Source organism: Capsicum annuum, chromosome 9 (genome assembly GCF_002878395.1).
Source record: "Capsicum annuum cultivar UCD-10X-F1 chromosome 9, UCD10Xv1.1, whole genome shotgun sequence".
Lineage (NCBI taxonomy): Eukaryota > Viridiplantae > Streptophyta > Magnoliopsida > Solanales > Solanaceae > Capsicum > Capsicum annuum.
The window spans coordinates 45,640,220-45,712,308 of NC_061119.1; the positions used below are offsets into that span (position 1 = coordinate 45,640,220).

The window sequence follows — 72,089 nt, forward strand, 5'->3', positions numbered from 1 at the left end:
TTTTGCTGCCCGATAATTCCCACGGTGGCCTAGATCAAAAGTCAAAAAGAAAAGAAAATCGAAAAAGCAAAAGCAACTTTGTTTGCTAGTGTTTCTCCAATAATTTTCATGAGAATTATGGTCTTTAAATCATCAAAAAAAAAATTGGGATTATCTGAAGGAAGAATACACAGGAGATGAAAGAATACGAGATATGAAGGTGTTGAATCTAATAAAGAAATTCGAATTGCTAAAGATGAAGGAATCTGAGACCGTCAAAGAGGATTCAGACCGACTTCTTGGTACTGTTAACAAGGTAAGATTTCTTGGCACAAAATTTAAAAATTCAATAATTGTTGAAAAAATGCTTGTTACTGTGCCTGAAAGATACGAAATATCAATTATTACCTTAAAAAACACAAAAGACCTGTCAAAGATTACCTTGGCAGAATTGTTAAATACATTGCAGGCGCAATAGCAAAGAAAGCTTATGAGGCAGGATAGTATAGTTGAAGGAGCTTTGACAGCCAACCACAAGACTTAAAGTAAGGATAATAATTCAAGAAAAAATTACCCACCTTGCCAGCATTGTGACAAAATAAGTCTTCATTCATTTAAATGTTGGAAGAGACCAAATGCACAATGCAAGATTTGCAATCAACTAGGCCATGAAGCTGTGATTTACAAAAACAAATCTCAAAAATATGAAGCAGATGCCCAAGTCATCAAAGAAGAAGAAAATCACTTATTTGTGGCAACATATTCTTCAACCAAGAAATCTGATTTTTGGATGATTGATAGTGGTTATACAAACCACATGACATGACAAAACTCTTTTTAAAGAGTTTTTTCCTTTGAAAATAAGAAAATTAGAATTGGGAATGGTGACTATATTCGTGCAAAAGAAAAATGAAATATTGCAATTAAAACAATTTCAGGTACAAAAATAATTTCAAATATCCTTTACGTGCCCGATATTGATAAAAGTTTGTAAAGTGTTGGTCAGCTAATGAAAGAGGAATTTAAATTATTATTTGGAGATAAATATTGTCGGATCTTTAATTCCACTAATCATGGGATTGTACAAGATGATATGAGTAGCAAAAGTTTCTTATTTAATCTAATAGAAAATGCACACAAGCCATGTAAGAACAAAGATGAATTGGCAGATTTATTCAAGAGGTCAAATTCAACCAAAGCCGAGACAAAATCTAATCCAAGGAAAAGTGTTGAAAATATGTCTCAGAAATAAAGTAGTAGATAATTTTGGGAGTTTTAAATTATTAGAATTCTATGTGACTTAGCAATTAGTTATCCTTTGTTATTTGAATCAGGAATTAGTTATCCTTATTTAAGTTGAAGTGTAGTTAGAAATTTAGTGATAAATATATGTTTTGAGTTATTAATAAAATTATTTTCTTTAGCAATACAATTGTAGTATTTTTTCTCTCCATATCTTTCTTTATTATTTTTTTAATTTTAAAGTCAAAACCAACATCAACCACTAGAAAATGGGGATAATTTTCTTCATCTAACATGTTTGTATGGCCTTTAGCTTGCGTGCAACTATTGTTAGAGATGAGAGCTTATTTGGAGGTTAAGATGAAGATGAAGCACTCCCATTGTATATGATGCTTGTGCTGGAGCATACACAGAGATTGCCCAACTAATGATCAACGTACAGTTCCCTTAATTTTGTTTGTATAAAGAGAATGTTGGTGTGTGTTGAGGTTGAAGGTGATAGGCCTCTAAATCATGTTGTCAAAGGTGAACATGTAACTGTTATAAGATTATGTCTAGCTTCAAGGGTTTGTCCTTTTAGGACCAATATAAATAATATTAGAAGAAGTTGCAAGTATTGTTCCTAGCAATTAGGCCTTCACGTTGAAAGTTTGACTTAAAAGCTTGGCTAGCACCTAGTTTGACTTGGCACGGAATTTAAGAAATTAAAGAAGACTTTTGAATCTTGTGGTGTTAAATTAAAGATATGTCAAATGTACCAAAATGTCCTTCAATCTTGTGGTCTTAAACATGTCATGTGGAAAGTTTAAATTAAAAAGCTGCTAAAAAAAGAAAAGGGTCATTCTTTTTTAAGCGGACTAAAAAAAAATAGTCCATTCTTTTTTAAACGAAGGGAGTATAATTTTGCCTTATTTTGTAGTTGAAAATTTTGATCAAAACATCTCCTTGGAAGCTAGGATGTTAGATTTAAGTTCATTCAATCATAGGTACATGAGTTTCTGCTAATATGATTTAAAGGAGATTGTGAAAATATGAAATATTTAGGGAAATTCACTTTTATATATATATATATACATATATACACATATATATACATACATATATTTATATATATATATATATATATATATATATATATATATATATATCCTAATATATATAGATTGTCGGCCATATAAAAAAGGTTGTGTTTGGGCATGTTGGAATTATAATAAATTTTAAAGTTCTTATTTACTTGAAAGGGTAATCTAGAAATAAATGAACAACTTTTATTTTCATAATTAATCGATTTATATGATAAAAGATCATATCTATAATATTTTTAAAAACTATATTTTTGGTTTGATAATGAATAGAATTAGTTCAGAATCATTTCTTTTTTTTTTTTTGTAATGAATTAATTGGCCGTTTTCATATGAATTCCTTTTGTTTAAGTTTCTCTTTTTCTTGGTGCATCGCATACATACATTTACGATTCATGTGACGGTATTGATACTCTTAAAAGGTATTTTATTCGCTTGCAGTTCTCGTTTGATACCGGGTAAGAAAAATCTTGATTTTTATTTTTCTTGTGATGGACCTGGAAGAGGGGGTACATGTCAAGTATCGATCTGGGATCATGTCTTCTTAGGACTATTTTGGATGTACAATTCAATTTCGAAAGTAAAATTCCATTTTAGTTGGAAAATGCAGTCAGATGTTTGGGGTAGTGTAAGTGATCAAGGGATAGTAACTCATATCATGGGAGAAAACTTTGCACAGAGTTCTATTACAAAATCTTTGATCATGAGAGCAAAAAAATGTACAAAGAAAACAAACACAAAATTTTCGGTTACAAAGACATCTTCAACAATATAAATAGTATAGCTACACTCATTATTTTTGAAAGTCAAAAATATATTGAATTTAATTACTATATTAATATAATAACTTAATTATTATTATTTAAACAATTTTTATATTATGTTAACATTAACTTTACTATTTTGTGATATTTTTATATGCATGTTTTTTATTGACATGACATACATGTGCATTCCACATATACTATGCTAGAATTGGAAGGGTTAGTTGTATTTTTTTAAAAAAAAAGAATACTTTTTATTAAAATGCCATCAACTTTAGTTGGCTAATGATTAAAGACAATTTAATTTTATTGCTATAAAACACTCAACAATTTTTTGTTTTTGGTTGTCAATAACGAGCACAATTTTATTACAAATTGATTTTTAATTGAATTATTTTACGTTGTGAGTAATCGTGAAAGATCCCCTTCTATACATGAACTATACATTAATTTTAATTCCAAATGCTTTATGTATTATTGTTTACTATTTCATGGGTTGGAAATATTAAATTGAAAAAAGTTAGGAATAAGGAAATTGTTTTTAGGGTGAACATGTGCGTATTCAACAATCATTTTTTTTTTTGGTTCACGAATATATAGTAATTTTGATGTTCTGTTTGTTGGATTCAATTTTATAGCAATTTATACCTAGATATTTTCTGCTATACAAATGATATTATGTTAGATAATTATTTTTTGATTTTCATTAAATCTTCAATTTTCATAAAAACACCCAAAACTATACGCAATACATCGGTGAATTTATCAATTGCCTATAAGTTCAATGACTATAGGTGGCTTTGAATCATATACATCTATGAAAGATAGTAAAAGCAGTGAGGGACTTCGACACAGTCCTCGTGTATAGGTTATAGGGCACCTTTTGATCCTAAAAATTATAGTTTAGTCTATTGTTTAAAAAGAGTGAATGTTATTGCTAGTCGCTACTAATTTTTTTTTCAAGACTCTTTGTTTGGATTTCATTTCCTTTGTTTGTACAGTGAAGTGAATTTTTTTTGAATTCACATCCTAACCTGGTCAAAGTCTTGGGATAGATGAAAAATAAAGAACTATTGGTCTATTAGTTTATGCAAAAGGGCTGGAGAATTACCTTTTTGAGAGTAAGAGATAAGAGAGGAGTTTTATGCTATCGGGGATATGTAAGATACAAATATATTGGACCAATGAAATTTATAATAACACACATTATTATATTTAAGCGTACACTGATAGATCAATAAAAATAAAGTTTCTCAACACACTATCCTTCTCAAATTCCATCAACAACATATTCAATGTAATTCCATCAAATGGAATTTGGAAAGGGTATAATGTGTGTAGACCTAACATCTACTTTACGATATAGCGGTTGTTTCTGATAGACCCTCGCTTCAAATCCTTTCTAAACTTCACTTATAAAACTATACTGAATATGTTATTATTATTGATGTACGTGTACTATACAAAGTAATCATTTAATTATTTTCATGATATTCAGTACTTTAAATAATCTTGTGGCTATTAGCTTTTTCCTAATTAGTTAAACTATATAAAAACTCTTAATATTTAGTAATTTAATATCAAATAAGATACTACTTATTTATACCTAAATCCATTACATTTAATTTTGCTATTGAATTGCTAGTGTGAAGATGAGTTATCATATTCCTTTTTAAGTAAATTTTTTATCTTAAAAGCTTTATATTATCTTTTCAAAGTTGTACTTAATAATCTATGTACACATAAGAATTTATTCTTTATACATATGTTTATTATTAATTACCGTTATATACACGTGCAAAGCACGTACACTTGACTAGTATATATATTTATATATGTATATATATAGGAATTGTATCATTATTGTATAGAATATGTATATATGTAGAAAGCTTATAAAATTTTTATAATTATTGTATAAAATATGTAGATGATATATATAGAAATTATATCATTATTGTATAAAATATGTATATGTGAAGGAAATATATAGAAACTATATACCTGTTGTATAAAATATGTATTTTGTATATGATATCTATCTCTCTCTCTATATATACACACATATTTATGTATATATACATATATATATAATTATATTATTATTATATATATTTGTATACGATATGAATAAAAACCGTATCATTAATGTATAATATATATATATATATGTGTGTGTATGTATGTATCATCATTGTATAAAATATGTTATTTTTTATATAATAAATAAAAATACATTTTTTATATTTGATTGATAAAAAAGAGTATCAAGTAGAATATTTACAAATTTCTATTTGTTTATTTGAAAAAACTATAATATTTTACATGATTGTTTTTCTGATAAAATTAAAGAAAAAAAAAAAAGGAGAACTACAAAATTGTATATCATTTTTTTTAAAAAAATAGAAAAGTAACTTTTTTGGAAAAATAAAAAGAAAAATAGCAACATTAAAAGGAAAAGGAAAAGGAAAAACATAGTGAAATATAAACAAAAAAATAGAAAGAAAGAAGAAGCCAGCAACGAGGAGCCGAATGGCTATCATATGAAAATATGAATTCAAGGGCTATTTTGGTTGAAATTGTGTGGCCCGATAGGCCATTTCTGTCCATCCCCTATTATTTTTAACCTCAAATATTTTTTTGGGAAAAATTACATAAATAATCAAACTTAAGCACCATTATTTTTAAAAATCCCACATCTTTTAAAATATTTTATAATATACCATTTTTTGAATTTTCATCCTTGATAAGTATACTTTTACTCCCAAAACCACACAAACTCCTACTTCTTATCCCCAAATCTCTCATTTCCATTTTTAAAAATTTTTCACCCTAAAATATCAATAACTTCTCTCCAAATTTGAGTTTCAATCAATTATCTCTATCACCCATCTACTGCAAACGACATTCAAGTCAATTTATTGAAAAAAGTTTCTCATTTTTTCGAGAAGTGAGCGGAATGTTGAACTTGATTTTGAGAACGATTACTTTATCTTAGTTTCAAAACACATCTTTTGTATTTTTTTTATTTTTTAAAATTTTTATGGATTTCGACGATTTACCATCATTTAGTTTGGGTGTTACTATCATGATTCAAAAATACAATGGTCATGATGGCACTTGTCGCAGTGAACCTTGACAAGTAAGTCTATCACTCAAACTGATACACAAAGAGAAAAAGACAAAAATATCCCCCAAGATAAGACTTCTAGAATGCAACCTAACCACATAGATATGATAAATGGGGGAAAGAATAAAATCAACTATACAGTCATAACTCTCAAAATCTGGTGTCAACAGTATAAAAACGTATCTAGTACAACTCGAATCCAAATGAAATACATAGGATTTCTAAATACAAAAGAAAACTCTGTCTCTGAAGTGAAAGTAAAGACATAGTCTATAAGAAAGGTAGTAGAATACATCCAGACACCTAAAGGTCAACCACTACCTTGGAAGCACCAAATCTCACTCGAATCAACTAAGCTGGAGCGCACTCAAACTAAGACCTACACTGAAAGGGCGGAATAGGAATAAGTACGATCCACTTGGACTCAGTACGTATCACAGGCCGACCGAGTAAAGTAGAAAATAAGGTATACAAAATACACACTAAGAATATGTCACCTACAATCCGAAAATATCTCACAACAGTAGCCCACACCACTTGCACTAACAGTTCTAATATATATATATATATATATATATGTATATCTATATATATATGTATATATATATATCACAAATACAATAATAATACAACAAGTATAACACAAGTATACATTATATCACATGCAAGTATAAACAGAGAAGAACACGTATATATAGGATGGTTAAGTATAAGTAACAGGATATAGAGCAAGTAGACATATAACAAGTTAATATGGGAATTCCATCACAACTGTCACGCCTCAAATCCTATTGGGGCAGACCGACACCCATAACCGAGGAGGCCCGGGAGAACCAGCTCATAACCTTATACTTCCCATACATACCTCTATGACAACCCGAAATTCAGACAGCATCATGTCGCATATAAAAGAAAATAATCACATGTATAAGCTCGAGCACACATATATATATATATACAATACTTGGCCGTTAGAGCCATCACGTCTATTAACAAAACACCACCTTGACTGTACATTAGGTCTACAAAGCTTCTAGACAATACACAGAGTTTAACTAAGGTCGGGACACACCCCTCCATATAACTAACTTCTATACAATACCAACTGTGACTGGATATGACACGGAAAGCCCCGAAGTAAACTGGAGCTCACTAAAAGCACCTGGATATCCTAGCTCCTACTTGTGCGGTGTATGAGCTGAGGTACCTGTGCCTGCAGCATGAAATGCAGGTCCCCCGTGGGGGACATCAGTACGAAATATGTACTGAGTATGTAAAGCTGTAGATAATCACATATGATATAGGAGCTCAATAGAAATCGGAAACAAGTGAATAAATTGTAATAGGAGTGGACCACACTTACTAGAACTTGTGACAACCTGTACATTGTATTTATTCAATCACTTTACCTTCGTTCTTATCATCTTTGTAATCATTACTATACTGTACTGTGACCATTAGGCTGCCTCCAGTACATATCAACTGGGATCGACCCATGATAGGCTTATGCCCCTGGGATACCACCCATAAATATATAAATAGGGATCGACCCATGATAGGCTTATGCCCCTGGGATACCACTCATAAACACATAAATAGGGATCGACCCATGATAGGCTTATGCCCCTGGGATACCACCCGATAAGAGAGAACTTCCATCACTTAGTTCAATTAATATTTGAAATTGTTATTTCGGTTGCCACCGCCTTTTTTATACTTTGAAACAATGATACATCAATAAGAGACATATAAATAGACCATCAATGCAATAACAATGAAGTAAGAACTCATTGACACTTTAATGAAGTGTTTTGGAGTCATCAATGCCATAACAATGAAGTAGGAACTTATTGGTATATCAATGAAACGTTTTGGAGTCATTAATAGCACATGGATCTTGTTTGAGTAACCGAATACCTTATGATATTCATTAGTGCAATAAACATGTAAGATTTGGAAAACAAGTAAGTATTGGAATGTCTTGACATCTTGTAGGGTGGAAACAAGTTCATTGGTAACGTAGGACATCATACAAAACCATTATGGATCACATGTTATTGAATAACTTTGAAAACTTTCTTAATAGAACAATTGTTCACTTTCATGCCAAAGATATGGTATAGAGTATGCTTTACATACTTGACTGTCAACCTTCAATACTGGTCCCAAATGGACTTCCCGTCTTACTTATCTACAATAAACATATATAGCAATCTAGTATTAGCAACCAAATATCACAATTCAATTATTTGAATTCACCAAACTAGTGGTTAAGTAGTAAGCCTTAATTACACCATAAAGGGTGTCACCTTAACCCTCTTATACTCCAATTACATTCACATGTCATGCATATTCATACAACATCCTCCAATATCAAGTTTGGATTCATTTATCCTTCCAACCAATCCATTAAACCAAATTGAGTCATAGACATAAATAATCATCAATTCAATAGTATATCACCATATCCACCTTCCGTAACTCAATTACCATATCCACCTTCCACAATTCGATACAATCAAACCATGCAAAATAGTCTATAACCCTATTTCCATCATCTTTCAATAACAACCAATATATATAATCCTCTATCACACATATACATATGGAAAAGAACAAAGGCAAACAATATTCATACCTTAGAATTCACTTCTTGATTATGCAATCCTGTTTGCACAAATAATAGGTGTTGTTCGAAGCTCTCAAGATGACAAATGCAGTTATCGGATTACTTTGGAATTTCTACAGTTGAATCAAAAGTAATTTAAAGGTCAAATTTGGCTAGGGTTTGTTCTTTCTCAATGATTGATGATGAAAATGAGTTTTTGAACTCATATACATGTATATATACACATATTCCCGGCCAATATAATAGGAAATGACCAAAATGCCTTTAAAATTTAAATAATGTCAAATCTGTCCTTTGGTGGACTGTTTTGATAAGCTAAAGTAGATCGACCATAACTCTTTGCTCCGATATCGGATTTGGGTGAAATTGGTATCGTTGGAAGGATAATTCAAAGGAATTTCATTTCATATAAAGTAGGTCACCCAGTTCGTCCTGTATAAGGAGTTATGGTCATTTGAAGTTGACCCTAGAAATCTGTTTTGATAGATTGAAGTAAAACGAGTATAACTCCTTACTCAAACGTTGGATTTGGATGAAACCAATTGCATTGGAAAGAAGACTCAAAGATATTTCTTTTCATAGGTCGCATCTCTCCGAGTTCATTATATTAAGGGAGTTATGATCGTTCGAAGTTGACCCAAAAATTCGGCTGGCCTCAGTATTTTGTATGCAGGAAATTTTCCTGCACATTTACTATTCCCAAATATCCCGGCCACCGTTTTGTAGTTTCGAACGTGCTCGATTATATCCAAAATCTATCCATTTTTGGAAATCTTTATATCGTTGGAAATCTTATTCAATAACCTTTGCATGGAACCATCGACGGGCAAATTCTGGTATAAATAAAATAAAAAATTAATTTCATATAAATAAGATCAATACACGTACTTGAATACGAGGTGTTACAACAACATCGGTCACAATAAAGCAAATATAATGTATGATATGATGATGATGCATGAGGCTGGCACACAACCTTGAGATTTGGCACACAGCCTTGACACACAGCCTTCGAGATTGGCACACAGCCTTGAGGTTAGCACACAACCTTGAGCGATATTGAGTATTTCCAATGTTTTCAATATTTTTAGTGTTTTTAGTAATTTCAGTATTTCTAGAATTTCTAGTATTTTTAGTGTTTCCAAAGCACATACATAATATAAGATACAAATCAAGTACACATACATAAGAACAAAAATATATCTAAAGAAATAAAACAAACAAGTGAAATGATGTGAATGATGACATGAGAATAATGATGTAATGTTCACAATCATTTAAATGAGTATTTCCACAATCAATCCACATGATGTATTTCCACAATCAACCACAATGTTATAATTCCACAACCACGTGAGCTAATATACGCTCATTATTTCCACTATCCATGAATTCTCCACATGATTCATATGCCCACAAGGTATGAATATATCACAATACAACAAAGGTACCACAAAAAGCATTTTAAATCAATACAATATAATTATTCACATGTATTCCAGGCTATCAACATCATATTAGACCCCTCAAGGTCACACATAGCACATGATATCTCAGATTCAGCACCTGCATCACATTCAGGTGTAATACTCCATAAGCTTCTAAGCTAGAAATCGAACCTTTGTTCCTATGAGTGTAAACTCTAGTCCCATGATTCATAATTGGATCCATGTTTCATGATCATTAACCTAGTCTGAATAAAGATTATTAGATAGAAAAGATATTCATAAGTGTTACTCTTAAAGCAAAGTAAGCTAAGAGTCCTTGATTCGGCTAATTTTTGATACTCGATTTCACAAGAGTCATCTTTGAATGAGTATAACTTTATGTATATGAGGAATTTGGCAGATTAAAACCCACCAAATGGTATATAATCAAATTAGCTTTCCAACGATACCAATTTTGCCTTAATCCGACACCCGAGCAAAAAGTTATGACTTTGCAAAGGGGTATACATCGCCTAATAATCGCAAACGTACACTGGAAAGAGTTTGCCATAGGATGTGCAACACAAACCTTAAAGTTTGGCATAGGGTGTGCGGCACAAATCTTAAAGTTTGTCATAGCTTGTGTGATGCAAACCTCATGGCACAACGACTTAGACATTTCATTTTTGAGTTATTCCGAGGGCAACTAAGTCATTTGACACCTCTTAAACGTCCCTAAATATAACTACACAAGATTTGTAGATCCTAAACATGTTTTAAACCTAACAACATCATCAGTTTATCATCTAAAACATAAGAGGAGAAAAACAACTAGGGTTTGCACAATCAAGCTCAAAGGTTCAATTTTTCCGTAATTTCTCTGTCATTAAGGTATGTTTGATGTTCATCCATGGGACCTTTTCTCCCATGCAGTCCAAGAATCCATTTTCAAGTTTAAAATTATGATTTTTATATGTTATTATGAATTTCAACCATGAATTCCCATGAATTTCGATTCTTTACCTTGTTTACACGTAATTGATGTTGTTATTAAGTGAATAATCATGAACAATGACTTCCTTCCATGGTTTCAAAGCTTTCATGTGTCCCTGTCGTTATTGTTATCGAGTCTTGGGGGTTATAAATACTCAAAATTTAGTTGTTTACTTAATCTTAGTATTTCAGAATGGTTCCAGACATGTATGAGGATTATAAATTCAGTCAGTTATCGTGTCAGTCAAACTTAGACCAGTTCAGTAATCTGAGTCAGTTTTTTTCAGTTAAACTTAGTTTAGTACCGTAACCAGTGTCAGTTCAGTTGGGAGTAGGATTCAGTACCGAGCGAACCCAGGGATAGAGGCATTCTTGTTAGTATAGGGTTTGACCCTTAGTAGCAATCCTTGAGTTACAAAACTACATAGCCAGTGTAGGTTTAAGATGTCTTCCTGCTAGTTTAGGGTTGACACATATCTATGACTCTATATAGTTTCTACATGCATTCTAAAAATGTATCAATCTAGTATAAGAGAGTATTAATTGAATATATGGACACTGTAAGTGTATCAACGTAGTATAAAAATATATTAATGTGGTATAAAAGAGTATCGATTGGGTATAGGGACTGCATGTGCTTGTATAGAATTTCCTTTCTCTTTTTTAAAAAGTGTATCAATATAATATAAAAGTGCATCAATTTGTTGTAAAAGTGTATCAATTGAGTATACAGACTGCATGTGCCCAATTAGGCCAAATAGCTAAAAAAGGGTATTAAATTGGACCGACTGGCCAAGGTTGTCCACCTTTTCAATTATGGGTCATTTTTTTTTTTTAAAATGACTATGCCATGTCCTTTTCCCAAAAATAAAAGGGTCTCATACAATTTTGTTCGTTGTATGAGACTCATAGTAAAAGAAATTCCAAATATATGTATCAAAAGACATAAAAAGTGATTTATTAAGTAATTAGAAGAAATCGTAATAAAAAAAGTTATTAGCACCTTAATATTTAGTATTTATGTAAGTTACTCTTATCTTCTTCTTTTTTTTTTTTTCAAATTTAAACCAACTCATATCCCATCCAAAACATCATGGACCCGACCAATTTAGCCCAGATATGAAGAAAACACAGTTATTAGAAGCCCAATTACCATTTTCTCCCACCAACCAAACACGAGTATCATGTCGTCTATGGCTTCCTCCATTTCCATTGATCCCTAATAAAGAGCTTCAATAATCCACAGGTAAAGTTAAAAATTACAACTTTTATTTTCTTTTTTAATTTATCTGGGATTTGATTTTCTTGAAAAACTTCTTGGGCCTTTTATATACAGATACTAGTGAAGCAGTTGATGACTTGAACTGTAGTATTTACAATGTGGTCACTCTCAAATTTGCAAGCTATTTCTTTCAGACCTCGAATCATTCAACCCCACTTCTGCAATGACGTGAGTTTTTTAGTATTTATACTTTCTTTTTTTTTGGTTTTGTAAAGTCATAAATTAGGATACAAAAAGGAAATAGTTACATTTGGTGAGAACAACTATGCTAACTTCAACACACTAAGATCTGGGAGTGAAATATTTAGAGTTCAGGTCCTTTCTCAAAAAAGCATGTAGAGTTCAGGCTAAAGAGTGTAGTTGTGGAGAAACTACAAGTCTCCATAAGTAAATTTATATGAGATCGCTGAGGCAATTGGTGATGGTAACACAAATCGTTACTAGTAGAAGGTATGTCTAATTCTGCATAAATCTCTAAATAATTAATTCCTTCTTGGTATCAAAGCACGGTATCGATGTGTTTATCTTTCACCATTGTATGTTTAAAATTTGTTAGACAAACTGTTTTTTGTTTGCAAATATTGCATGACAAAGATTTCTGAAAAAACATGATTATCATTCATACTTACTATACTTACTTCTAACATAGGCTAATAACCGAGCCTTATGTTATTGGAAAGATCTTTTCTAGAGCTTTCAGCAATATATTATTTGTAAAATGTCAATATCGGATGAAGGAGATGTGATTGTCAAAAGTTGGTTGTTTGGAATTTTAGAATGAGCATCCAAATTTACAATCTGTTTTTCTCCCTTTTCAGACCTCAACTATGTGCTAGCCAGATATCACTGTAAAGATATTTTTGTTATCTTTCTAACAGTGTATTAGTTATACAATTGTGATATCAGATGAAGAGATATGACTGTTGAAAGTTGGCTGGCCGAAATCGAAGAGGTAAATAATTCTGGAAGTTTCAGGATGAACGCATAGACTTTCAAGCTTGTTTTCTCCCTCTTCAAGATTTCGGTGAGTGCAAGCCATATATCATCGGAAAGATCCTTCCAAAATCTTTTGAACAATAAATTAGTTTTGAATTTTTGATGTCAAATGAAAGAGATATGAGTGACGAAAGTTGACTGCTTGAAAATGTAATCTCAAAATTTTAAATTTTGAAGCTTTCTGGGCAGATTTCAATGGCAAGAAATGATGTGCCAAATTTATATGGCAAGAAATGATGTGCCAAATTTATTATTTTGGGTGCTCTATATTATATCATTTTGAAGGAATTTACATGAGTTTTCTTTTGAGATATTATATGTGCACATGTGGCGCATGTTATAGAGTCAAATGTTTTAGTTTCTCAAATGGTGAAATTCTTTCCTTCATAATTATGACTTTCGAATATAATTTTTTCGGAGTTATGTTTATTTATGTATTTTTTAAAATATAGTACGAAATTTGTGATTATGATATATGTCTACATTTTTATAAGACATAATGTATATCCAACGGTATGATTTTTTTTTATGGGAGTTCTATTTGGTAGACAAGGTTCTCATGTAGAACTATTATTTTTTATTAGCTCATAATTGATTCAGAAAAATATCATTACGCTTCTGATGAAATTAAGTCAAACGTAGACTTTTGAACATGGGTCTACTATACATCAATGTTAATTTAGTTGTAGTAAATATAAATATTGCATTTGTGTTTATATGTGATGTGTCTTTTATATGTGTAGATATGTTTATAAATGTCTTCAAAGACTATCAATGTTGTAGTATTAAATAAGGGTGGAAAACTGAATGACGATAATTATGAAATCTGACATCGTAAGATTCAATACATCATGGAGAACAGGAGGTTTTGGAGATACTAAACCATGTGATAGTTGAGCGGACAGATGAAGACACCCAATAATATGGGAGAGATCTTGAGGTTTTTTCAAGCCTGAAAGAAAAAAATTGTATTGCTTCCTTAAAGTTGCTGAATAGTATGATTGATGATCTTATGTGTGAATTTCAATCATATCCAACGACTCAAGCCATGTGGATTGCACTAAAAAATAAGTTTGGTGTCACATTTGCTACAAAAATTAGGAGGTTGACTATTAAGTTTGACACTTATAGATTACGTCCAAACACATCAATAGGACTAAATTTAAGAGAGCTGTCAATATGATAACAGAATTAAAATCGGTTGGTCATGACTAACTTTAAGAAAGCTGTCAATAAGATAAGAGAATTAAAATCGGTTGGTCATAACCTCTCTGACAACAAGTGCAAGTTGTCATAAGATCTTTGATGAAGAAGTGCAATCAGCTGTTCTTCTGCTTAACACTGGATGTCACAGCTGAAAAGAAAAGTTTGCTCAGATGTTTTAGTTGCCTCACAATTTTTTAGTTGCCTCACAATTTTCAAGAACAAGATGGTGCTCAATATCTTCAAACCGATTTTAATTCACTTATCATATGTGACAAATCTCTCAGATGCCGACTCATCAATGTGTTAGGGCGAAATCTATAATTGCCAAAATTGATGGTCAACCTCCTAAGTTTTGTAGGAGTATTGCCACCAAACTTATCATTCAGATACAAATTCACACATGAGTTCACTACCCATACTGCCCAACAACGTTATGCGAGAAATGCTATTCTTTTTTTTTCAGGCTTGAAAAGCTCAAGATATATCTCTCTCTCATGTTGATGGGTGTCTTCACTCGTTGGCTCAATCATCACATGGTTTAGGGTCTCCAAAACATCTTGTTCCTCAAGGATATATTGAAACATACAATGCCAAATGTCATAGTTATCACCGTTCAATTTTTCATCTTTATTCAATTCAACAATGATTGTCTTTGATGCCATTTTATAAACTTATCGATGCGCATACAAAACACAATACAAACATGATATCTGTTTTGAATCTAAATTAACATTGATGTACTACTATAGGTCTTGTTCAAAATTCTACGTTTGTCTTACTTTCATCACATGAACCTTAAACATATCAATATTTCTTTAGATAAAATATTTGTGCAAAGTTAATCAATAACAGTTTAGTTATAAAAAAAAAATTAATAATTATTCTAAATGATCAAGTTGTATACCAATTTAGAACTCTCGCTAGAAAAACGATAGATGTGTATCGTTTGATATACATATTGTCTCAGGAAAATGTGGATGTAATTCATAATCATAAACTTCGTACTATATATTTTCTTTTTCTGAAAGAACATATATATTCATTATTAAGTTATGAACTTCAAAACAAATTAGATTAATAATTCAAAAAAAAATCACCATTTGTGAAATTAAAGTTTTTTTTGAGTCAATAACGTGCGCCAAATATGCACATATAAGCTATCAAAAAGAACGCTCATGTAAAGTCTTTCAAAATGATATATAGAATTTGGTGCGTCGATTCTTTTTTCATTTGAATTTGCCAAGAATTTTTATAAAAAAATGAGATTATGTTTTCAAGAAGCCAACTTTGGCACCCGTATCTCCTTCATTCGATATTAAAAAATTTACAAATAATATATCATTCGAAAGATTTCAAAGGGATCTTTCCATGATATATGGCTTGCACGCATCAAACCCTGAAGATGTATAAAACGACCTCGAAAGTCTGAACGTTAATTTTGAAACCTGCAGAAGGTCTGAACGTTAATTTTGAAACCTGCAGAATTTTCCTTTTTTGGGTTTTGGGCAACCAACTTATGACACTCATATCTCCTCCGATAACGGAATTTTACAAATAAAATATCATTAGAAAGATATCAAAAATATCTTTAATATATGACTCGCACATAATTGAAGCCCGAAGAAGGGGGAAAACAGGTTGCAACTCCGGAATTCAAGATTTCTTTGTTTTGGACACTGACTTTCTACAATCGTATCTCATTCATCTGATATTGAAATTTTTACAAATAATGTATTGCCTTTTACAAATAATGTATTGCCGAAAAACTCTCTAAAAGATCTTTCCAGTAATATAAGACTTGCATATGGAAACAACCTATGGAAGGAGAAATGTTGTCGAAAGTATGAATGGTAACCATGTGTTTTAGAAGCCTTTTTTCATGTAATATCTTTCAAATGGAAATATTGTTGTCTACCAAATTTTAATCATACAATGCTGAAAGATAAACAAATCTATATCTTGCCCTGATACCAATGAAGGAGTTATACTCAGAGATTAATGCAGAATAAGACATACCTCATTCTAGGATCGATGTGTGTTACTACCATCAATTGCCAAAGAATTTCTTACAAGATCACTTGTGGAGTCTTGTAAATTCTCCACAACTACACCTACAATTTAAAGAAATTTTCAGTTCAAATCTGATTGTTAGAATTAAGAGTTCCACACTTTCACTCACTTTAAGTTAGGTTGCATAATTTTTATCTTAATTAGAGAGTTACATGTTGGTTCATTCATGAACTTGTAACTTATGTATCATCCATTATGGCTGTACATTAGTTCTAACAGTTCTTATGAGGATTTCTCAACAATAGTGCTGACACTTGGCAATAGCCTAAGTCTTTTTCTTCTCTATAGTAAGTGTTCAGAGTACCTTCTACAATTTTATGTTAAAAAGAGTAGGTTTTAGGTTAAAAAGGACCTTGTTTTTCTATTAAGATGTCCTATTTGGTAACCAATGCAAACATGCTTTAGTTTAAAAATTAATGATAATGTATGTCATGAATTTTTCTTTTCCCATACCCATTCATTGGGCTAAAACAGTTGTAAATTTTGAGGGAAGCTTTTATTGAAGTGTCATGTTTTTCCTTTGATGGTTTGGAGACTCTTTGGATTTAGTCTTTTGAAGAACAAACTTAAGCAAGTGTTACAGAAAAAGAGGAGATGCATAGCCTTGTTGTATTTTAAGATAGAGGAATATCTGCACTTTAAGAAAATCAATCAGTCATCTGTATTGGGAGGTATTTAGAAATATAATAAGTCGGTGGACGCAGAGTTTGCGGCACTCACACTCCTCTGTAATGATGTTTAAATTTTAAATTTTTATTTGCTACAATATACATAGTTCAAGCTGTAGACATGCATCTTTCCCTAAATATAACATCTGTATACTTGTAATAACGTTCCTACAGATATGTACCTTTTGAGCTTCTAGTGTTTTCATCATTCCATTTGTTTCGGGCTCTCAGGTAAAATCCTCTTTACAATCTGAGATAGTTCATTAAGTGAATGCATGTCAACTGGCAACATAGTTGACAAAGACTCACTGAAGTTTTTGACAATTGCAAGGAGGTTCATTTTCAGAAATTGCAAAATGTCTAATTATTAACTTCCGGATTAGTCTACCAATCTTTTTCTCCAATTGACATCCTTTTTCCATATATTGACTCGTATGCATACCTTTTGTTTTTCTCTTCTTCTAGTGCTCTCTGTTTTTCCATTTCCTTCAAACCACTTGTTTCTGTACCTTTTTTCGTATTTAACTAGGTAGAGGAATGAGGATGGATAAGTATACAGCACGTTATTACTAGTCAAATGAATAATTTTGCAGTAAAGGAAAGAGCAGAAAAATATCAGGGTATTCGGCTGGAAAATGTGGTGGTTGAAATTTCAAGGAATGGTGTTCGGAAATAAATGAATTAAGGTTCATGCAAGCTGGCTCGGACACCACGGTTAACAAAAAACATGAATTAAGCTGGGTGGTGGTCTTGAAGGTGCGAGTGTTGCACGTGTTGTTAGTTGGCCGAAAGCTGATTTTGATTATTAATGATGCTATGTTACTATTTGACATTAGTTTTTGGGTCATTTCATGTTTTATGCTTTGAGTAGATTAGCAATAACTGTCTTGAGTGGTTTTTGGGTCATTTCACGTTTTATGCTTTCCGGGGTTTTTTTTCAAGGTGTAATTTGATTGAACCAGGTATGTTTAGTCAATAGTAGTAGATGTTGAGATTATTAGCTGATTAGCAGCTAAGATATTTATGTGCCATGTCAGCAGTTAGTTAGTTAGTTGGATGGCTTAGGAGGATTAGTGGTAGATTAGCTGGTGACAGCTGTACAGCTATGCACCCTATTTCCGTTTCTATATAACTGATAGGCTAGAGATATTTTCACATTCATTCAGTTCAATGAAAAATCCCCAACTGGGTTTTCAGTTGTCTCTCCCCTTTCTCTGTGTTTCAGCTATTTTGCTTTCTTTAGGTTAAAATTTCGTCATGGTATCCGAGAAAGGTTGCAATTATCGATCAAAGTGCAGCTCGTAGTAGCTTGATTTAGCTTGCAGATTCCTATTTTCCTGCAATTTTACTCCGTTCATTGTCCCTTTTTCTTCTTTGATTTATCTCACAGATTCATTGATTTATGCAATTTACTCCGTTCATCGTCCATTTTTCTCTCCTCTATAGTGAAAATTTTGATTTGATTTGCTCAAAGTTATCCATCTATGGCTGAAAACACCGAAAGTTTGGTAAATTCAAGGAAGGAAACTACAGATTCAAACAGTCCTTTATACATGCATCCAGCTGAAAGTGCTGGATCTGCGTTGGTCCCGGTGGTGTTTGATGGAAGTGGATATAGGTCCTGGAGACGAAGCGTGCTCAGGGCACTTTCCGTGAAGAACAAAGTTGGTTTTATTACTGGAAAATGTAAGAAACCTGTTGCAGAAGACGCTAGTTACGAACAATGGATGCGCTGTGATGATATGGTAATTTCATGGATCCTTAATTCGCTCACGAAGGATTTGGGAGATAGTTTACAGTTCGTAAACGATGCCAGAGAACTCTGGCAGGAATTAGAAGATCGATATGATCAAACAAACGGTGTGAAATTATACCAGGTGTAGAGAGAGATCAATGACCTGAGTCAGGGAGCCTTAGACATCACTGGTTACTGCACGAAGATGAAAAAGCTGTGGGAAGAGTTCAGTGCCCTGGCTACACATGTAGAATGTACCTGTCAATGCACATGTGTGGCTAAGTTGAGCATGCAAAAGGCTGAGCAAGACAGGATGTTGATTTTGTTTCTAATGGGACTAAGTCCTCATTTGTTTGCACTTAATGGAGGTTTGAATCTGAATGGAGGTTTGAATCTGAATGGTTCAGACTTCAGACCATTAAGTGCATTTGTTTTTTATTATAACTTTAGCTCTTAATAAGTCTGAATAGGTCTTATTCATTCAGATCTAGAATCAAGTCTTAATAGGTCTGAAGAGGTATTCTAGTGTTGGATAATACTCACCGTCACTCTATTCATAATCATCAGTCACCACCACTTCAACCACTATCATCGCTACAATTTATCTCTACTAACAATCATCTCCACCATCACAACTAACAACATCTTCAACTTGCACCAACACATCATAAACCATCATGCATTCAATGCATTCATTTTTCAGTCATCACAATCAATACCTCCAACTACTAACATCAAACAACGTCACATCACAACCACCATCACCACTATCAATCACCACCATCATAATAGTCATTACAATACCAAATATCACAACTATCACCACCAACATTATTAATCACTAACATCAATCATTGTCATTGCAACCATCATTATAAACTATCTCCACTGTCACTAACATAAATATTTTTTTGAATCAAATAATAATTTTGTTGTATTAAATTACATACTTTTCTAATATATAATTATTTTTTTATTTGAATTGTATTTTTTATTTTATTATATATACAGATAAATTTTTTTTGCACATTCAAATGTTGAAAAACAAACAGTCTTAATCAGTTTTCAGATCTAGATACAACATCTTAATCATTCAGATGTGCATTCAGATTCAGACGTCTGAATCTTAAAAAAAAACAAATGCAGCCTACATGCAGTGTACACCACAGTGAGAGAGAGTATACTTATGATGAATCCACTGCCCACTGTTGTACAAGCTTTTTCCATGCTCATCCAAGAGGAAGGGAAGTTAGTCCAAGCAGCCAATCATTTTTGGAATCTGCATCTATGTACGGAAATGGAGCTAGTGGCAGTAACTCGAAGGGACATTACAGTCACAATCAGAACAACATCAATACTGGAAATTTCAAAACAAACTACAGTGGTAACTCAAGTACTGGCTATAGAAATAATGGATACAACTCTTAACAGACCTAGACCCATTTTGTGAGCATTGTAGGAGACTTGGGCATACTAAAGACAAATGTTTCAAGATCTATGGATACCCACAGGGCCCTTCTCTTCCTCTTTCACAGGCTTCTAGGTACAGCAATTACAATAATAATAAAGGAAAACGACTTGCAGCAAATGCATATGGTGAAAGTTTTGACACCAGAGAGAGTGAATGTGGACCAAGTGAACATGGAAGAGCAATGCAACATCTAAACAAGGAACAATATGGACAACTGGTCAAGATATTGGGTAGTTTGCAGATTGGTACCAATGCAAATGAAACTTCAACTTTGAATGGCGATGTACATGGAGGAGTTGTAAACTTCGCAGGTATTATTGCTTGCTCTACTTCTATTGAACATGGTAATCAATGTAGTGAATTTCCTAGATCGAATGTTGATACTTGGATCCTTGATTCTGGAGCAACAAACCACATGACTCACAACAGAAAAATCCTCATTAATGCAAAACCACTAATGTATCCCTTTCTAGTGTCATTACCAAATGGTTACAAAGTTAAGGTGACTCTAATTGGTGACGTTGTTCTTAGTCCAACCATCACTCTAAAGCAAGTCTTATTTGTTCCTTGTTTCAAGTTTAATTTGATTTCCATCCATGCTTTAACAGTTCACCTCAATTGTGTCGTAGTCTTTACCAAATTTTCATGCCTTTTTCTACAGGGCCCTTCACAGAAGAGGCCTCTGGAGATTGGTAGCACTAAAGGCAGTCTTTATCTTCACTACTCAAAATCAAGTCAAACCGAATCTAATCCTGCTTCTGCTGTTTCGTCAAATTCCATTGTGGATTCATGTTTTGAGGATATACATAAAGTGTCTAATTCGGTCATTACTAGGTTCTGACGACGACGGCGGTGGCACAGTCTAATTCCATTGTGCATTCATGTTCGGAGACGACGGAAGCACCCTCACCCGCCTCAGTCTCGTGTCGAGACGGGTTCGGCGGCAAAACCGCCGAGTCCGAGCAACATAGGTCCCAAACCTTTTAACTATGTCTCCTCTAACACATCTCCTTCCTCACCACCCACTCACACCAGTCCCCATAACCCTATTAAGTCACCACATTTCAGTCATCATGAGGAGTCATCTGGACCAGTACTTGATAGTGATCTGGGATTTTTCTTGCCATATGATACTTCCCTGAGTCATACATCTCATCATACTAACTCCAGTACACACACTTTATCCACACCTATTAACAACGTTCCCTCTACTCCACACTTATCCACTCTTGAAGTTTCTCCAGATAGACCATCTAGATCACACAAGTTACCCTCTTACCTAAAAGATTATGTTTGTACTCTGCCTAGTCTTTACTCTGTTCCTATCACCTCAACTAGTAATACTGCTAGTTCCCATTCTACCTCACACAGTCCCAGCTCTTCCTTCTGCTCCCATCTTCCTGCTACTCATCACATATCCCTTAATGCCTTGGCTCCTGATAGTCAACATTTGATCAAAGCTGTTTCACTCGATTGTGAGCCTGTCTCATATGAAGAGACAACAAGATTGCCTGCTTGGCAAACAGCAATGGATCAGGAATTTGAAGCACTTCATGCTAACAACACTTGGGATTTAGTCCCTCTTCCACATGGAAAGACAGCTATAGGTTGCAAGTGGGTGTATAAAATAAAGCACAAAGCTGATGGTAGTGTGGAAAGACTCAAGGCCAGGTTGGTTGTAAAAGGGTACACTTAACAGGCCGGAATAGACTATACGAAGACTTTTTCACCTGTTGTGAAGATGACAACTGTGAGGACTTTGATTGGTGTTGCAGTAAAAAGAGGGTGGGACATCTTTCAACTTGATGTGAATAATGTGTTCCTACATGGAGACCTACATAAGGTGTATATGCAAATCCCACCAGGTTTAGTAGTATATAGAGCTGGTTTAGCATGTAAGCTGAAAAAGTCCCTATACGGGCTCAAGCAAGCTAATCGACAATGGTATGCAAAGTTGAATGATGCACTATTCTCAAGAGGATATCACCATTCCATGTATGACTACTCACTTTTTTACAAAAAGGAAGGCTCTTTAGTGACTTTTGTTACTGTCTACGTTGACGATGTTATCATCACAGGGACTAACTTGGATGAAATTTAGTCCTTGAAAGATTTTCTTCATCATACTTTTCGGATCAAGTACTTGGGCAAGCATCACTATTTTTTGGGTTTGGAAGTTTTATACGAATCTGATGGTGTGTTGATCACTCAGAGGAAGTTCACTGCAGACTTGATTAAAGAGTTCAACTGCTCTCATTGCCCCTCTGTGACATCTCCTCTTGATCCTTCAATAAAGTTGAGAGCTGACATGAGTATTCTTCTCCCCGATCCTGAGTTGTACAGGAAGCTTGTAGGGAAGTTAAATTTCTTAACTGGCACAAGGTTGGACATTGCTTATAGCGTCCAACACTTGAGCCAATACATGCAGCAACCCAGGGACACCCATTTTAAAACAACTTTTCATGTTCTGAGGTACCTTAAGGGCAATCCCAATTTGGGTATTTTCATGTCTAAACAACCAGTCTATACGGTGAATGCTTATTGCGATTCTGATTGGGCGTCATGCCCTAAGTCAAGGAAGTCAGTCAGTGGTTATATTGTCTTACTTGGGGATAGCCCTATAAGCTGGAAATCGAAGAAACAGTCCACTATTTCCTTGTCATCCGCAGAGGCAGAATATAGATCCTTGAGGAAAGTCGTGGGTGAGCTGGTATGGCTTACCAGATTACTTGAAGAACTTGATACACCAGCCCCTCTGCCTATACCTGTACATTGTGATATTCAAGCTTCTTTACACATTCCGTGTACCAAACACATTGAGGTCGACTGTCATTTTGTTCTCAACAAACTTCAGGATGGATTGATTTCTTTACATCACATTCCGACTCATGCTCAGCTCGCTGACATTTTCACCAAGACATTGAGTGGCATCAAACACTCCACACTCCTAGGCAAGCTGGTTGTGAGTTCCTCACACGTCTACCTTGAGGAGGGGTGTTGAGATTATTAGCTGATTAGCAGCTAAGATATTTATGTGCCATGTCAGCAGTTAGTTAGTTAGTTAGTTAGTTGGATGGCTTAGGAGGATTAGTGGTAGATTAGCTGGTGATAGTTGTACAACTATGCACCCTATTTTCGTTTCTATATAACTGATAGGCTAGAGATATTTTCACATTCATTCAGTTCAATATTCATTCAGTTCAATGAAAAATCCCCAATTGGGTTTTCAATTGTCTCTCCCCTTTCCCTGTTTCAGCTATTTTGCTTCCTTTAGGTTAAAATTTCGTCAGTAGATAGAGTAATTGGCGTTAGTTGTGATCCTTTTGCACTTAGTTCACTTGTGGCTTGTTTGGTACCAATAAAAGTTTAAACTTTGGCATGTGAGGAGTTGGTTTTGAAATGGAAAAAGGAAATGATTGAAGGTAATGATTCTGTCATGATTTTGAGTAAGTAGCCCTCTAGGCTAGATGTGACTTTTTGAGTTCACGTGCTTCAATTGGGCTTTCAATACATATTCTACTTGAGTTTTGCATGTGCCATGAGTGGCGAGGTTCTTTGTTAAGTTCTTTTGTCTCTCTTGTGGTCTAGGACATGCCCTAAGTGTGCTTCAAGGCGAAATTCTAGGTTGCATTTGATTTGAATTATGATTTTAGGTTTTCCTTGAAAAACTTCAGCCTTTATTGTGCCTACCCTTTTAGCATGATTACTCTAGTCTACTCGTGAGCTTTTTAACCTTTTCATTTGACAGGACTATTTTGATGCCCCGACTTGTTTAGCACTTGAAGTTACAACTAAGGCCAAAAGCCTAAGTTTGGAGAGGAGATGGAAGAATTTATTGTGGAAGTTGAATGGAAGTGATATATAAAAGAAAAAAGAAGAAAGTGACAAGGAGAAATGTGAATAAATAAAGCTTGATGTGAAATAGAAAGGAAGAAAATAAGAACAAAAAGAAGTATTTAAGGAAAAGAAAGAAGACAAATGACTGATATGTAATACATTGAGTATATATTTATTACAAGTGAATTATATTAGAAAAATAGGCATGAAAAATTATAGAGCATTGACTTTTCTCTACTCTAACTATTTTGGAAAAAAGGTGAAAAGGTAGAGCTTTGAAAAGAAAAGTAACTTGAAATGTGAAATTGAATGGAAGTGATATATAAAAAAAAAAATTGAAAAGGAGAAATGTGAATAAATAAAGCTTGATGTGAAATCAAAAGGAAGAAATAAGAACAGAAAGAAGTATTTAAGGACAAAAAGAAGAAAAATGATTGATAAAAGTATGAAATTATTGAAGAATGAAGAAAGTCCCACATTGTTGGTTAATGAGATGAGTGGTCTCTTTATAAAGCCAGAGCAATCCTCCTTCCTTTGAGCTAGCTTTTAGGTGTGAGTTTGGGCCACGACTTAATTTTTACATGGTATCAAAGCAGGACCCATCTCACCCAATGTTGGGCCCCTAAATTAAAAATTGTGCACGCACCATATGTCCAGTCGTGGACGTAAGGTGGTGTGATTGATGGTTAATGAGAGGAGTAGTCTCTTAATAAGGCTTGGACAATCCTCCTCCCTTTGAGCTACTTTTACACGGGCAACAAGGTGAAAAGGTGGAGCTTTGAAAAGAAAAGTAATTTGAAATTTGAAATTTGAAATTGTAGTGCTTAGGAAGGTCGTAGTCACTCATTTCCCATGTTGATTTCCTACCTCCAATCAGAAGCGTCCATTACATTTCCACAAGTCCTAAGTGGTTTTGAGCTAGGTGCACCTATATAAGTGGCCATTTACACAAAAGGCAAGCCTATGACACCACTTTTGAGCACTTGAACTTCTTTACGAGAGAGAGTGTTAATTCTTCCTATTTAACGCCTCACCTTTGTCTTGAAATGCATATGGTGTGAGTGGGAATGTGGGATCCTCTTTTGAAAGTAAGGGCTCATGAAAACTTGAGTTGGGAAAATGTTTCTTTTCTCAATTGAAATGCATGAACAAAAAAGAGTCGTGTGAAGAAAAGACAAATTGTGAAGCTTTAGTGTCATTACTTTGGATTGTTACTTTGACTAGTTTGGTGTTTTAGCACTTGAATGAAAATGGAGCTTTAGAAAGTTGCACCGACTCATGTCTTTTGGTACCAACCAAAGTGGTGAGTGCTGTGCGTGTATATTGGGTTTATGACTCGGTTGTAGTTGAGCTTTAATTGTTGACTTGAGTGCATAGCTGTTCTCATGAGTCTCTAGTCAACGTTTGTGTTTGATTTGTGTGCGGACAAGCAAAAGCTTAAGTTTGGGGGAGCTGATAAGTTGACATTTTTGCCAACTTCATCTATCTTTAATGCTAAACTTATGCCCCATTGTGTGATTAATTGAACAATAGTAGTAATGAATAGGTTACAAAAGCAATGACATTGTATGATAGAATGAAGTTGGCAAAAGTGCTGACTTATAACTAGTGTCAGTTGTGTGAGGCACATAATAAAGTTATTCTGAGACAATATATACTTTAGTGGTTTAAAAGGGGCAAGGAATTCCTTTTTCACGAATTCTAGAGGATATGCATTTAAATTTTCTGAAAAAATGAAAGGAAATAAAAGGAAAGAAAACTGGAAGCACTTAGAGTTGTGTCAAATGCTGTAACTTAAGAGGTCTCAATCTTTTATTACTATTGTTCTGCTCCTATTGAATTTATCCTATGAAGAAAATGTGTTGCTTAAAACTCGCATTATGTGTACACTTTCTAGCTGCATTTCACCTTTATTGCCCGACTTCAAATGCAGGGCTGCACTGAGTTCAGACAGAGCATGTTTTTAGCTTGGTTCAGAACCAACCAAGACAAGATCAACGACTGTGTTACTTCACATCTCCATATGCAGTGTTGTGCACTTTTAACTGACAAAACTAAGATAGTTTCTGACAATTTTCCTGGAACCTGTGCTTTTGATTCAAAAGCTAGAACTTTCAGTAAGTTCTTCTTGCTTGGTTTGAAGATGTCTTAAGAACTATGAATAATCTCTTTTAGGATGTAGAAATGTAGTTAGATAATGTAAGATTGTTGAGTTCATCAGATATGCCTTATCTTATATATCCCGTCATTTGTTGTCCTGCTAACTTGGAAGAGAGGAATATATATTGAAGATTTATATAGCTGACTCCAACTAGTTTACATTAGATTTCTTCCCTCTTAAGCTATAAAATGGTCTAATTGTGTATTTATCCAGAACAGCACCTTTTAGACAAGCATCCCATTCGCTGTTTGCTGAGACGATGCCAAGTCGCTAGTGAAGAGTCAGGAGGAGCTTTGAGTGGCGAAAGCATCTTGCGAAATGAAGAAACTTTGACTCGAGATTTAAAGACTGCTATTAAAGAGGAGAACTATGCCCAAGCAGCAAAAATCAGGGATAGCCTCCGGCTTCTCCAGGAGGATAGCAAGGCATCTGTACTAGCAGCAAATGCTCGATTTTACAATGCTTTCAAGACTGGAGATTTAGCTTCTATGCAAGCCCTCTGGTCAAGGAGCGAAAATACATGCATCGTGCACCCTGGGGTGAGTGGCATATCGGGCTATGATCTTATAATGGGAAGCTGGGAGTTTGTCTGGGCAGAATATGATTTTCCACTTGATATAGAGATCAGGGATGTCCAAGTTCATGTTAGAGGTGATCTCGGGTACGTTACGTGCATTGAAATGGTCAAGACAAAGGGTAGCAGCTGGGGAAAGCAGTTTGCTACTAATGTGTTTGAGAAGGTTGATGGACAATGGTTCATATGTATTCACCATGCCTCTTATATTGACCTGTAAATTTGAACAAGAGAGCTGTTTTAGAGGGAGTGAGAAACGTATATTATCATTGGTTTCGTAACCTATTATTAACGGGTCATATAACAAGCATAATCAGATTAGTAGCATGTTAATCAGATTATTAGAGAAGTAACTTATCAAAAGGATCGAGTGTTTGGCTAAAATCATTTGAGTAGTGCTTTTGTTAGTCGTTTGTATTTGATCAATGTTTTCCAAAAGTGCTTTTGCGTGTCAAATTATGAAAAGGACGTTTTACCTTTCAGAAGCTGGGCTTAACTAGCATTAAGAGGAATGATTTAAAGCAATAATTTTTTTTTTTTTAGGATAGGTCTCTAGAGTGTCAAATATGTATTGGATTTATCCACAATTCCAAGTAAATGTATAGGCAGAAGTCTCATCGTTTAGTCAATTATGGAAACCTCAATAACAGTACGACCATCAGCATTACCTTCGATAAAAACAAAGGAAATGAAATCCAGCCACTGTGTATTCAAGAGTTACTACTTTCTCTATAGCCTTTTCCACTGAGTTCATTCTATACCTTGCGGCATGACATTATTTCCTAAATATAAGAGAATTTACAGCTGATCAAAGACGTACAAAACGAGAGGTCGAAGATTAGACTTATTCGAACCACAGATTTTCAGTTTGCGCGATGCAAATAGGAAACATGTGATGCTCAACAAGCTAAAATTGTCTGCTTAAAGTGACATTCTTGTTTAATCAGTTTCTTAGATCCTTCCAACAGGCGAGGGGGGTGGAGATGACACATATCTTTGAGGGACTTGTCCTTGGACTGTGGTTGAAGCCTTAATCCCCCTCATGACATCTGAAGAAGCCTTCTGTCCTTGAGATCCAATTTCGAAGATGTCAGCTAGTTTATGACTAGTCAGGGCAGACACACAGATGGAGAATGCCTCTAACAAAGGAACTGATGAATCAAATTCGACAGAGTAAAGTCCATTCTTGAGTGGTGCCACACTGAAGATAGGCTTGCTCCTCCTATCTCCTCCCTGTGAAGAAGCATTGGTAACCAAATATTATGTAAGAATTATCAAGAGAAGTAGCAAACAAAGAGAAGTTTGATGCAAACAAGTACCTGAATCAAGAGGTTTAGAAAATCTTGGCTCCTGCAATTCTTGTCCTGTTCAAGTATCTTTAGCTTGCAACCGACATCCCACCCTCCACAATCACATAATCCACCAGATCTCCATCGTTCGAGCAATGAGGAAGGAGTTCCATCACTTGGCAAGCTATGTGTACCACCAGGAAGAATGACTAGAACATCACTATATGTTTCACAGGTTTCTGTGGGTAATTGCTGCATACCTTCTAGTTTATATTGACTTGAGTTCATAACGACAATGGCCGCAAGCTCTCTCTTTTGACAAGAATCAGGGACTTGCTTTTCCACCTGTCCACAATCAATGCTATACAAGACAGATTCCCTTTGCAGAGATATGCTTCTGTGGTCATGTACACTTGAGTTTTGAATTTCAGAACTAGAAATCTCCATCTGACCAATAATTTTATAACCAAAGCCAGCACTTTTCTCTTTTGGTCCATGGCTCATCCAACCCCCACTCTTCCTTTTAATTTCATGGACTGCATAGAAAGCATAAACCAAGCCACTTCCACCCTTCCCGGACGTTGGTAACTTCTTGACAGCTGCAGCAAGAATGCCACCATCATCGTCAACCACAAGTTTAAAGAATGGAACTCCATCCTTAAGAGAAAGCTGCAGAAGAGCCTGAAGGGTTGAGGGCTGATGCTTTTTCAAATGAATGTGTTTACTGTGGTTAGTGGGCAAAGTATTGCCATTTGAGTTTCCATTAGAAAGCGGAGATGTCTCAGCTGAATTAACACCCTTAGGCTTCAACAATGGATCTAGGAGTCTTCTCAAAGGAGATCTTCCTCTGATACCAGCATTTGGCTTCTCCCAATTACTGAGATCTGAACTGGAAGAAGCACCTGCTGGGCCAGACTTCGGGATGCTATTTGTACTATTCGGTGGTGGAACTGTCGAGGTCTCCTTGAAACTGAAACTTCTGCTCATTCGACTAAGACTGAAGCTAAACCTCTTATTAGGGGATGGATGTCTTCCCTTCACCACTGCCTGCTCTGCAGTGTCCAAATCTGCTCTCTGCGAGGTCCCAGCTTGGACTCTCAATTCTTCATCAGATTTATGGTGTTTAAGACAATTGACATCAAATGAAGAGCGATTAGCTATCCTCTCACTTTGACCTGGGGATGAGCATAAATCTGTTATTTCTTGAGAATTGGACAACTGGCGTTGCTTCACATGAGACTCCATATTCGTCGCAGAGCTGGCAGGCAGAGGACATGAATGTGGAACAGCAAGCAGTTCACCAGAGAAAGATGCCTGAGAAGAACAATCAGAAAATCCCATCCTCGTCACCTCAGCTGGTTGCTTATCAAAAGATGTTCTTGATTTAGGGAATTGAGAGGCCTCCCTACTTATTTTTGAACAATGTTTGGGAACCAAGAGAACAATATTCTTGGGTTCAGCAGCACAATTTTGGGAACTAAAGTTGACTTCATTGTCAAATTTGATCTCACTTTTACAATCTTGAACACTGTTTGTATGACTACAAGGAATGCTACCATTCTTAACTGGCATCCAGGACAAATCTTCTTCATCTGGTCTCATCTTTTGAACAGGATCAAGGTCCATGTATTTGCCAATATTTAGTTCGGAATTGCGTCTGCGAGGTGGCGTCTCCTTCCTAAGACGTTGTTTCTGCTTACCATGTTTTTTGGGCCACCGAGTAGTTTGTAAATCCTGGGTCTTCACAAATTCTGATTGGAATTGCTGGACAGGTTCTGCAAGCTTTTGTTCACAAGACCGAACACTCGGTGATAATGGCATTTGCTTTCTCTGAGAAGACATACCATGAGCAGTAGGAGGCCTTATAGCAACAAATGAAGAACTACCTGGGACAGGTTCTGCAAGCTTTTGTTCACAAGACCGGACACTCGATGGTAATGGCATTTGCTTTCTCTGAGAAGACATAGCATGAGCAGTAGGAGGCCTAATAGCAACAAATGAACTACCTGATAATGTTTTACGATGACCGCTTACAGGCATACGTTCATTATATTTCCATTTCTCCAGACGTTCCCAATCAAGGACTCCAAAATTCAAAGCCCTTCCTTGAATATTCTTTCCCTTCTCTGCATGCTGCAGATAACCTGGCAAACTGGACATGTACTTGACTAGCTCATCATCTTTATTTTCCTTACTCCCTAACCACGGGTTTTGGTGATCTCCGGAGGAGGTCGATTGTGAAACATTCTGATTGACCGTCTTGCTTGAGTCATGATGCCTGCTAATGTATGGTTTATTTTCTGTGCTTTCTACTTTATACTTGTCTTTGAACTTTGAACTTCGATTTTCTAGGGATGATTTGATCTCACTTGCAGCGCTGGAGCTTTCATGATGACGTCTAGTTTCTAGTCTGTGCCCCATGTTCAAACTTCAAATGGCATAAAATCTCAGGTTATACTCCTCCTTTACATTCTTTACTGCAAAGGGAAAAAAAGGTCTTAGAATAAAATTCAAAACAATGACATGCTACAACATCCATTACTCAATTTATCACTAGGAAAGGATTTGAATGATATGGCCAACCACAAGGACTTCTATAGAACACAACTGCACAAAAGAGTTGGAAGGACTAAGCAGACTATCAACACAAGAACTCCTAGACAAATATCCATCATACTTCTTGAACCAATATTGGAATCATTCAGGCCTACGAGAACAACAGACTCCTAGTGAGTCGGATGTTTGACAGAAAACCTTAGCTTTATCAAGAACACAGGTATTGTGCCAAGTAGCATAGTCATGATATGAACTGAATGCAGACCCCTGATAAAATTAGAAGTGTTAGCAGACCAATATACTATAAAATGCTTCAAATCAATGGTCAATATCTGTTTCTAGCAGTAAGCAATCAGTCATTCAGCTTCTTTAAAATAAGAAATTCGCCAACTATTGTAAGCAGATTGGCAAGTAATATGATTAATCAATTCCATATTCACAAAGCATGAATAGAACCTAAAGCAAACAGGACAACTGATGGGGATTTGCGGAAGTGCTAAGAGTAGTTGCGCTAGTGCAAAGCCTGAAATCTCATCATTCAAGTAAATGCTACCCACCAGCCTTCTGTGAAGATGAAAGACAACTTGTAACCAAATGAAGCTGTAGAATCACACTTTGATTCCTACATACTATACTTTCCAAGAAGTTCTGTACATAGATTGATAAACAATAAGAAGAATAAGAACAAGTGAGAAATAAAGAGTTTCATTCATATGGAGAACTTAACGACTACTAAAAACAGCCAAAAGCATTTGCTTGGGCAACCAAATAAGACATATTTTCTTCACAAGAAAAGCATGGCAGTAGGGAACCTGACAAAAGAGAAAAATCAAATCCTAACTGGACCAAAAAGTATCAAAAGCACCATCTTTTTTTCTGAGTCTTCAATCACAAGATTCTGTAACACATTAAACTTACAGATTGAACATGTCTCACCTAGCTGGACCCAAAGAACCATGAATCTATAATTCATTGTTCTACATTTCAATCCAACACAGGGAAAAAATAGTTTACTTGAAAAATCCTAATTTCTTAAACAAGATCTGAGAGCCAGTAATTACAAAAGTTAATAAAGTTGGATAAAATCAACCAAATCACAGATCCAGCTAAAGGGAGTTCACTCCAAAAAGTAAAAAGAGTTCAAACAATATCAAAGGCAAGATTTATGATACAAAAGGGCTCAAACAATATCGCATATTTTCAATAGAAAAAAAATTATCAATAGAAACCCCATTTCCACATTTTGAGTGGTAATAAAGAAAAGACAAAAAAATAAAGATAAAAATCAAGAAAGTGCAAGACCCATAAACCACAAACTTTCATTTTGAGTGGGTAAAAAGCAACGACAAATAAGAATCACAGACCAATAACACAATATTCATGGAAAATACCATTTCAAGATTTAGAGTGATAAAAAAAAAAAAAGGAAAAGACAAAACAAAAGATAAAAAATCAAGAAAATGCGTACCCATAACACCACAAAAAAAAAAAGATAAAAAATCAAGAAAATGCGTACCCATAACAACACAAAAAAATTCACTGGAAACCCCCATGTTCCAAGATTTTGAGTGGGTAAAAAGCAATGACAAAAAAGACTCAGTCCCCTAACACAATATTCATGGAAAACCCCATTTCAAGATTTAGAGGGATAATAAAGTAAAGACCAAAAGTAATTAAGCTATAATCAAGAAATGCAGACCCATAACACCACAAACTTTCATTTTTAAGAGGGTAAAAAAGGGTTCACAAGAAAATGAAGACCCATTACGCAATATTTATGGAAATCCCCAGCTTATTTCAAGATTTAGAGTGCTAAAAGAGTAAAAACAAAATAGAAAGCAAGATAGAAAATCAAGAAAATGCAAGACCCATAAAACCACAACATTCAAGTTCATGATTTAGAGTGGGTATAGAAGATTCACAAAAAATGCAGACCCATAACACAATCGTCATTCTTAAAAGAAAAAAATCCACCCCATTTCAAGATTTAGAGTTGATACCACAGAAAAGACAAAAAATAAAGAAAATGTAGAGCCATAACACCACAACATTCATTTTGAGCCGGTAAAGAAGATTCAAGAAAAATGCAGACCGATTTAGAGTGATAAAAAAAAAAGACAAAAAAGAAAATTAAAGGGTGGGAAATGCATAGAAATAAATGTACTTACAGTGAAGGCAAAGAAAGGAATAGGAATAGTAGCAGAACAGAGCAGAGAAGAAAGATAGAGTTCCAAAGGAAAATCTTCTTCGGAATGGCAAACGATGAAACGTTTTCTTGAAAACCGGAGGAAAAAGGGAAAAGTAGTACTATACTCCAAAGCTGATGATGAGTAGTGATATACGTATAGAGAGAGAGAGAAATCCCCCGCCAAAATATGCACTACAATACTCACTAATGATAATAATGATGATATAGAGGGAGACGTTTCGTTTTCAATCCGACGGTGGAAAGTTGAGTGGGGCCCAGGGGAGCTCCGAGTGTTCGTGTGGGTCCCTTAGGGATTGTTTGGTAGAGTGCACTGAAAAGTTAATGCATGTATTAGTTTAGTATCTTGTTTGGTATATCTTTTTACTTTATGTATAATTAATACTTGCATTAATTATATACTTTATTGTATATTGAGGTATGTATTACTAATACCTCAAAATCCATGACATTAGTGATGCAATGGATCTAATGCATGCATTAACATGCCTAACGACATTATTCTCTCGAAAAAAAATTCGCATCCTTTTCAACATATATATTGAGGGTATTATGTAAAAAAAAACTTTTTTTAGAAATTATATAATTCATGTTATTTTTAATACATCAAATCAAATATTGCATAAGAAAAATACAAACATAACTAATGCAAGCATAACTAACACAATCATAACTAACACAAGTATTGTTAATACAAACATTACTAATACACTATATTTTGTATTATTTTTATACATTCTATCAAGTGATCCCTTAGTGTTTTCTGGGCCTACTTATATTTCCTTCGTTTTATTTTAATTGGCCTAAAAATATTTATTTTAATTTATTTATACCTTTAATAAAATTAAAAAAATTTTATTATATTTATTTAATACTATTCTTAATATTAAATAACTAAATAAAATATATTTATTTAAATTTATATTTTTAAAATATAATTAATAAGAATAATTTGATAAAATAAATTTTTAATTAATATTTTTTTTAAAGAATATGTCAAGTGTATAAAGGTGAACTAATATAAAATGGAGTGAGTGTGACATGATTTCAACGTCTCCAATCCCTAGGCTCAGATTCCTCATATCACTCGGGCTGGGCTCCTCCTCCAAATTAATATTGCGTTTCGCATGAAATTTTTTTATTTTATTTTTTTTAAATTGTGTTTGATTATAAGAATTATTTTATTAAAATAAATTGAATAAATGTAAATAAGTAAATCTGTTTTTATCCTTTTTATTTTTATTTTTTTATAAAATTTTAAAAATAATTTTAATTTATATTTATGATCAAATCTAACATAAAATTATTATCTTCAATTTATCTTAAATTATTATTCCACAAAATGTTTGGTTATGAATTTTATTCTTTTAAATAAATTCTAAATGTTTTTTGTGTGATGAAACTTATGATCAATTAAATAAAATTATCTTAAAATGTCTTAAATATTTGTCAAAAGTCATACTCCACTCTAGTGCAATTTATGATTATGAGAATTCTCATCGGAATAATAATAACATGGAGAATTTTAAAAAATTTAAATTATAATTGCTTGATAAAAAAAAATTGAAAATAACAACCTCCTCTTGTTTCAAAAACCTCTTGTTACTCCAAGTTAAAAATTTTAACATATGATTTTTAATTTTTTTATTATTATTTTGATATAAAAATAAGTGTTTAAAAATATTTTTAAATTTTTTCTCAAAAATTACAATATTTATCGAAATCAAATTAAACATGCTCTTAAGCCGAGGGTTCAGTGAAAATATTTATAAAATCTACGCAAACTTTATTTTTCTCAAAAATTTCAATTTGTGAAATTATAGTGATTATGGCAGAAAGACAAAGTAGGCTACATACAATAAATTTTGTAATTGTTATAAATGTAGTGAATGTCTATTAAGATCTACTGTGATATCTATTAGGATTTGAAGCATCTATCTTTTACTCAGACGAAGAGTAAATTTTCTCTTTAAATAGAGGGGTTTTGTTCATTGTATTCTCAATCTTATGATCTTTCATCTCTTAAGAGAAATAAAGAAGTTTCCCTCTTATCTCTATTTATTCTTGTTATTCTTTCTTTATATTTCATAACATGCTATCAGCACGAGACTCTGTCAAACAAGATAAGATTATAAATCTAAAGGTAATTTCAAGGTTAGTAATTTATTATGTTATCTGTCTTTTGTTACTAATAATATAATTATTGTTGGATTTGAGAAAAAATAATTGGTTTGGAACCATTTATATTTTAAATTTATTCATCAAGAACAATATTATCAAAAGGAATGATAATATGTTGGGTTCAAATTCCATTGATTTATGCCTAAGACTCATTTATATGGAATAAGACGTTGAGTTTGAATCTCAATGCACCATATTGATGATATTATAATGGTTAAGGCAAAATAATGTGTTTTTGATGAAAAGTCATGAAACTTGTCCATTGAATATGCTCTATTCCAAGAAGTGAATGTGGTAGCAATATATGATAAGTCTGAAAGATGACAATTTGTTCCATTCTTAAAGTGAATGTGGTAGCAATATTGAGAAATTCTCTCTATCATATTTATACCTCGATTTGCTCTTGAAGTAGCAATATCATGAAAGAGGTTAAGCTATCATAATTTGATAGGTTTAAGGCACAATTATATTCCATTCCTGGGGAATGAGAACCTTATTAATGAAAGCGCGCACTTGATTGTGATAGTATCACAACTCACTTCCGAATGATACAGAATTACTGAGAAAAGTTATTTTGAAATCTACTTCTAAAGTAGTAATCTGAATTTTATTCATGTAATAGTAAATCTAAAATTTACTAAAGTAAAAAGACACATGTCATGGTGAACTTAGAGTTTGCTAGAATAAAAGTTCATAATTTGACATAAATGATTGCGACATCTCAAAGATGTGCATATTGAGTATTGAGCATATATTGAAGAATTAGAAAATTTTTTATTACTTTTAATGTTGGTTGTTCTCATGATAAGTTGGTTGAACCAACTAATTTTGGGATTGGATCCCTTAAATCTAAAAAATATAAAAGTGAATATGGGTCCGTTCACCTTTCATGTGATCTATTAAGATGCATCAATATAAGATGATCACATGTAAGTTTATTGTCAACCTGCAGTTTGATATTTATAAATTTGCTTGCTCAATAAAACTGAGTTAAGAATATAATTTTCAGATTGTGCAATCAAGATAATTATCTTGATGATAATGGTTTGACATTGAATGCCTTTGATAAATAGTGAAACCATTGCTAATGAGAACAAAGCTTTATGTGTTGGTCTGAAATATGATATATTGCATACAATAGCACTTTTATGTATTAGACCAATAAATTATGATTATTTCTTTCCTCTCAATTATTTTAAGGTCAGGAACCAACTATCTCGTCTAATAGTTTTGATATGCGGTATACGATTAATGAATATACCATGATGCACAAAGATGAAATCCTCAAAGAAGATAAAGGATGTATGTTAGTTTTCCTAACATAAGAGGGAGATTATAAGCAGCTATGAAATATTAGGAATTATCATCAGATCGCCATTCAAAAGATAATTCAAGTCAAATGCCGAATGCATATCATATTAAGTTGTAAGTGCTCCTATTTTGTATCCTTAAAGGACAAAGTCTATGCATGCATGAAACATGATAGACCAATCGGTTCCAAATGAAATAATCCTTGAAAAGGATAAGGAACAAATAATCATAATACGAAGGCAATGTGCTTTTGAAGAGTATACGACATAACACTTCATATAACCTTATAAAAGGTTCAGATACCTGAAAATAATGAAGTGATGAGATCTCAAAAAATGTTATGTCGCATTATGAACCGATAAAAAATGATATATCATTAACGATATCTTTGATACGATATTGGCGCAATATTGTAAAAGATTACGAGGATCTAAATCCTATGTTTATTTAAGCATGCTGACGTAGAAATATTTATCAAGTAACATGAAATGATGCATCTTGATAAGTGTAAAACTTATTTGATTTGCAGTCCAGACACTTGAAGATGTCACATATGACATGTTGAATATTGTCACTTGACAAAATTCATATGAAACTTTCTAAGGATTCAAAATGTTTAAAGCATATAAAAGTTTCTGGGAAACTTATTTTGAATCCTTATATTGTATAAGCTTATAGCTTGAAAATCATTAAAACTCTTGGAGAGTTTTCAAAAGCAATAAAATTATTTACCGAAATGCGAAACATACCGAATTGGATTGGTCCTGAAGTACCATATCTTAGTCCAATTGGTGTACTAATGTATCCTGCAAATACTACAAGGCCTGATATAGCCTTTTCAGTTAATTTGTTAGCAAGATATAATTCTACTCCTATTTGGAGATATCAAAATGACATCAAACACATGATTTTATTCTAAAGCCTGCATTCTTAATCTTGTTGGTTATGCTGATACTAGGTACTTATCTTACCCGTATAAAGTTCGATCTCAAATAAGCTATGTGTTCACATGTAGGGATACTGTCATATCTTGGAGATATTTAAATTAGTCTATCGTAGCCACTTTATCAAATCATGCTGAGATAATAGCTATCATGAAGCAAGCCGAGAATGTGTATGGTTAAAATCCATGATATATCTCATTCGAGAAAAATGTGGTTTAAAATATAACAATGTACCCACAGTTTTATACAGAGATAATGCAACATGCGTAGCACATCTTAATGGAGGATTTATAAAAAGAGATAGAACGAAGCACACTTCATTAAAGTTTTTCTACATACATGAGCTACAAAAGAATGGTGATATTAACGTGCAACAAATTCGTTCAAGTGACAATGTAGCTGATTTATTCACCAAGTCTCCTCCAATTTCAACTTTCAAGAAGATGGTGCACAAGATCGGGATGCAAAGGTTAAAGGATGATCTCATTAGGGGGAGTTAATACGCGTTGTACTCTTTTTTTCTTACGAGGTTTTGTCCCACTGGGTTTTCCTTATAAGGTTTTTAATGAGGCAGCCTATATGCGTATTGTTAGAGATGTGTACTATTTTTCCTTCACTAGAATTTTTTCCCATTGGGTTTTTTCTAGTAAGGTTTTAACAAGGCACATTGTCTGCTAATTAGACATTCAAGGGGGAGTGTTATAAGTATATTTACATTATAGTGAATGTCTATCAAGATCTACTTTGATATCTATTAGGATTTGAAGCATCTATCTTTTACTCAAAATAGGAGTAAATTTCCACTTTAAATAGAGGAGTTTTGTTCATTGTATTCTCAATCTTATGATCTCCCATCCCTCAAGAGAAATAAAGAAGTCTCCCTCTTCTCTCTCTATTTATTCTTGTTGTTCTTTATTTATATTTCATAACAGTAATTCAATTTTTTAAAAATCTTATACGTGACGAAAGCTTTAGTAAAATAGACTCGCACTCTTTTTAATGTTATTGTTGGTTTGTGAAGCTCTCCTTTCTCTGCTGTTTCAGAATGTAAACTCTTTTTTAGTGTTATTGTAAACACATGATTTTTTATCCTCCCTAAATTTTAACTTATTTATCAATATTAAATATTTATATTAGTTCGATATTATTTTTACTTTTATTTCATTTTTAATAAAAAAATTTATTTAAAAATAATTAAATAAATAAAGTCACATTTTGGAATATCTTATTTTTATTTTTGTTCTAAAACTAATATAAAAAAATTAAAAATATATTTTTCTTTTAAATTTTAATAAATAAGCTAGTAGTTTTAATACTACCTTAATTATGTTTATTTTTGGCTATTTATAAATTTTTATTATACAAAATATCATTATTTTTTTATTTAATTATTTTTTTATTTTTGTTTATTTTATTTATTTATTATTATTATTATTATTTTCTATCTTTTAATTAATTAATAATAATAATAATAATATAAAAATATAATAAATAAATTTTCAAATTTCTCCTTATCTGATATTTTTTAACTGTTCCTCCCAAGACACCCTATTTAAGGATTTTTATGTACGTACAATTCTACTCAGGCACAGATAGGAAAAAAAATAGACAAAAAAAAAGGAAAAATCAGAGAGGAATGTCAGTGAAATCACCAAACAAAAAGAAAATAGAGAGTGAGTATCAGTTAAAAAACATCAAACAAAATAGGGTGAAGTCGAATTTTGAGTTCCGTTCAAATTTTCGATGACAGTGTTCGAATTTTTGCTTTAGTTCATCAACAGGTTCCTATTCAATCTTATGTTATTTATTGTATAAATTTTATTAGGAACCGAAATATGAATGAAGTTGTTTAAATAATTTTCATATATTATTCAGGAACCGAAATATGAATGAAGTTGTTTAAATAATTTTCATATATTATTCAGTATGTGAGTTTGTAGTTTCATATATTATGCATATTGTCTTCCGTAAAAAGAATGATAGTACGCAGTAAAGCATCTAGTTCTGTATATGATGAAAAAATAGAGTAAAAAATATTATACAGTAATTTGCAGACTCATACACACTCTCATATATACATTCTCATATGCACATTGTTCACACAACACACTAATTCACACACTCATCATTCATTCGTATATTGCACATATCACACCAAAGATATACATACACATTCAATGTTACACATACCGATGGATGCACAGTAGGCAACAACACACAATAAAAGAAAATTGAAAGTGAAAATAGTGAATTAAAATGGACAGGAGATGGAAAAATCAGTAAAGATGAGAGAGAGATTGAAAAATAAGTTTGATGGAGAAAAAGAAAATTTGTTGATTTTTCTTTGAATTTTCTAGCGAGTTTCTCGCAAAAGATCCATCGGAAAACTCCAAATCTTGCCGGAAAACACATACACACACTGATTTTTACCCTCAACCAGTAACCGGTAAAACCCCCAAAATCGTCGGTCACCGCCATCTTTTTTGGCAAAACAGTCGCCGAAACCAATCAGGCCAGGTCCACCCTCGTCGAAAATGATGAATATCCACCGGAAATAAGTCAACCAGCGAGAGATCCAACTCGCCGGTGACCCCCCTATCTTTCCTTTTTTCGTCCCGATCAACGCCCCCTTCTATTTCCCGTCCGACGACCCATAGGCCGCACACACTGATCCACGCACATAGTACCACATACACAGAGTAAAACAATGGGGAATCAAAATGAACAAATTTCATTAATTATCCTTGAATTTTATTGGATGAAATTTGGTTTCTTAAAGATGATGTTGGTAATTTTGGGCGGTTTAGAAGTTGCACAATAACGTGTAAATGAGTAATTTTATAAAAGCAGAGTGGTTGCTGGCATATGTTTATCTTTAGGCATTAAAAAGTGATTTTTATTATTTTTATTCATTGCTAATAATAAAGTTTAATAATTATTTTTTTAAAATTAATTAATCGCTTTAATTGATTGTTGTTCAAGTATATTATTAAGATTAAATATTATTTGAAATAAATAAATTTGTACAAATTTACAAGAGATAAACTAACGCCTTTATCGTTAGGCAAATTTTAGACAATGTGTAACATTTTCATCTTAATTAAGAATGCGGTGCACACGTCTTTTTGAGACATTTTAAAATAATTCAAGGATGCAATAATGCACCTCGAAAAATATTAAATATTTTATCTAAATATTAATTTTTCACCAAATTAATACGAGAGTTTTAGACAGATTTTAGATAATAAAAATGAGCGAATCAAGACTTTCAAACATAATTTATTCAAATAGTTTAAGTCAATATAAGTCAATAAAAGCGATCGTACCAGAATCACAAAACTTGAGGGGTGCCTCACACCTTCCCCTTGGTCAACAGAATTCTTTACCCAATCTTCTATTTTCACAGGCCAAATAATCGTCATTTTTTATTATTAGGGATATAAAAAGGTGACTTGAAAAACCATAATTCAATTTCAAGTGGCAACTCTGTAAATAAAATAATCCTTATTCAAAATCGTCACTTTAATTGGAAAAATCCTTCGACTTCGACGCGACGCCTCAAGCGAAAAAAGGTTGTGACATCTCTGGCAACTCTGCTGGGGAATAACTAGAATTCAAGCTTTGGATATTGGCTTTTACTTGCCTGAATTATTTTTATATTGTGTTTGTTGGCTTAATATGCTACTTGTTGCTCATTTATCGCTTTGATATTGTTGAACTGTATTATAAACTGTCTTCTCTTGCGCATCCTTCTGAGTCTGTGAAATAGAATACAAGGAATGTAGCACATGCATCCTACTTTCTTTTTAAGATAGCCGGAGTGTCAAGGCATCTAGTGAAAGATTATAGTCACACATGTTAGGCAGGGTTCGGATCGGCAACGAAGGCGAAGTAGCACTGCTACCGAACAAGTTTTCCCTCCCGACTCGAGTGTCCTCTCGAGTAAGTCAGTCTAGACATCTATCCCTATTAGGCTAAACTTAGAAGAACCGAAACTCAGAATCTGGTTAATAGCCCTGAATCTTTAGGGATCATGAGGCTAAGTTTTTACAATTATATATATATATATATATATATATATCTTAACAGACCTGAACCTTTAGGGGTCTTGAGGCTGAATTTTGTACGACCTATATTTCAAGAACTACTCACACCTGATTCTCATCTTTAACGAGATACGTAGGCAGTCCTTCATGGATTCAGTGGTCTTAAAAAGAATTTGAACTCTCACACATTTGTTTTCTCCAAAATCAAAATAGTATTAAGGTGATTGGTTTGTGGCTAAGTTGACTTCTCATCCATGCAACAGAGTTTCAAAGAAAAGAGAAAAATGATCCGCAAAGAGGGTGTAGGTTCTGACAGTGAGGAAGAGCAGAATGAGTTGATTTCGCAAGAATTAGCATCAGTGGAAGAAAATAAGTTATTGAAACAACAAAAAGCTGATATTTATCGAGCTTGGTTAAATGAACAAGCCCCGCCTTTTTTAATCCCTGGACTTTTGAATACGAATGATCCGAATCCTGTTCAAGCTCAAACTGGCCATCCATTTTACCCACCTGGATTCGGCCCATATGCTAATATGTATGGCGTTGTTGCTACTTCTACCATGCGCCCACCAAATCCATCTGTCACAAATAACCTACTTTTCACTTATGTAGCACCAGCTATTGCGGGCCTTCAATCGACAGTACAGAGAAATATGGGAGAACTAAGTCATGATCTGTTGTATCTTTCTGAACTGACTTTCAAACCCCAGAATCCAAATTATCATGCTCATTAACACATTCTCTTATCATGGTGAAGAAGATTGTTAAGAATAAGGAACAAGAGCAGATGACTAATAAAGTAAGAAGCTTGGAGTAGAGTATGAGAAATATGCAAGGATTAGGAGGACCAAAAAATATTTCATACATGGATTTGTGTATGCTTCCTGATGTCAATTTGCCGTTAGGGTTCAAAATGCCAAAATTTGATAAGTACGAAGGTCGTGGCGATCCTGTGGCTCATTTAAAAAAGTTTTGCAATCAATTAAGGGGAGCAGAAGGAAAAGAAAAACTACTCATGTCTTACTTTGGAGAAAGCCTGGCAAGGATAGCTTCTAATTGGTTTATTGACCAAGACATTTCTTGTTGGCAAGTGTGGGATGACATGACTCGAGATTTTATTTAGTAATTTCAATATAATATTGAGATAGTGTCAGATTGCACCACACTTGCCAACATAAGAAAAAAGACAACTGAAAGTTTTCGAGAATATGCTATCAGATGGAGAGAGCAGGATGCAAGAGTCAAACCATCAATAAAGGAGTCTGAAATGATTGATATCTTTTTACAGGCACAAGAACCTAATTATTTCCAGCATTTGCTTTCTACTAGTGGAAGCACATTTATTGAGGCCATTAAAGTTGAAGAGATAGTAGAGAATAGAATTAAGTCCAAAAAGATTATCAACCAGACCGCTTTGAAAACAACAACACAAGCAATTCAAAGTGGTTCAGGAAGCTTTTGTGGAAATAAAAGAAAAGAGGTGCGTGTCACCCTTACGTACAATCTCAATTCCATATTTATGTCCAAGACTCATATAACCATCCATGACACTACGTTCCTCCAGAAAACTCATTATATTCCATTCCATCTCCTCAGTATTCTATCTATAATGCACAATTATATGTTCGGTCTCCTTCTTTCCCGCATGGCGTGCACCAATCCCTCAGAATCATCCTCCAATTCCACAAACATACCCAAACCCCTCCAAACTCGATTTTTGCTCCATGCCAAACAATTAAAAGAGGCAGAATCTAAGGGATAGTTTCACACCAATTGGAGAATCATATACGAGCTTATTCCATAAATTGAGAAAAAATGACATGATCACTCTTCTTCTTGGGTACACCTCTGACCCATATTCAAGAACTTTGATCCTAATGTACGATGTGTATATAATTATGATGTTTAGGGTCATTGTACTGAAGATTTTCGTGCTTTGAAAAGAGAAATAGAAAGAATGATTCAAAATAAATTGATTATGGTGCAGGACGTTGACAGTGTTGAAGGCTCTAGTCATGCTGATGTACGAACTAACTAAGATTTCAAGCTCAACAATTGAGAAGTCACTCCTCCCCTTACTAAAAAGAATTTGTGGAAGCTTATTTTTGTTTTTTCTTTCTGTTATCCGAATTATTTAAGGATTGTAGTTCGGAGTCTATCTTGCCTTTTCTATATGTCATTTATGTTGAAACTCGATCATCTTTTCTTTTAACAAAATGTAGTGTCCCTTTTATTTATTTACTTATTTTTATTTATTTTTATTCTATTTTATTTTACTTTATTTTAATATATATATTATTTGTTCATCTTTTTTTTCTTTACATAGTTTTTTTATGTGGATTCTAGTGATATGATATGCATGCTGAATTTTCACCGGATCTTATAATTTAATCTAATCCTGAAACACTTGACCAAGAAGATAGAGTTGAAAGAGAAAAAAACATGTAAGTAAATAAGTAAGGTGTTGAGATGTTTGATGACCGAGTTAAAGCCTTACTTGAATGGATTGAAGCAATCGCTTTGTGAATCAAATGACCTGGTCATCAATAAGAAGGTCCATCTCAAATACTTTAAATGGGAGCGATCAGATGATATATAGTCTCCACTATCAAGAGAATCAAAAGAAAGTTAGCTTCAAAAACGCATGAGTTTTCTAATGGGAGAAATGTAGAAGACAATTTGACCTTTATGTTTGACAAGTGCACAAGAAGTAGTGACATAGGTGCTTAGTCATGGTCAATGTTAAAATGATATGTATAAACTTCATGTTCCACTCCCAGATCGCATATTTATGTACTTGCATTTTCAAGGATTGATGTGACGAAGGTATTTTCTTCTGCTATCTAAATGTTGTGTCATCCTTTGTTACCCCGTTTGAGCGTAGTTTTATTTTTTTTCATACACCTCTTTTAAAATAAAAATAGATTCTGAAAAAAAAAAAAAGTAAGAAAAAGAAAAATGTCAGGAAAAAGGAAATAGAATCAGCAAAAATCTCAAAAAAAAAGTCAAGAAAAAGGAAAAAAGAGTCCAACAAAAGAAAAAAAATCAAACAAAAGAACAACATACCTGAACTACGTTTGACCTGATTCTTCCGATGACAAGATACGTAGACAACCCTATTCTGGTGTTTGGTCTAACCAAATAAAAATCTAAGTTACCCAGTATAAAATAAAACCGGGGCAAAAGTTATTTTCTTTATGAGTCGATTTCAAAAGTTGTAAATCTCACCCGATATTATGTATATTTTTTAGCCTCATGCCGCTCTTTCTTTCTAACCCTTTTCAAAAGTTAAGTTACAACCAAAGAAAGACCTTCTGATCAATCTTTGAGAATGTCAAGGCAAAACATGTTTGAGTGCACGATGTTTCATACTTTAGGCATCGTTTTTGTTTAAAAAAAAAGAAAAAAAAAGAATGAAAATGAGAAGTCTTATCGGTGAAAACCTTTTTGGGCACCATAAGGCGACGGTGAACTAAGAAAGAAATGAAAATGAGATCGTTTCATTGGCAAAAACCCATTGAGGTGTCACTAGCCGAAGGAGGATTGTGATCTAGAGGGAACATGTTCAAAAATGGCTCCATTTTAAATTCAATAAGTGGGTAAAAGTTTAAAATGATTAGTATGTGTAGAAGTGGTTGTGTAATTCAAAATGCATGTCATAATCACAATAATCACCTACCACACCATATAAGTTTTCATTTTTGACGTTTTTGAAAAGAGACATCTATTGTCTTTTTCTTTTCTTTTTATTATTTTTTTTTATCTTGTGTCTTTATCGTCGAATGGAAATCAATATCGTCATCTTTTATGAATTTGGAGTCAAATTTATGTCAAGATAAGTGAGAAAGAACTTCAAAACTTGATACCAACTCCCTCAATTGCATAAAGCATGACAAAGGGTTGATACACCAAGTTAACATACTTTAAAATAAAGTAAGATATTCAAGAATGCTTGTCACCCGACAGTTTTTGGACTCATAAAAGTATAAGAGGTGTATTTGAAGATTTAACCTAGAGGCATCATGTAAGAGAAATATGATTTAAGTCAAAAGGTTTAGTAGTCAAAATTTGAGGTCAATACTACAACAAGTCAACAATACCTATCAATGATTTGCAATGGAGCTGAGCATGACAAGTGCAAGAGATCGCCTTAGTGACCAAATTTTATAAATCAACCACCGTGTTTTTAAATTAAAAAGTTTTCTCTATATGAAATAAAAACATGTTACCTTCAAATCAAGGGCTTCAAAGTCTAAGTATCAAAAGATGCAATTCCTCACTTTTGCAAATGCAAGAGGCAATATTGCTACACATGTTTAATAATCACAATCATGGTGAAAACTCATCATTATTTACACCTAGGAAACGCACTTCCTAGTCTGGATAATTCAAGTTTTATTTGTTAAGGAATACACTTCCTAACTTGAGTCATAATTTCTAGAAGACGCACTTTCTAGTTGAGTCATTTCATTTAACTCCTAGGAGACGCACTTCCTAGTCTGAATAATTCAAGTTTCATTTGTTAGGTGATGCACTTCCTAACTTGAGCCATAATTTCTATAAGACGCACTTTCTAGTTAAGTGATTTCATTTAACTCCTAGGATACGCACTTCCTAGTCTGGATAATTCATGTTTCATTTGTTAGGTGATGCACTTCCTAACTTGAGCCATCATTTCTAGAAGACGCACTTTCTAGTTGAGTCATTTCATTTAACTCCTAGGAGACGCACTTCCTAATCTGGATAATTCAAGTTTCATTTGTTAGGTGATGCACTTTCTAACTTGAACCATCACTCCTAAAAGACGCACTTTCTAGTTGAGTCATTTCATTTAACTCCTAGGAGGCGCACTTCCTAATCTGGATAATTCAAGTTTAATTTGTTAGATGATGCACTTCCTAACTTGAACCATCACTCCAAGAAGACGCACTTTTCAGTTGAGTCATTTCATTTTCCCCTTAGGAGACGCACTTTCTAATCTGGATAATTTAAATTTTATTTATTAGGTGATGCACTTCCTAACTTGAACCATCGCTCCAAGAAGACGCACTTTCCAGTTGAGTCATTTTATTTAGCCCCTAGGAGACACACTTTCTAGTCTGGATAAATCAAGTTTCATTTGTTAGGTGATGCACTTCCTAACTGGAACCATCCCTCCTAGAATACGCACTTTCTAGTTGAGTCATTTCATTCAACCCCTAAGAGATGCACTTCCTAGTCTGAATAATTCAAGTTTCATTCGTTTGGTGACGCACTTCCTAACTTGGATCATTACTCTTAGAAGATGCACTTTCTAGTTGAGTCATTTTGTTTAACCTATAGGAAACACACTTTCTTGTCTAGGTGATTTAAGTTTCATGTGTTAGGAAACACACTTCCTAATTTTGGTCATTAGTTTTACTCTGAAAAGACATATTTCTTTAGTAGGGTTTTAATTCACACTCTTTACTGTACTTTTAAAAATTGTGATCTGATGACACTAACAAAATTTTCTAGTGCAAACTGGGGCAAAAAATTTTGTTTGTGTTTATTGAAATTTCTTTTTTGCTCAGGACCCTCCTGAAGAATGGGATGTTATTTTTCTGCTTCACCTTTTATTTTGAGTTTAGGAACATATTTGAAAATCAGAAATAATAAGTCAGGAGTTCGCCTGAAGAACAGGGTGAAGAAATAACAAGTCAGGAGTTCGCCTGAAGAATAGGGTGAAGAAATAACAATTCAGGAGCCTGCCTGAAGAATAGGGTGAAGATTTTCAAGTCCAAGCCAAAAGAAATCTGAAGAATAAATCAATTTCAAGTTCCCTTCTAATGCCAAAAGCCAATGAGGGAGAACATTTCGTGTATGAATTTCAACTCAGAATAACAACTATCTCACCATTTGAGAAGTCATGAAGATTCAAGTCAAGATTCCAAAAAAGTAGCATAGATAGGATCTTTCACTTGTATCTTCATTTTATTTTTGTTATTCATTTCATTGTAAAAGAATAAATCGTGAACCGAAAACTCGACGGAACCTCAATCGACGTCTAGCTCATTCTCTCACCATGTTATCTTTGAACTACACGTGACCTGATTTCCTTATAACCCAGGATAGGTAGGTGGTCCAAAACTAGGACTCGGTCACATTTTTTCTTTTATTTTAATTTTAATTTTATTTTATCTTTACCTTTCAAAAAATCAGAGGGTCAAAAATCATATCTTGTCTATTTCTTTGTATGAAAACTCTTTGAGATTCCACACAAAGAGAGGCAAAATATAGACACGTGATTTTTTATCCTCCCTAAATTTTAACTTATTTATCAATATTAAATATTTATATTAGTTTGATATTATTTTTAATTTTATTTCATTTTTAATAAAAAAAATTTTAGTTAAAAATAATTAAATAACTAAAGTCACATTTTGGAATATCTTATTTTTATTTTTTTCTAAAAATAATATAAAAAATTCAAAAATATATTTTTCTTTTAAATTTTAACAAAATAACCTAGTAGTTTTAATACTACCTTAATTATGTTTATTTTTGGCTATTTATAAATTTTTATTATACAAAAGATCATTAATTTTTTTATTTTAATTTAATTATTTATTTTTGTTTATTTTATTTCTTATTATTATTATTATTATTATTATTTATCTTTTAATTAATTAATTAATTAATAATAATAACAATAATAATAATAATAATATAAAAACATAATAAACAAATTTTCAAATTTCTCCTTCTCTGATATTCCTCTAGTTGTTTCCCCCAAGACACCCTATTTAAGGATTCTCATGTACGTACTATTCTACTCAGACACAGACAGAAAAAAAAATAGACAAAACAAAAAAAAAGAGAAAAGGAAAAATTAGAGAAGAATATCAGTAAAATCATCAAACAAAAAGAAAACAGAGAGTGAGTATCAGTAAAAAAAACATCAAACAAAATAGGGTGAAGTCGAATTTGGAGTTCCGTTCAAATTTTTTTTGACAACGTTCAAACTTTTGTTTTAGTTCATCAACAGGTTCCTATTCAATCTTATGTTATTTATTGTATAAATTTTATTAGAAACCAAAATATGAATGAAGTTGTTTAAATAATTTTCATATATTATTCAGTATGTGAATTTGTTGTTTCATATATTATGCATACTGTCTTCCATAAAAAGAATGATAGTACGCAGTAAAGCATCTAGTTCTGTATATTATGAAAAAATAGAGTAAAAAATATTACACAATAATTTGCAGGCTCATACACACTCTCATATATACATTCTCATATACACATTGTTCACACACTCGTCATTCATTCGTATACTACACATATCACACCAAAGATATACATACAAATTCACTGTTACACATACCTATGGATGCACAGTAGGCAACAACACACAATAAAAGAAAATTAAAAGTGAAAATAGTGAATTAAAATGGACAGGAGATGGAAAAATCAGTAAAGACGAGAGAGAGATTGAAAAATAAGTTTGATGGAGAAAAAGAAAATTTTTCGGTGAGTTTCTCGCCAGAAATTCATCGGAAAACTCTGAATATTTTTTAGATATTTTAAAATAATTCAAGGATGCAGTAATGTACCTCGATAAATATTAAATATTTTTTTAAATATTAATTTTTCACCAAATTAATACGAGAGTTTTAGACAGATTTTAGATAATAAAAATGAGTGAATCAAGGCTTTCAAACATAATTTATCCAAATAGTTCAAGTTAATATAAGTCAATAAAAGCGATCGTGCTAGAACCACGGGACTTGAGGGGTGCCTCACACCTTTTTCTTGGTCAACAGAATTCCTTACCCGAGCTTCTGTTTCACGGATCAAATAAAAGTCATTTCTTTTTTATCAAGGATTCAAAAAGGTGGCTTGAAACACCATAACTCAATTTCAAGTAGCGACTCTGTAAATAAAATAATTTTTATTCAAAATTGTCACTTTAATTGAAAAATCCTTCGACTTTGACTTATACCTCCGACGAAAAAGGAATGTGACAGCTATTATTATATTTTTTTGTGTGTGTGCGTTTATAATTTCTATATCTCTATGAAATAGTTAGTATTTTTTCAAATTTTATCAGTATAGTTATATTAATTATATTATTGTTGTTGGATGGTGCACCCTCTGCCCACCCTCCTCTGCTGTTCCAGAATGCGTACTCTTTTTGGAAGTACTATTCCTTAATTTTGTCTTTTTTTCTTAATTAATAGAAGAAAACAAATTTTCTTTATCATTAATAAAGGGGTAAAAATACCCTAATACAGTGGATTTTAGTGGCCAGACCAAAAAGGCAATAGATAAAGTGGTAATGGTACTTTTTCTATCTTAAGTTTTTTTACCCTTCTCTATTTTTCAATTGTTAATTTGTCTAATTTTTTCAAAAAATATTAAACGTGATCTGTTGTCTGTATAGTACAACAACAATAAATTTAGTGTATTTTCACAGCGTGAGGTCTGAGGAGGATAAGATGTAAGTAGTCTATACCGCTACCTCCGAAGAAGTAGAGAGGTTATTTCCGATAGACCCCCGACTTATATAATACTAATATATAAGAATTTACTTTTATATATGATGCTCTTTAATTTTTACTTTATTGGAAAGTACTTTTCTCCTTACATTTGTCATTTTCCCCTTAATCACCTACTTTTAATAGTCAAAAATATCATAACATGTTTTAAAATTGCACGTTTTAAGGTTACTTTTGATATGTAGAAGTCCTTCCATGCATCATTTCAACGGAAATGACATGAAGGTATACTAAACAGGTTGGTGATTAACAGGAAAAGATTTAAGTTGGGTGGAGAATAAACTAAGTTACAAGTTATATCTTCCTTAACATACACAAAACGAGAATTTATAATTCATAACTTGGTGGGAAAATAAGAATAATTTAACAAATCATGGGAAATATTTTTTTCAAAAAAAGAAAAGGAGCATGTGAAATCCTGCAATATATGACTTTCTTACTCAGTCATTATTTTATTCCCTTCCCTGGAGGAAAGGGTACCTTTATTTTGTCCATATATTAAACTTTGAAGTAGTTTGACAGAAGCTTTTTGGACATAGTGTGGATGAATTGTGGAAAATATATCTAAGACACTATACATCCCAAAAAGTTAAGCAATGTATACGGAGATTGTATGTATCTAAAGAAAGTTAAGTAATGACGGAATACATATGTAGGTTCCTGAACTATTTTACTTTTTCCATATAGGCATCTTAATTAAGACAGGTACCTATTGAACCATTCACTCCTTTACAAATGGTTTCAATTGAACCCAATTAGTTGATGTGGCAAAAATTATAAAATGTGTGTAATACAAACGCTAGTGACGTGGCAAATCAAATAATGACACTTATTATTTTAACTTAAAATAATTTTAATTTTTTTTCTAATATAATTAAATTTAAATTAAAAAAATAAACTAATACACCCCCACCCCACCACCCTTTCTCCTCCCCCCCCCCCCCCCCCCCCACAGCCCTTCTCTCCCCCCCCCCCCCTCAATTGAACATATCCCTCCCCCCCCTTCCTTTCTCGTTTATTGAATAGCCCCCTCCCCTTTTCATCAACTGAACAGCCTCCCCTCGTCGATTGAACATAGCCTCCCCCCTCATCTGCTTAGGAGCGAGCTGATTGTGGAAAGTGAAAGAAAAAAACTGTTTTGGGGATTTGGGTTAGAAAAAAATGGTGAAAAGATTTGGGTAGTGCGGAGGATGGAGGTGGAGAGATGGTGAGCAGTCGGGCAATGGTTATTCCGACCATCGACGATGTGACGGAGTATAGAATCGTGAAATTTGTTTGAAGTTAAAATTTGTTTGGATAGTATAATTTGGTTTTGCTAAATTGTATGCTTCTCATGCATATGAAAATATCATAGTTGGAAAAATTATTAAAAGTCTTCTAATTTTATACAATCTTACTATATGCGTGCAGACAATAATTCATAAATAAGATATCGAAATATCCTAAAATGATAAGTGAATTGATATTCTTTTTCTTGGTTGTAGCCATTAATGGAGGAGAAGAAGAAGATATGGAGAAGAAAATGAAGATGGTGATTATTTTCTTTTTTAATAAAAAAATTATTTTAAGTTTCTTTTTTTTTATTAGTTGGGGTTTTTTATATTTAATCTTTTTACTAATTATGACTTCTCACTCTCCATTTGGAGAGTGTATTACACATGTCATGCCAAGTCAGTGCCACATCAGTGATTGTGTTTAACTGACACATTTTATGAAGGAGTAAAGAGTTCAATAGGTACATGGTTTAATTAAAGTATCTACACGGAAAAAGTCAAATTGTTGAGGGACTTGTATATATATTCAGCCTTAAGTAATGTATCCGAATACAATATGTATTATGAATTAACTTACATATCCTGAATTAATGATTCTTATGATATAACAATCAAGATATTCAAGATATCAGTTTTTTGACAACACAATATCAAAAAAAATAGAGCCGTTAATATGGGTCAGGCTCGCTGAACCGCCCCGACCAGGCCTATAATTTGATGGAGTTGGGCTTCAATTTTTTTAATTCATTTAAGAACAAGGCTTTTTAGGCTGGTCCGAATAAGCCCGTGAACTGTGGGGCTTGAATAATGTGGGTTGGGGTATCCCGTGGGTTGGCCCATAAGTTAAGTACATGCAACTATTTAGATTATTTATTAGTATTTTTATTTGGTTCGAAGGATATCATGTCAAAAGTTATTTAATTTCGCTACTAGGAGTATGTTTTAAGATGTTAGAGACTTCATTAACAAGTATTAACATTATGTGATATTGTTCGATAATATTTATATTTATTAACATTCTAAAATTAAATTATAAAATATTTTTTTTTAAAAGTGCCCACAGAGTAATGGTGGGCTTGGTATATTTTGGTCCATCATTTTGATGGAGCAGCCCGATCGAACTCGTATGAACTAACCTGAATGGGTTAGGTTGATCTGTATTTACAGCTCTAAAAAAAATATAATGTATTCCAGATTTAACTTTTTTAGATTTTATTTAATATTGAAAAGATACGAGAGAGAGAAATTAACCTGTAGTGAAATTTATGTTATTTATACTTCTGTTTTCACACTAGCAGGCTAATTGGATAGTTTCTAGAAGGGTATTGTTCTATTTTCAATGCTATTATTTCTATATTACAGAAGAGCCGGTGTTGGTGTGGTTTCGACATATCTGCTTGTTCCGTAATTTTATTATATCATTTTTAATTAATTATTATAAATTATTTATATATTAAAAATTAATAATATTTAATTAAAAATAAAATAGATATTTATGATATATCTGTTTCAGCTGCTTCAACAATAATTTTATTATATCATTCCTAATTAATTATTATAAGTTATTTATATATTAAAAAATTAATAATATTCAATCTGTGATTTCACTATATCATTCCTAAATAATTATTACAAGTCATTTATGTATTAAAAAATTAATAATATTTAATTTTAAAAAATAAAATAAATATTTATGACATATCTATTTTAACTGTTTCAACCGTGATTTTACTATAGCATTCCCTATTAATTATTATAAGTCATTTGTGCATTAAATATAAAAGAGTCAGTGTCGGCATGGTTTCGACATGCCTGCTTCAGCAGACTGCTTGTTCCGTAATTTTACTATATCACCCCTAATTAATTATTATAAGTTATTTATATATTAAAATAATATTCAATTGAAAAAATAAAATAGACATTTATGATATATCTGTTTCAGGTGCTTCAACCATAATTTTACTAAATATCATCCCTAATTAATAATTATAAGTCATTTAAGTACTAAAAAAAATAATATTTAATAAAAAAAGTAAAATGGATATAAAAATGATAATTAACTTTTGATATTTTAAATTGATTTGACGTCTTATATGTGGTCCACTTAAAAAAATTTAACAAGTATTTTTATAGTAATATTGTCATGTAACTTCTAATTAGTTGTTGTAAGTCATTTAAGACATTTATGCTTCGCTGCTTCAATCGTAATTTTACTATATCACCTCTAATTAATTATTATGGTCATCTAAGCATTATGCCACTTAAATTGAGATAAAAAAATATTATAAATCACAATAATTAAAAATTTAAATTATTTAAAGAATATAATTGACTATCGACGACACAAAACTCTGTACAAGGAGTGTAACATGTATTACTCAAAAATTACATAAAATGTATTATAAATTACAATAGATAACAACTTAAAATATCTAAAAATAATTTAATCAGTTATATATTTCAAAAAAAATATATAAAAAATACTATAAATCACAATAATTAACAACTTAAAAAAATTTAAAAGATATAAAATATTTGGTTGACTCTTGAAATTATATTGGTGTCACTTAAATTGGAATAGAAGAAAAGTATTATAAATCACAATAGTTAACAACTCAAAAAATTTTAAAAATATAAAATATTTGGTTGACTCTCGAAATTATATTGGTGTTACTTAAATTGGAATAGAAGAAAAGTATTGTAAATCATAATAATTAAAAACTTAAATTAGTTTTAAAATATAATTGATTATCAATGCCATAGAAGTTTGGACAAGAAAAGTAACTTATATTATTTGAAAATTAAATAAAACACCAATAGAAGTAGTATGTTTTATCGTGTTCTCAAAGTCAAATAACTTAAATTAATATGATAGACCATAAATTATAATTTTCTTTTTTATACAATTTTGAAGCACTTAAAATTTAAATTTAAAATATTGATTTAATTTAACTTTAAAGAACAAGTTGACAAATAAGAGAGAAGGGGAAATGAAAGTAAAAGATGTTTATGTCGGTTTAGCAGGGGAATACAATGTAATTTTGAATTATTAATTGCAAACCACATGTGATGTAATATGCAATGACTAAATAATCCTTTATCTTTTTCAACAATTATTATTTATTTTATACAACATGTGTCAAGTCTTATGTATCAATTTCAATCTCATACTTTATACTTAATGTGTAAACCTCAGTCATGTGATTAAAGATCTGAACTTCAAACTACATCAAAATTTGTTATTTATACGAGTAAGTTATACAGAATTATCTTATGAGATAATTTGACTTCTTGAAAAATACTATCAAGTAGTTAATACATTTGTGTATTCATGTTTTATAATTCATAATTCGAATTATATCAATCTAACTTATCGTACATAATTAAAATATCTTAATGTTAAGCTCATGCTGACACGGATTATGCTCCACTAGTTACTACTAGAAGTAGTGGTTTTATGGAATGAAAAATTTGTAATATGAAACATGATTTATTCACTCAATATTTTTCACCGAATCAATTTATTGAGAAAACACATGATGGCAAATATATTTTTACAGAAATACTGAATCATTGAGTCTGGAGATGGATTAAAAATGAGGTATATTAAAGAATGAAAGATCACAATTAATGTGCAATGTAAATTGTAAAACCTATTTTTCTTATTTACACCAAAAAGTCGTTTTCCTCGATATTAAGGAATTTATTTTCCTAAGGAAAATATTATCCAAAAAAAATTTGCCAATCAAACATAAGAAAAATGTTGTTCTAGAACATACTTTCTTAGGCAAAATCATCAAAGGGCACAGTTGTTCAAGTGATTAAACTTTAAATATATTTAATTAAATATCACAAAATTAAAACTAACATTTATTACTAATTGTTAAGGAACCAAAAACTGTTAACCCGAATATAAAAAATTCTTTATCAATAGAAATACTCAATTATTTTTCTTTCCTGTCAGAAGGGTGTCTTCATCTTTTGTCAATTGAAGTAGCAGTTTGAGGGGAAGCTTTAGTGAACATAGTGTGGAAGAATCGTTGAAATAAATGGCTCACACGGTTTTTATTCATTTGTCCTCATTTCCATTGTCCATGTATAAAACGACATTTTTAGTCATGGTGAAGGTGAAGTGACTCTTTTGGACTTTTTTTGGTACTAGAGGTTGAAAAATGACACAAGGCAATTTTTATTTTATATAATTATAATATTAGCCATTTGCGCGCTAATTTATTTCAGATTTCGATATACGGGGCTCAGCAAGGTGTGGATGATGCAAATAAAAATAGAAAGTTATAATAGGAAGGAGTATATTCATCCTAATACGTAGGAGTGCGTTGTTTTGTTATCCATGCTAGTAGACGTAGTGCTACATTTGTAGTGTCTTATTTTTAAAGTTTTGATCATGTTTATTGTTTCAGATAGATCAATTATAATATTATTTTATGATAGTCTTATTTCAATTACTATCAGTTATTCTATTACTACATATTGTTTTTTGTTCTAATATTAATATATCCATTTCTAGATTGATTTTGTTTTTAACCGAGCATCTACTAAAAGCAACCTAACTCTATACCTTATCAATTATCTTTGCAGTAGTGATATAAACGGTGTACAATCTATTCTTCCTAGATCCCTCTCAATGAAAATTTACTGACTAAATTATTGTTGTTGTTTGTCCATATGTGGACCTTCTTCCTATTTCTTCCTCTCCTCCTCGTCATTTTTTTTTATACTATATAATTAAATGGCAAATGTTACCTTTGGTAAACATATTGTTCGTATAAATGCATATACGATGGAACATAGTATATTTCATGGGACCTGAGCATTTTAGCTAGCCGATTAATCATAATACTAGACATCGAAGTATTCGTGGTATATGTTATTTTTTTGTCTCAATTTATATGACATAAATATAATTTAGATAATTAATTGTTAAAATAATTTAAATTTTTAATTATTATAATTTATAATACCTTTTCTTCTATTCCAATTTAAATGACACTGATATAATTTCGAGAGTCAAACGAATATTTTATAACTTTTATATTTTTTAAATTGTTAATTATGCAATTTATAATGCTTTTAATATAATTTTTCAATAAGATATGAATATTCTCTCCGTCCCAATTAGCATGGTACAGATAAAGTTTCGATAGTACAATACTTTTCGATAGTACAATACTTTTTATCTCATTTTTAAGTAATACTAGTTTAGGTGTACGCATTTTGCGCGTATACTTCACTTTAATGAATTCAAACATTACATTAAATAAGATTTTTGTTTAAATAATAAAGATGAATATAATAATTAAATTTAATATTTTTTTAGTATGTAAAAATGGAGAATTTATTTATTAAACCTAATCTTTACCAAAAATAATTTTAAAAGTCGATCGACATTCATCTACCATCTGTAAATTGCAACAAAATAATACAATGATAGAAACATCAAAATAATACAATTAAATCTAATCTTTACATACAAAAATTTTCTCAAAGTTATTTGACACTTATCTACCACCCGTAAACAATAACAAAATAATACGACAACAGAGATATCAAAATAATACAATTAAACCTAATCTTTATATAAAAAAATTCCTCAAAGCAGAACAAAATTTATCTATCACCTGTAAACTGCAACAAAATAATACAATAAAAGTGATATCAAAACAATACAATTAAACTCAAATTTTACACAGAAAAATTTCTCAAACCCGATCGAGATCCATCTACGAACTATAAACTACCACAAAATAACAAACTAATAGAGATATTACGATAATACAATTAAACCTAACCTTAACCTAAAAAAAAATTCAAAGCCGACCCACATTCATCTAGAATCTGTAAATTAAAATAAAACAATAAGATAATAAATATATCAAAACAATATAATTAAACCTAAACTTTACACAAGAAATTCTTCAAAACCAACCGACATTCTTCATCTATGACCTGTAAACTATATACAAAAAATATAATAGTGATCACAAAGGCTTGATTTTGATCTAACTAATTCTTGTCTGAGCAAAAATTTGACCCTAAAGATTGATTTTGAATGAAAACAAAAAAGATATTTATATATATACACACATGTTGAATTCTATTATGCTAACAAAAATAGTGAAAAAGTTGAATAGTGAAAAAGTTAAGGGTTAGAAAAGCGAGCATCCACCAATCTAGACATGCAATAGAATCTAGTTAGATGAACATCAATCATATTCTCTCAATAAGCAAACCGGTTTGTTCTTTAGTTTAACGTATATTTCAACATTTATAGAAGTATTTCCTTAATAGAGTCCTATTTTTGGAGTATTTTTCTAATTTAACAGTAGAAAGAAAAATATTAATTAATTCTCCTACCATATATTTTAGTAGTCCCACATATTTTAGGAAGTCTAGTTAATATAATAAAAAAAATTAAATAATAAACTTAAAAAATAGTGAAAAGATAATTTTTTCTAAAGAAGAGTCTTTTAATGAAGAGTAAAAAGTTCAAATCACTTTTCTAAGGGTCTTCATACTTTTAATATATTATAGATTATAGATATGTTACTTTATGTCTTCCTCGATCTCACAGAATTTATGTGGCATTAATATAATTTAGATAATCAACCAAATATTTTATGTTGACATATCATTTTGTGTCCGTTTTACATTTTTTTATAAAATATTATTAATTTTTTAATACTTAGATGACCATAAAAATTAATTAGGGATAATATAATAAAATCACAATTGAAGCAGCAAAACAGACATGTCTTTAATTATTTATAATAACTAATTAGAAGCGATATAACAAAATTTCTATAACAAATATTTGTGAAAAAAAAATTAGATGGGTTTCATATAAGACATCAAGTTAATTTAAAATATCAAAAGTTAATTTATCATTTTATGTCTAATTTATTTTTTTATTAAATATTATTAAATTTTTAATACTTAAATGACTTATAATAATTAACTAATCGTGATATAGTAAAATTATAATTGAAGCAGCTGAAACAGTCAACACAAAACATCAAGGGTTAATTTATCATTTTATGTCTATTTTATTATTTTATTAAATATTATTAATTTTTAAATATTTAGATGACTTATAATAATTACAAGCAGACATTCGACCTCATGCCTGCTTATCACCACTTATTATTAAGTGAAAAAAAATTATAATACCTTGATTTCAAATAATATATGTTACTCTTCTTGTCCAAACTTTTGAGGCATTGATAATTATATTTTTAAAATAATTTAAAACTTTTAATTATTATGATTTGTAATAATTTTTTTTCTATTTCAATTTAAGTGACACTGATATAATTTCGAGAGTCATTTAAATATTTTATATCTTTTAATTTTTTAAATTGTTACTTATTATGATTGATAGTATTTTTTAAAAATATATAATAGATTAAATCAAATATTTATGACATTGATAGTCCATTATATTTTAAAAATAATTTAATTTTTGAATTACTATAATTTATATATAAGTAATTTGATATCAAAGATAAATTGATACATTCGTCAAATAAATCAATTTCCAGTATATCTATTAGCCTAACCTTCTTAATTATACTTTGAATTGACTACAGATTTTTTATGTAGTCATTTAATAATAGTGTATTATTAAAAAAAGACCAAACCCATCGATGGGACCTCAAACTTGTCTTGAAAATTCACTTAGGCCCCTAAACTAAAGCTTGTACCTATCAAACTCCTCGAATTTTGTTCCAATTGGGCATTTTTTGTCAAATCAGCAATAGACACAAAGTGTGTGTAATACACTCGCCTGACGTGGTAAAATTAGCCAATTAAAAAAAAATACGTAGCAAAAAAAAAATAATACATGGAATTTTTGATTTTTTATATTTTTCTATTTAATTATCTATTTAATAATAATTTTAATTAAAACAAAAGAAAAAAAACACCCCCACCCCACCCGTCGTCATCTTCACACCACCCCTCCCCCGTTTCATAACTCTCTTACACAAACACACATATTCACTCACACACACATAGTTCACACACATACACGAGAGCAGCAACACAGTAAACATTTTTCGGCGAGACTCGCTGGAAAATCAACTCCAAAATCAGACACAAACACACACATTCACTCACACATACACAGAGTTTACTCATGCACACACACAGTTCACACACACACACACACGAGAAAACAGCAACATAGTCAATATTTTTCGACGAGACTCGCCAGAAAATCAACTCCAAAAAAGAAAGATTTTGTTTTTTCAAATCTTTGATGTTGTTGACAATAGTGAAGAATGGTTACTTCTTTGATGTTGTCTTTAATTGTTAAGATTGATTAGTGATTTTGTTGTTATTCGGAGTTGCTAATTTTCAACTGATTTGGTGGATTTTGGTTTGAAGCTTTTCTTCAAATTGTTGCAAAGGAAATAATATTTGAGGAAGCAACAATCATGTTCACTGCTAATAGATTCAAATCTTGTGCAAAGGAAATAATTTTGTGCTTAATGGAGCTTCAATTCTTGAAATCTTGTTCACTGCTAATTGTTGTGGGGGAGGGGAGGGGGGAGGGGGGAGGTGTTTGTGAAGAAGAAGATGATTGTGGGGCGTGTTGGGGGTGGAGGAGCTTTTCCTTTTTAAAAACTAAATAAATAAAATATTAGAATAATTAAAAATTAAATTAATAAAATAATTAAAATATAATTTTATAATAAAAAATTAAAATATTATTTAATTTACTGTTTACGCGCTCAAGGAGAGTGTAGATACACTCTCCTTGCCAAATCAACATTTTGTGTCTGATAGGTACCAATTTTAGCACTTGAGGTGCCTAATAGGTACAAGCCTTAGTTGAGGGTTCTAAGTGAATTTTCGGGATAAATTTGAGGTCTTATCGATGGATTTGGCCTTAAAAAAAGATAAACTTATATTCATTTCATAAATTATACAAGTAAATTGAAATAACAAAATTTAGGGCCCGTTTGGTCATAGAAAATTTTTCACTTTTTTCAAAATAATTTTCACTTTATGTCAAATTCAACCCCAAGTTGATGTTTGACCCTGAGAATTTCAAATACAACTTGGAGTTGAATTTGAAAAAGTGAAAAGCAAGAAAAAGTTATTTTTCACTTTTTTCCATCTTCTTATTTCACAAAAATTCAAAAATCACTCCAATTATATTCATGGACAAACACAATTTCAACTCCAACTTCAATTCCAACTTCGACTTCAAGTCCAGTTCCAACTTCAAAAATTTAAATTTTCATAGTCAAACACCCATAATATGAAGACCATCTAAGATAAAAGGGGGGAAGTATATTACGAATTTCTAAGAAAAACTTATTTTCTTTTGAATTTTTCACTTCTTTCCTCCTATCATGACTTTAATCCTCTAACTATTAAAATTAAACATTATTTTTAAAATGAAAGCTGAGATTTGTTCGATGATTATTACAAAAATCTGGTTTCAAATAAATTACTACAAAATTATCAAGTAATTAAGTCAATCATATATTTGATAAAAATCAAAATGTCCATTTGCTAATCATATTTGGCATTATTTCTCTTCAACTATGGGTCTTACCCATGTCTCTTCCTCAATCAAATACTTGTTATTGCAGTGGTGAAAAACTAAAGCAGTTAATAGAGCCCATAAACTGGTGTTGCAGGCTTTGCCAATTATCATATGTTGGAACTTGTGGAAGAGCACGTGTGCTGTTAAATATGGTGACAAACAACCTTAACTAGCCAAGGTAAAAAATTTTATATATAAAGATATTTCCCTTCTGCTTAATACAACTTTTCGTTACATCCCATGGCCTTCTGGTTGCTCTAACCTGGCAGCTTATGTGGAGAAATGTAGACAGGACACGAGAGTCACAGCAGTGTATTGATCTAAACCATCAGCTCCAGTGGTCAAATTGAATTCTGATGGTAGTGCACTTACTAATCCTGAAAGGATTGGTGCAGGGGGTTATTAGAAGTCACAAGGGTGAGCTCATCTGTACTTATGCTACTCTCCTGGGGCATGGAACTAATAACTAAGCAAAGGTCGAAGCTGCTATATGGGGTTTATCTTGGTGCCTGAACAATGAAATTCAGTAGATTGTGGTGGAGGTAGACTCTGAACTCTTGATCAGGTGGATAAGGAGCCAATTATCAGTACCATGGCATCTGCAACCTCTTGTGAATTCCTTACAGAAGCTCATTTCACAGTTTCACCTGTGCATATGTAGACATATCTACAGAGAAGCTAACTTTGTAGCAGATGCTTTGTCCAAAACCAGTCATCAGTGTGACCAGCCACAATATTATTTTCACAGCTATCAGCTCCCATTAGATGCTGCAAGATATTTTAAGCTTGATCAATTAGGCATGCCAAGCTTCAGGAGAAAAAAGTTGACTAAGATTCATGAACCACCCTAATGCATAGACAAAACAGGAAAGAAGGGTCAGGCAAGTCATACTAGTTTTGCATACTTGTATATTGCACATTCACATATTTTAGTTCATACTTTCATATCATGTAACACATTTGGAGGTCAGATTTATGCCCTTCTCTATATAAAGTTTTCCTGCAATTTAATGAAAAAGCCTGGGGTGTTGCTCAGCCCCCAAAAAAATTCATAAAATAAAATAAAATAAAATAAAATAAAATAAAATAAAAATCAAAATAAGAATGAAAACAAATTAAAATAAAATTGTTGAAGCAAGATGTTGGGAGTTTAAGGTCCGTTAATGTAAATAAATAGTCCAATGTAATGTAGGACCCCCAATTTCTACTACTTCAAAGTTGCTGTGAAAACTGAAATAGTTGTGTCGAACCCACGTGTAGAAGATATTATTCCTATTCATGGGCAAGTTAGTCAATGCAACACTTAAAATTAACAAAACAGCTACAGTGGTATTTATCGGCAGCCAATTGAGTAGAATTCAACATAAATGAAATGACCAAACTTTCCCTTTGATGCCACGCCAGGCATGTCGACCCGCTGTGTGCTTATTCCCACTTATTGAGCAAAAAATTATAATTATGGCCGGTGTAGTATATTAAGAGTTATTTGGTAGAGTGTATAAAAATAATATTGAATATATTGTATTAGTAATGTTGAGATCAATAATGCAACTATTGATAGTTTTGAACTTATTTCCTATCATGTGTCTGGTTTGATCTATTAAAAATAAAATATATTTCTATATTTTTTAAAATACATTGTTTGTTTATGAAATGCCCTCCACATTCTATTGCTTTATTTATTTTCTTTGCAAAGTTTTATTTTTCATTCTTAAAAATAAAAAAAATATTTTTAAAAATATTTTCACTTAAATTATTTGAGGTATATTGTTACCTTAATAAATTAAAAAGGTTTGATCGATCAAATTTTTTGATATTTGCAAAGCTGATCAAATACATATTTATTTATTTTTTGCAACAAGTCGCCATTAGCCTCATCACAAATGTAACAAGCAAAAGTCTTGCAGAAGACTTTGCATCTAGGTACAACAAAGTCTCTTCGTTCAGATCCACCTTGCAGATCGACTTTGTTTCTTGAAAAAATGAGAAGCTTTTGAGGGGGTATTTTTGTCTTTATATATATATATATATATATATATATATTAATTTCATAGTATTAAATCATATTTATTATTATATCACCAAATGAAATGTATTAGTTATATATGTCCGAAATCAAAATAGGCCATGAAACTAAAAGAAGCACCAAAATATAGGTACAACAAAGTCTCTTCGTTCAGATCCACCTTGCAGATCGACTTTGTTTCTTGAAAAAATGAGAAGCTTTTGAGGGGGTATTTTTGTATTTATATATATATATATTAATTTCATAGTATTAAATCATATTTATTATTATATCACCAAATGAAATGTATTAGTTATATGTGTCCGAAATCAAACTAGGCCATGAAACTAAAAAAAGGACCAAAATATGTCATGTATATAAAATATGCTCAACTCACTAAAAGAATGAGTTATATCAATTCCTTTTAACGGAACTTGGCTGACGATGGTAGACTTTATGAAAAAGTACATAATTCACTTAAAAAGTGAGTTATGCATTTTATTTCTACATAACTCATTAAAAAGTGAGTTATACATTTTGATTTTATATATAACTCACTTTTTAAGCGAGTTATGCCTTTTGGTTTATACATAACTCACTTAAAAAGTGAGTTATACGTTTTGGTTTGTTATATTTATTTTTATAATTTATGTGAATTTTTATAAAACTTACATATTATGTGAGCAATTAATTATCTTTTTAATTTTTTTTATATTTTTTTAAAGCTCACTAATTATGTGATTTTATAAAGCTCAATAATTATTTTTTTTAGATATATTTTTATCTTATAAAACTATATATGCCTCTATTTTTTATCATATACTCCCTTTATTTCAAATAAGTTGGCCCCTACGTACTTGACACACTTGTTAAGAAAAAATTTATAGGGGTTAACCATTTACTAAATTAGTCTTATTAATTATGCCTTGAAAATATAAATTTAAGTTTGTACACTTTATTTACTCATTAATGATAGGGATAGTATCGGAAGAATATAATTATATGGGCAAAATTCAGAAATAGCATACTTAGCCCCTTAATTATGAGTTCCATAGGAACAGTTTCATAATTACATAATATAACAAGTTGTATTTTGTATTTTTGCAAACTGTTGCTACAAAAATACAAATACATATGATTTTTACTGCCCTTATGATCGATATGTATTTTGTATTTTTGCAAACTGTTGCTACAAAAATACAAATACATATGCTACAAAATGTAATTTGATAAAAGTATTATTATTTTTTATAATTTAATACTTAAGTATGCTACTTTATGTATTTTTTCCTAATTATATTCTCTTGTTTTATAAAAGTGACAACTAAATTGAAACAAATTATTTTAGAAAGAAGATCAACTAATACTAAACGGAGGGAGTAAAACTCACTGGTTATGTGAGTTATTCAAATATAAAATAAGTAAAAAAAAGTAAGTTATTCATTGAATATAACTCTTAAAATATGTGAGATAAGTGCATAATTAGTGATGCGAAATATGAATATGGTGCTAAAAATATATGAGTTATGCAAAATAAATTATATACTATACAACTAGACGTGAGGATGAAGTATATGCTCATTAATTGTTATATATACTGTACAACTAATTTTTTTTTTAAAAAAGAAACATAAAGAAAGTTGTTACATCTAGTTTCAAAATATATCATACAAAGTTGACATGTCCATAAAAAACGTTATTCGATCATAAAAAGTCCCATTAGAAAAAGTGTAAAATTTCACACAAGAAGAAGAGTTATCCTTCTTCTTTCTATAAAACACACACACATATATATGTATAAACTCAAATTTTAAATGAGTTGTCTATTTTTATTTTATAAAACTCATTAATTATGTAAGTTATCCCGCCTCTCTTATCAAATGCCTCTATATTTATCATATAAAATTCACTAATTATGTGAGTTATGCAAATATAAAATAAGTAACTCACTATTTAAGTAGGATCAACGATCACTAATCAACTAAAGTTGTGTTGGATGAAGAGACCAGTGGAGAATCAATTTTGTAATTTTATATGTTTATTAAGTTGAATTGGTGGGGGAGCCCAGTGGGGTTTTGTCGAGTATTTTATGAAGGTAAAAGGTTAAAGTGAGAAAGGGTGTGGGGGGTGGGGGAGTTAAGTAGAAATAAAATGAATAACTCATTTAAAAAGTGAGTTATGTACTTTTTTCATAAAGTTTAACTACTAATAAAATACTACTAGCAATTCAACCAGTATTTCAAACTCTCAAAAATTGGTTGAATTTACTAGTAGATTTTTGAAAATTTCACTCATAAAATTTTAATTTTTCAAATAAAGTACATAGCTACACACAATTTTAAAAATTATTTCAGTTCTCAACTTCAAAATTTCCACTCCACCAAGACGACAAGTTTTTATTCTTTCAAAAAATTACACAAATATACAATTTATGTTTTCAATATTACAAAAAATTTCAACTCCCTAAACATATTACAAAAATTTCACATATACACAAAATGCTATGTATATGTCGGCTATGTTATGTATATTAATAGGGAGAGAGAGTAAAGTAATTAAAAAAATGGGAGAGAGTAATTACTTTTAAAAGATTGGTATTTATGTTATTTATATATATTTTTTATTTTTATTCGATATTCGGTATCCATATTGAAGTCCCAATTAATTCAAATCACGTATTACAGAATCCATTAAGATGACAACGCTCCCAACAGAATTTTCTCTATATTCAGAATCAAACCCTCGACACGTTATTATCCATAAAACAGCAGATTGATTTGGTAATTTGGCGCGAAAGAGAAGCTAAGTGGTCAAAAAAGGAATATAATAGTAGTAATAATTAATTATTTTTAAAAAGCGAATGATGATTTTTGCGGCACATGTTTCCAGAAAGGCCATGTCAAATAAATTGACGTTGAAAAGACCTAACAACTACTCTTATAATAAAGGGGTTCGGCCTGCTTGTGCTGTCCGTTTAAGCTGTTTTAACTAATTCAATCATAATTTTTGTATAGTATTGTTTTTAATTAATTATTATAAATTATTTAATTATTAAAAAATTAATATTTTCTCTATTTTAGAATAAATAAATTATTGAGATATGTATTGGTGTTTTAAAATAAGTGAATTATTAATTTTTTTTTTTAAATTTACCCTTATGATTTGGCAATCAATTAACTTTTGAAAAAGTATTATAAGATTAACTTTTTTCCTTTTTTATTAGGTAAAAATGGAATGTCATGTTAAATTTATATCTTTAATGCTTATTTCTTAATCTGTGTATCAAAATTCAACAATTCATTTATTATGAAACAAAGAGAGTAATATTTAATAAAAGGTGGGAATAAATTGTGTTTTCTCGGAGGTAGTGGTATGGATTGCGTAAATTTTACCCTCCCTAGACCCCACTAGGTGGGAATATACTGGGTTTGTTGTTGTTGTAATAATATTTAATAAAAAATAAAATAATAAATTAAAAAAATATGTTTGCTTGTGCTGCCTGCTTCAGCTACTTCAACCGTAATTTTATTATTTCATCCATAATTAATTATTATAAGTCATTTAAGTACTAAAAAATTAATAATATTTAATAAAAAATAAAAAAAATAAATTTAAAAAAATAAAATGAAAATAAAATAATAAATTAACTCTCTTTTACTATTTCATCCCTAATTAATTAATATAAGTCATTTAATTATTAAAAATTAATAATATTTAGTTAAAAAATAAAAATAAATTAATAAATTAAAAAAATAAAATAAAAATAAAATAATAAATTAACTCTTGATGTTTTGTGCTACCTTCTTTAGCTATTTCAATCGTAATTTTACTGTATCACTCCTAATTAATTATTATAAGTCATTTAAGTGTTAATAAATTAATAATATTTAATAAAAAATAAATTAGATATAAAATGATAAATTACATCTTGATATTTCAAATTAATTTGATGTCTTATATGAGAACCATTTAAATTTTATTCACAAGTATTTTTATAATAATTTTGTCTCATCACTTTTAATTAATTGTTATAAGTTATTTAAGACATGTCAGCTTTATTGTTTCAATCATTATTTTATTATATCACTCTAATTAATTTTTATCGTCATCTAAGCATTATAAATATTAATAACATTTCATAAAAAAGATAAAATACACACAAAATGGTATGTCAACGTAAAATATTTATTTGACTATCAAAATTAGATTAGTGCCAAAGAAATTACAATGGAACAGAGGAAGAGATAAAGTGACAGATATTATTTAAAAATGAGAAGACATGCAAACTGGGACTGAGAGAGTATTAATATTTTATTGAAAAATTATACTAAAAAATTATAAATCACATATTTAACAACTTAAAAATATAAAAAATATAAAATATTCAATTGACACTCGAACTTATATTAGTATCACTTAAATTGAAATAAAAGAAAAAGTATTATAAATCATAATAATTAAAAATTTACATTATTTTAATGATTGATTTTCTAAATTATATTTCTATCACATAAATTAAGCTAAAAAAATAATATATATTAGACCCGTGCTGAGTACGAGTCTAAGATCATTTCCGGTCCTAGGCTTTTTATTAGTTAGTCCTGGTAAAGCCCCTAGGCGTCGTATTTTTTTGAAACGAGGTCCTCGGTAACGCGACATAAAGACTCCTTATTCTTATTTCTTATTTAGTATTTCGAATTAATTCTTATTTCTATTTATTCTTTATTGAATTTTATTTTACGCCTTCAATGTCTAGTACTCTTCAATGTCTAGTACTCTTTCTAACATTTCAAATACATTAACAACGTTTATTGGCTTATATTATAGCAGTAGCCCACATTATATATGTATTAAACTACGAGAAGTTATTTGGTGCGCGAGATAAGAACAACAATTTCAAGATATTATTTAAAATTAATTTTATTTCATAGTATGAGGGTATTAACCGTTTCCAAAATTATTTTATCCATTATTTAAACTAAAATGATAATATTATTATCTCATATGAAAGATGGGGTTAAAAAATCTCATATAATAGAATATTCTATTTATCACATGCCGTATACCAAATGCCCTAAAAGTTAATATTTGAGATTCTTAGCATTAAATTATTGTGACTTTAAAATTATTAATTGAAGCGTATTATTTATTGTGATTATTTAAACTAAAATGATAATATTATTATCTCATATGAAAGATGGGGTTAAAAAATCTCATATAATAGAATATTCTATTTATCACATGCCGTATACCAAATGCCCTAAAAGTTAATATTTGAGATTCTTAGCATTAAATTATTGTGACTTTAAAATTATTAATTGAAGCGTATTATTTATTGTGATTTTGGTGTATTTCTTATCAGGCGGTTTTTTGTGAACCCCTGACTAACTTGGAGATTTGAGCTAAAAGTGATACAAGAGTTTGAAAATGAGGTGTAGGTGACTCAACTCTTAATAATTGAGTGTATTTGATTAAAAAAGATGGGTAAGTTTGAGAATAACCCACAAGTTTTTAAATTTACACTTTTATCTAAATGTTTACCTAATATAATAGGAAACGGAGGGAAAAAAGACGTGTTTCTCTCTCTTCTCATCTATTGTTGTTTTCTATCTCTTAGCGATTTTTGTTGTTTATTGTTGTTGCTACTTTATTCACCATCTTCTGCTTCATTATCATTATCTTCTACTTCATTATCATCTTCATCTTCTTCTTGTTGATGTTGTTGTTGTTGTTACCATTATTGCTACTATTTGATTGATTTTTTAGGTCAAATTTTGTTTCATGCATCACTTTCCACTTTGACATTACTTCACAGGAGGCTTTGGTAAGTCAAATTATAATTTTTAGTTGAATTTGTCATCTAGATAACTGTTATTTTGTTCTTTTTTCAATAATACATAGCACGCGAACATGAATGCAACATAAGAGATATCTGTTTAAATAGATCAATCATTTGTTGCAATAGATGAGCCATTTGTTACAACGGAAGACTCATATGTTGGATTCATATTTATGGTTCTACAGTGCCATAACGTGAATCGAACAGATAGGTCATCTGTTGCAATATATGACCCATCAGTTGCAGCAGACTAGTTATCTGTTGCAACAAAATAAATATCTGTTGCAACAGATTAGTAGCCTATTGCAACAGAACCTGAACTCGATTCCAACAGACGTATCATTTGTTGCAACAGGGTAAATATCTGTTGCAACAGATTAGTAACCTATTGCAACAGAACCTGAACTCGATTCCAATAGACATGTCGTCTGTTGCAACAGGTTAATTATCTGTTGCAGCATGTCACTCATCTATTGGAATCAGCTTTAAAGGTTCCTAAGTGCTGTCACATCTATCCCAACAGGCGCTCCATCTGTTGCAACAAATGTATAGTCTGTTACAACATATGATTCACCTGTTACAATAGATGACTCATCTGTTGAAATCAACTTAAGGAGCGTAACATGAATCCCAACAGGTAAGTAATCTGTTGTGACTGATCACATATTTGTTCCATTAGATTACACATTTATTGGGATTCATGTTACGATACTATGAAATCTCTATTAACTTTTTTTTAACAAATGAGTTTATTTAGGCACCACTAATAGATGGATCAGTAACAATGGGGGTAGATTGTCATGGTCAATGGATCGAGAAGAGCAATCGATATATATAGCGTTGGGAGAAAGGTGAAATGGTAGAGACGATAGCTATGACAGTCCAAAGTGATGTTTTATATGATGATTTTGTGAACTTAATCATCAACTATTGTGTCATCAGCTACATGCACAACTCCTTTGAAAATTAGAGGGTACTACCTTTCAAGATAACCGATTAGGTTTGGTTGCGTGCTTATCTTAGTGATTTATCCAGGCTGGTGTTAAGGGTGATCGTGGTTGAAAAGACGATAGAGAATGAGAACCAGAATGTAGAAGAAGAAGAAAAATAAGACATTTTTGATGATAGGTTGGATGATCTAGACATGAATATTCCAGATGATGATCAAACACCTACTCCCGTTGATGCGACCAAATACGGTGGACAGTTCTTCTCGATCGACATAGTATAGCGACCGTTCAAGATGACAATATCAACTTTTACAAGGGAATGTCATTCAAGGATAAGATAGAATTATCTACTACTTTGTTTATTTCTTTTGTTTATTTCTTGCTTGAAAAAAGATTTTAGAATAATGAAGGTGATTAATTCAAGCAAAGTCTTTTGCTACAAATGTGCTAATCCGAACTACAAATGGTGGTTGAGAGTGGTGAAGTACTTAGGTTCTGATAGATTCGTCATTCATAAGCATAAAAAGTATCACACATATGGTTCAGAGCATATTTCGGACCAAATTCCTCTCACCACAACAAAGGTCCTCGGTGAATATTTCAAGAATAGATTCCCCGATGGAAAAGGCCCTTCTACAAGGGTTATGGCCAATTAACTACTTACGAAATTGGGTGTCTTGGTTAGTTATTGGAAGATATATACGCCCATAAGGATTGCCAATGACTTGGTTAGGGGGACACATGAGCATGGGTATGCAGTCTTCGATGCCTACCACTATATGCTTGAGTCCACAAATCCTGGAAGTAAGACGGCGTTGCATGTTAATGAAAACGGAAGGTTCAAGTACTTTTTTGTATCCTATGATGCTTCAATTCAAGGTTTTCGATATTTGAGAAAAGGCATAGCCATTAACAGTACCTTCTTGAGGAGCAGGTATAATAGAGTTCTGCTAGCGGCGGTGGCGCAGGTTGTGGAGAATCATATCTTTCCTATCGCTTTTTGTGTAGTGGATAAGGAATGTGATGTCTCTTATGGATATTTTTTGAACAACTGCAAAGCTGCATCAAAGATATCAAGGAGTTGTGTTTTCTTTCGGATAGGCATCGAAGTATTCCAAAGATGGGTTCAATTTTTTTCACTTCAGCTCACTTTGGTTGTTGCATTAGGCAACTTGAAGAGAACATTCGAACCAACTTTCAGAACGAAAGGGTCGTAACCCTTTTTATAGAGCAGCTAAAGCATATAGTAGAGAGGAATTTTTAGATGATTTCAATCAAATAGCGGATATGCATCCCAAGGCAGCAGAACATCTCGTACGTGTCGATTTTGAGAGATGGAGCCGGGTATTCTATCAGGCAAATAGGTACATTCTTATGAGTTTAATGTCTTGTTTGAGTTACAAGTTTAGTATGATGTCATACTAAGTGATTCTTTTGTATAAGTACAATATTATGACGTTAAACATAGCTGAATTGGTAAATTCATTGTTTGGTGATGAAAGAGAATTTCCCATCGTGGCTCTATTTGAAATAATAAACAAGAAGTATGGCTAATTTTTCATGAAAGGTGTGTGGAGTTTGAGGACGTAGGAACCCCATTTATTCTAGAAGAAAAAAAAATATCAACGAACATCAGTCTGGGGAATCAGTTATTATCTCATCAAATAGCAGATTACAAGTTCAGTATCAGCGGTCATGGTGATGTTACCATGGTTGATCTTCAAACAAGATCTTATACGTGCAGAGTTTTTGACTTGGACAAAATACCCAGTCCACATGCTATGGCAGCGCTTCGAGCTCAATACGGTGCAAAATATGGAACTAAAATTTATGAGTACCCCTCTCCATATTATTCGATGAAAAAATATACAATAGCATATAGTGGTCATATTAATTCGGTGCCTCCCGAAGAATCTTGGGTTGTTCCTGCAGAGTTTTTGGGGAGATTAATACCTCCTCCATATATTGACCCAAGCACTATCAAATCGAGAAGAAGGCCATATAAGAGGAGGTGTGGAGTTGGAGAATCATTTCCATCAAGAAGAAATAAGTGATCCGTATATAAGAGCTCTAACCATAAAAAAACTACATGCCCAGATCGTAATCCACCATGATCGTTGTAATTGCAAAAACTTGTATTGTT

At 31.8% G+C, this 72,089-nt stretch overlaps 2 protein-coding genes and 1 long non-coding RNA gene across 14 annotated transcripts; 2 read left to right on the forward strand and 1 right to left on the reverse strand.

Moving 5' to 3' along the window:
- Positions 1 to 12,330: 12,330 nt before the first annotated feature.
- LOC107842869 lies at positions 12,331 to 27,630 on the forward strand. Of its 4 annotated transcripts, none has more exons than XM_016686908.2 (4): positions 12,331 to 12,492; positions 12,583 to 12,696; positions 26,445 to 26,628; positions 26,886 to 27,630. In XM_016686908.2, exons 2-4 carry the CDS (start codon positions 12,625 to 12,627, stop codon positions 27,464 to 27,466), a joined length of 837 nt encoding a protein of 278 aa, XP_016542394.2. In that variant the 5' UTR covers positions 12,331 to 12,492; positions 12,583 to 12,624; the 3' UTR covers positions 27,467 to 27,630. The 4 variants fall into 4 exon arrangements, with proteins under 4 accessions (XP_016542394.2, XP_016542397.2, XP_016542395.2 ...); XM_016686909.2 differs by lacking the exon at positions 12,331 to 12,492 and adding an exon at positions 13,435 to 13,480 and having other exon boundaries at positions 12,578 to 12,696; XM_016686911.2 differs by lacking the exon at positions 26,445 to 26,628 and having other exon boundaries at positions 26,891 to 27,630.
- Positions 27,631 to 27,953: 323 nt separating this feature from the next.
- LOC107842867 lies at positions 27,954 to 33,529 on the reverse strand. 9 transcript variants are annotated; one of them, XM_016686905.2, is made up of 4 exons: positions 33,260 to 33,529; positions 31,649 to 31,739; positions 28,566 to 31,012; positions 27,954 to 28,479 (listed from the first exon to the last, which is right to left on the reverse strand). In XM_016686905.2, exons 3-4 carry the CDS (start codon positions 30,954 to 30,956, stop codon positions 28,198 to 28,200), a joined length of 2,673 nt encoding a protein of 890 aa, XP_016542391.2. In that variant the 5' UTR covers positions 30,957 to 31,012; positions 31,649 to 31,739; positions 33,260 to 33,529; the 3' UTR covers positions 27,954 to 28,197. The 9 variants fall into 9 exon arrangements, with proteins under 9 accessions (XP_016542391.2, XP_047252728.1, XP_016542390.2 ...); XM_047396772.1 differs by having other exon boundaries at positions 31,548 to 31,739; XM_016686904.2 differs by lacking the exon at positions 31,649 to 31,739.
- A 27,256-nt stretch (positions 33,530 to 60,785) lies between these two features.
- On the forward strand, positions 60,786 to 62,099 carry LOC124887316. Its single transcript, XR_007044785.1, has 2 exons — positions 60,786 to 61,330; positions 61,422 to 62,099. It is a non-coding gene; the product is annotated as an uncharacterized LOC124887316 (long non-coding RNA).
- Positions 62,100 to 72,089: the final 9,990 nt, after the last annotated feature.

Coding starts and splice junctions, on each gene's coding strand:
- LOC107842869 (XM_016686908.2), top strand. CDS start 12,625: ATGTGGTCACTCTCAAATTTGCAAGCTATTTCTTTCAGACCTCGAATC. Junction 12,697..26,444: donor AACCCCACTTCTGCAATGAC/GTGAGTTTTTTA, acceptor CTTCAAATGCAG/GGCTGCACTGAGTTCAGACA. Junction 26,629..26,885: donor TTCAAAAGCTAGAACTTTCA/GTAAGTTCTTCT, acceptor GTATTTATCCAG/AACAGCACCTTTTAGACAAG.
- LOC107842867 (XM_016686904.2), bottom strand. CDS start 30,956: ATGGGGCACAGACTAGAAACTAGACGTCATCATGAAAGCTCCAGCGCT. Junction 28,480..28,565: donor TTCTAAACCTCTTGATTCAG/GTACTTGTTTGC, acceptor GCTTCTTCACAG/GGAGGAGATAGGAGGAGCAA.